This window comes from Sapajus apella, unplaced genomic scaffold (genome assembly GCF_009761245.1).
Source record: "Sapajus apella isolate SASKATOON/1434 unplaced genomic scaffold, GSC_monkey_1.0 scaffold63, whole genome shotgun sequence".
Taxonomy (NCBI): Eukaryota; Metazoa; Chordata; class Mammalia; order Primates; family Cebidae; genus Sapajus; species Sapajus apella.
In genome coordinates, this window is record NW_022437003.1 from 10,221,944 (window position 1) to 10,294,032 (window position 72,089).

The 72,089-nt window shown below is 43.5% G+C and overlaps 1 pseudogene; it reads right to left on the reverse strand.

Annotated features, from left to right (window-relative positions):
• Positions 1–14,439: 14,439 nt before the first annotated feature.
• Positions 14,440–14,530, reverse strand: LOC116529866 (annotated as a pseudogene).
• Between the last annotated feature and the right edge of the window lie 57,559 nt (positions 14,531–72,089).

A 72,089-nucleotide genomic window follows, 5' to 3' on the forward strand; every position in this document is an offset into this window, starting at 1 on the left:
TTCCCTCTTTGACCTTCAGTTCATGATGTTTGTACTTCGTGGAACACCCCCCTGCCCTTCTCTAGCTGGGTCACTCCTACAGGTTCTCCAAGGTCCAGCCTTGCTTCTTCCTCCTTCATGAAACCAGCTTCAGTACTATTTCCCAGCCCAGGCCTTCATGTACCATGCTTCCCACTTTGTGCTTACAGGAATTTGTTTGTGCATTTATGATGTCACTGATCACACTCTGCTTATCTTTCCTACTACACTGTAAGCTCAGAAGCAGGAGCATTACTCGTTTTGGACAAATCTCCAGTACCCAATCTATAGAAGCTGCCACATAAATGATGCCTTATCCACATGCAAACAAATAGTGTTTGTCCACCTTCAGCGTGCCTCTTCATCATATTATTGTGTGAAGCCTGAAAGAACCTCTGATTCTTGCTTGAAGGTGGAAGAATTTCACTCTAAATGGCAGCTAGGCTATCCGAATGAGGCAGCAGAAGAAATTTATTGGTGTAAAAAGAATGCAGTCAGGTCAATGCTGCTGTGCAGCAGATATTTAGTCAGCTGTAAACAAGCCTGCTACATGTGAAAATAGAGACTTACACAGCAGGTGTATTAGAGAAATGCTTTTTATGTTGTAAAAGGAATCACCTTTGCATTTGCTCCTTTTTTCTATTCTGTATCATAATCTGTAAGACAGAAGGGAATAGCCATTACCAAGTTTTGTCATTTTTCTCTCCTAAAATCTCTCTAATTTGTTGCCTTTCCTCTGTCTCCCCTGCCTATGCTCTGGCTGTTTTCTTTCCTCTTCTAGATTATTGCAACCTGTCTGACTAGCTTCAAGCTTCAGCTTCAACGGCACTTCCTTGCAAACCTTTTCTACCCTCCAAGACTGGGTTAGGTGACTTGGCTGCATGTTTTTATACCATAACTGCCTTTAAAATTTTTTCCATATCTCTTAGCAGACTCCAAGTTTCTTAGTATCCTGAGCTCCTTCATCTTTTTGCTTCCACTGCCTGCACATAACAACTGCTCAGTAAATATTTTTTGCATGAAGGAATTACAAAAGTATTTATCAAAATATTTTGAGCTCTTTTTTTTTTTGCATGATATCTACTAATTGGAGCAAGACACATTTATATTTTGATGCAGAAAACCAGGCTGCTTAGTGAAGTGAATTTCATTGGATCAGGAAGTAGATGTTTTATTTCCACCTTTGTCTTTGACTTTTCAATGCCGGTTAAGTTTTGCGTAACCTAACATGTATTGAGAGTTATGTCTCGGGGTGGGGCCAGGCACTTGCACAGCCATTCTCTTTCTTTCCCATAGTTTTTCATCAGTCAATTGCAGAGAGTAATTATATCTGTTAGCAAATAGTGCTGCAAAGAGTGAATTTCCATCTTGAAAGAATGTATGTGCTTCCCTAATCACCTGAGTTATTACTAGAATGTTATTTGTCCCCTAGGAGGACTAAGCCAGGTATTGCAGATGCTTTCCCAGTCCCTTAATGGAAACACGTCTATCCACCCATCCGTTCACAGCCTCAACACTCTCAGAAGAAATCCTCAAGTTTCACATTTTTAAAGAAATGAGGACAAGTGTTATATTTTTAAACACCTTTACAAGTCATTCCCAAAAGCATCTCTCTTCCTTTCTACCTTGTGAGTGACTTCCAGCAATTTGATTTTGCTTTTAAATTGAACAGGAGGAATTTTTATGTAATTCAAAGGGGGGTGAAGTAAGTTTTTGAAATTAAAAGTGAGAAAACAAGACTCCATGAAAAATAGGACTGGAGATAAAACAGAATGTTTTAAGTGAGATTTACCTGCAGGAAAATGAAATCAAGTATTGATTCTCCTCTCATTTAGCTGCAGATGAAATCTCCTGGATTCTTGTGCCCACCAGAAAAGAGGAATGGGTTAAGATTCATGCCAGCAGGCCATTCCAGTTCTGCTTGCCTGGCAGCAGCGTCCGCGGTAGGATTCCTGGAAGAGAAATCTGAGGCCCCAGGAAACCAAGGCGTTGACCTGGTATGTCTGTGGCAGCTTAGGCAAGCCACTGAGAAATTACAGATGGAAAGAGAAAATGCTTGTCCCTCTTCCTTTATCAAATCGTGTAAAACAAACTGGAACAAGACACTGTTCTGTTCTGTTCTGAAGATGTGAGGGAGAAGCACTTGTCACAGAAGATATAAATTGAGTGAGGTCTTAAAAGATTGCCCACAGGGCAGAGGAAGAGGAGAAGGGAACTGGAGTCCCATCGTCAAAGGGAAGGAGGGATGAGCCTGCATCTGTGACGAGAAAGGCTTGGAGTCAGGCAACCAGGCATGTGAAGGGAAATGGCACCGACCAAACTAGAAGCTGCAGGACTGCCTCTGAGTTGTCTGGCCCCAGGGGATGTTGGCAACCCAAACATCATTCTCTGTGGTGATAGATACTAGAAGACCACAAAGCAATGGGAGCAAGGGGGCCATGTCAAGTTCATCGCCTCCTTTTTGATAAGGTTATTTAAGTGAGATCAGAGCTTATAGAGTGTGGACCCTAGAGAGTCTGGGGAGGGCTAAACTTGCTGTGCATTAAGGAGAAGAGAATATATTTTTGTGAGAGTCAGTGCAATGGGTGAAATTGTGTTTCCCTTCAATCCATATGTTGAAGTCCTAACCTCCAGAACCTCAGAATGTGACCTTATTTGGAGACAGAGGCAATTAAGTTGAACTGAGGTCACGAAGCTAGTCCCTAATCCAATATGACTAGTGCCCTTATTAAAAAAAAAAAAAATGTTTGGATAGAGAGAAACACACATAGACAGAACACAATGTGAATATGAAGATGGCCACCTACAAGCCAGGAAGAGCATCCTGGAATACATTTTTCCCTCACAGCCCTCAGAAGGAAGCCACCCTGCCAAAACCTTGATCTTGGACTTCCAGCCTTCAGAACTGTGAGACCATACATTTCTGTTGTTTAAGCCATCGCATCTATGGTACTTTGTGACTGTAGCCCTGGCAATTGGAGGTCGTTGGTACTGGCCGCCTCGTCCTTCCATCAGAGGAAAGAGAAGAGAAGATGAGGATCTAAGACTCCATAAAGTAAAAATGGGTTTCTTCCAGTGCGATACCTGGAAACCACAACAGTGTTTATAGAAATGACACACTGACTCAGACCTCAGCTGATCCAGTGATTTCTCTCATCTTAGCAAGCAATGTTCATTGGCCCACAATAATTGTGCATTTGCTGCATGATCAGTTGTCAACCGGCCAGATAACCTACTAGGTACATGACTCTGTGCCCATCTGCAGAAAAACACCGGAGAGCTGGGCTCAGATGCAGTGAGTGAGAGCTGGGCTGAAAGTGTTCCTTGAGGTTTGCCCAAGTTTTTCTGAGCCTGCTCTCCTCAGTCCAGCCACAGTCATTTCTGATTGTGAGGGTTGGAAAAATCCAAAGTTTGGGCTGAAAAGGTTGCCTAAGATGTGCTCTGTCTTTACTGGGCTGAGCAGCGCCTCTTCATTGGATTTCTATCCATTTGAAGAGGGCAAACCATTAGGAAGAGCTCAAATATTGATATTTCCTTTATCTCTAAGTGATTCTTTGCAAGTATCATTTTTCTTTCTTCCCTTTCCATTTCCCCCTAAAAGCACATAGAAAATATGAACACTAATTAGAGTACAATTATCCTTATGGTGGATCAGTTTACTGGATGCTCATCATGAGAATGATCTGGCAACAGCATAGTTAACTATTCGTACGAAAAACATGAAAGAGAGGAAGATAGGTGAGCCAACACACCGGTTAGAATGCACACACATGCTAAATTTGGACACGCTCTATACTCTTCTTCACTCAGGTATCCATCAGAGTACTCACCTTGTACGTGCTGTTGCTGTAAGCATGTATGTTATACCCAGCATCTTCTCTACGTTTCAGATGCGATGAGGTGTTTCCAGCCTCTGCTACTCAGTTAAGTCCCACAATACTGATAGGGCTACAGTCAAAGTAGAAGAAAAGAGAAAGTGTTTGGTGAGAATCAGAAGCAAAGAGACATGGCCAAAGGCAAAGAGCTCTGTAGAGGTGGGAGATTCGGACCTGTGGCACGTTACTCAAGCATCTTCTTTTCCCATGGGCCCCCAAAAATTATTTGTACAAAAGACCTTTTGACCCATCAGGGAGAGGTCACCGAAAGCTTTGCTTTTCTGAAAGGCAGTACAGCATGGTGCTTCACAGCATGAGCTTTGGAGTTAAGCCAACTTGAGTTGTAATCTCAGATCCACCATTTACTAGCTTTGTGAACTTAGGTAATTTATTTTTAACATCTTGGGGCTCAGTATTCTTAATTTTAAACCTTAACCTTAAACTTGAACCTTAACCTTCAAATGGTCATAAACCCATCACCAATAAAATGGAAAAAAATAAATTATGGCATATTTCTGTAATGGAATATTCTACAACTATAAGGATGAACAGTCTATAACTACACACAATCCGCAATACCGCAACACAATACAACTACTCACAAGAATATGGATGAATCTCCACACATAATGTTGAATGAAAGAAGCCAGATATGAAACGGGACATTGTATAATGGCATTTATTTAAAATTGAAAGCTTGGGGAAATGACTTTACATGATTAGGGGTTGGGATAGTCCTTGTCCCTGAGGGGTGAGGCTGGATGAAGGCATGAGAAGCCTGGAGTAGGTATTCTGTGTCTCATTCTGGGTGGTGGTTACTCGGGCCAGTTCAGTGTGTGAAATTCATTGAGTTTCATACTTAAAACGTGTAACTTTCTATATGTATGATACATTACTACTATGTTTTAAAAAGTAGATCATTTTGGTACCCAACTCATAGTGATGTGAGAATTAAATGAAATAATGAATGAATAATCAAATACCTAGTGATTAGAAAATGCTTGATATATGTTAGCCACTCCTTACTGTTATTACTGTCATTACCCTGATTGCAGGAGTTGGCAACAAATTTAGTTCATTTGTCAATGACCTGTCTCATCTGCATAAGCCTGTGACACTCCGGGGTTTTAAAACAGGACAGTAAGTAAGAGCCCACTTCCTTATGAGAAGCAAACCCCTTGACATCTACTGGTTCTCATTCAGAGGAATATATTTTAGTGAGGAAAAAAATAAGAAAAACATTCAGCTCTGAGTACTCTGATTTGAGATAAGATAGCTCTCTAAGCATTTTCTTCAATTGATTAAAAACAAAACAAAAACCCATCCTGTGTCTTCCTGAATGTGCAAAAATAACTTGGCAGAAAAAAGTAGGCTAGTTTCTGCTGTTCTTAAACTGGTTTACACTTCCTCTGGTTTCCTCTGTAGATAAAAATAGCAGTTTAATCTGTTGACAGATAAACGCCTTTCAAAGTGCTAGCTCCTCTTGGAGCTGCTGCTCTTCATTGTTGATTTTCTATAATACAGATGTTCTTGGCGTAATGTGTTATATTCTTCAGAATGTCCTCTGCCAGCTCCGTAAAGAAGACAAACAGCAGCCTAATCTTGAAAACAGAGCCTCTTCATGAACTAGCTGACATAAGCTCAATTGAGCTTCACCCCACATAAGGATTTTAATAAACAAACCTCGCTGGTCAGCATATTGCTCTGTCATATTTAAACATATCACATGCTTTCAGCTCCTCTTCACAGTTCTGCATCTTTTGCACAAAACAAGTTCTGGTTAACAGAATGTAATGAGTCTGAGCGAGGCAAAAAGTCTCTCCTCTACATGCAATGATAAAACCATGACGGACAGCGTTAAACAGCAGGGCTGCAGCGGGAACCGAACGGTTCGAGTCCTGGTGCTCAGAACTGCCATTTCTGCAGCTGAGTTGGCATAAAGAACCCTGAGGAATCCAGTGTGAACTGTGTTCCTGACCCACGGGACCTGCTCCTTGTGTGTCTCTACCTAGTTCTCCTTCTCTCCTTTCTTTTATGTTTTATGTTGGAACCTCATCTGTTCTTCTGGCTTTTCATTCATCTACCCAGTCTGTTCTTCCAGCTCTTGAGTCAATCTGCCTGATTTCCAATCCTGGCTCAGTCGCTAAAGATCTCTGTGACTTCGTACATGTTATTTAACCTTCTTAGCCCTGGCTCTCCCATCTGTAATAGGAGGATTGCAGTAGACCTACCTCTTAGGACTGTTAAGAGGATTACCTATGGAAAGGTGCGTGGCTAGCTTGTAGTAAATATTCAGCAAATAATGGCTGTTACTCAGTTTCGTTCTGATTCCTTCTCCATCTCCATGGGCACAGTCACTTACACCACCCCAATTAGGAAAACCCATGATATGGTTTGGATGTTTGTCCCCTCCAAATCTCATGTTGAAATGTGACTTCTGATGTTGGAGGTGGGGTCTGGTGGGAGGTGTTTGGGTCATGGGGGCAAATTCCTCATGGATGCTTTGGTGCTCTCCTCCCAGAAATGGGTGAGCTCTCACTCTGAGTTTACCGGTAGGATGTGGTAGGATCTGGTTGTTTAAAAGAATGTGGCACACCCCCCACCCCACACCTTGCTCTCTCTTGCTCCTGCTCTTCCCATTTGATGCACTGGCTCCACCTTCACCTTCCACCGTGACTGGAAGCTTCCTGAGGCCCTCACCAGGAGCACATGTCTTTGGCACCACACTTCCTGCACTGCCTGCAGAACATGAGCCATTGAAACCTCTTTCATTTGTAAAATGCCCAGCCTCACATATGTCTTTATAGTGGTGCAATAGACCAATACAACCCATGATCCAGACAGCGATGAGTCAGTTGGATTCAAGGAATTTTACAATAGAAATTAAAAGCAGAGTTTAGGAGCTAGTGTTTTATTCATTTATTTATTTTCAACTGTGGCAGCACTAGTGGCATTTTGGACCACTGTGGTGGGGCTGCATCCCCAGCTGATGCCCGAGAACCCCAGGAATAAACCCCCTCGTTTGTGACCATCAAAAATGCCTCCAGATGTTGCCAAATGTCTGCTTGAGGCAAAAGTGTTCCTGATTAAGAACCACTGGACTAGACCAAAGCTTTAATTGTAGAACAACAGCAGGAAGGCATGATGAATGAATTGTAAAATTTGGGGGTAGGAGAGTTAGCCCAAGGCAAGGGCCTTCCTGACCTTATCCTGAAGCTTCAGAAACGCATAGGAGTGGAAGTCTGGGTCAAGACCCTACCTACACCTGTACGGACCATGGCAATGACTTCCGGAAAACTTTCATCTCATAGGAATGTGTGAAAGCAGAACAACATAAGGGGAAGGAATTCCCTTCCTGAAAGGCTGCAAAATAAAATAAAATAAAATAAAATAAAATAAAATAAAATAAAATAAAATCCCTAATCATACCTCTGCTTTTAGATCCAGTCTATGAAGGAATAGTTATAGCATCTCATAAAAATTCCTTAGTTTTGCTATTTTCCTTCACAGGTTTAAATCTACATTAGACCGCTTGATTTTCAGCTTTATCTTGATGGTGTTAAGTTCATAAGAATTGAGTTTCAGAGCTTTTCCATTTCTCCACTTGTTTTTATAAAACTATAGGGGGAAAATGCAGTAAAATTTCTCAAATAATTGCAGAAACATTGCTGTTCAGATAAAAATGGCAACCTCGCCCAAACTCAACTGTTGGCTGACAGCACCACCATGCAATAGCTCCGGATGTTCATTTTCCAGCTGATTTCTACAGATCTAAATTTGGCATACAAGAGCTGGTTGAGAGGTGCCAGTGTACAATGTGTGAATGGATGGAATATACAGAAATTTTCAGTTTACAAAGGTTGAAAACTAGTAATTATGACAAGTTGAGATTTGGAGCACTAGGTCATGGTGTGTATTTTATCTTAATTAGAATATAAAGACCTCAAGAGGAAGGAAGGATTTTCGAACAATTCTTCAGAATCATGTTTAGTATGCATGTACTAAACACCTATTAATTTCTAATTTAATGGAAAATGGGTGGAATAAAATTAACAAATTCTTTGAAACAAGGATGCAAGGCTTAAGAGTTCCTTAAGTTTTCAGATTCAAAATTACTTTGTGCCTGGTTAAGAAATGTTGTATGTATTACATATAAATACAGATATATAGCTATCTGTAGAGATATGTAGACAGATAAATAGATACATCTGTCACTCAGAGAGAAGGGTGGGAAGGACATCAGTGTGTGGCACAGAATCTTAGTGCTGTAGGGCTTTTTGAGAGAATGATAATGAGGGCTTGGGGAGTGATGAGGGACCCAGATAGGACCTTCTTTTTGTCTCGGATCTTTGTTTTTCTCTGGCATTTGAGCTACTCTTCTCTCTCCAGACTGATTTTCTGTAAAAATGCAGGAGATGGCCTCCTTTAAGCTGCCGAGTTTACCTGTCCTCTAGCACCCAACCAGCCCCGTTAGCCTAACTACCTTCATTCCAATTTCCAATTCCCAGGAGAGACAATGTAATTGGTCCAGCTTGGGTCAAGGTGCACCCCTCATCCATTCAATTATAACCAGTCTAGCAGAGAGCGAAGAGGGGTCAAGTGTTCAAACATGTCTTAGGGCTCAATCCTATGAAGGTGGGGTGTGATTTTCAGAGAAAGGAGATTAAATTGTTGAGGACAGACAACTCCAAAGATGTATTACTTGTATATTTATCATGTATTATAGTGAAAACCTTAAGGACATGCTTAGAGATCTTTTCTGCGTCTGTTTTATTTTTCTTGCTAGACCAGATTCGGTAGGTTATAAGCATGGTCTTTGACCATTTGATTAATCAGAGGTGTGACCCGTGAGAAAATAAAAGAAACTTGTGAGAAAGTTTGATAATGGCATGATTTGGCTCTCTGGATCATAAAGATGTAATTTGTTTTTGGGAATGAGTTAAGATATATTTGTCTTATAGAGCTTTTGTAACAAATCAACACAAATTGGGTGGTTTAAAACAACAGAAATTTATTCTCTCATAGTCTGGAGGCCAGAGATCTGTGGTCAGGGTTGTAGCAGGACCTGGTACTCCCTCAGAGGCTTCCAGGGGGGAATGCTTCCTTGCTTCTTTCAGCTCAGGGGGCTCCCGACATTCCTTGGCTCACGGATGCCCCAGTCCCGTCTGTGCTTGTGTCTTCACATGGCCTTTTCCTCTCCATGAGTCTCTCCTCTTTGAAAGGACACTTGTCTTTGGATTTAGGGTTTACCTGTATAATCTAGGATGATCTCATGTCCACATTCCTAATTATATCTGCAAAGATCCTTTCTCCAAATAAAGTTGGATTTGGGGTTTGGGGATGTGGACCTTACCTTTGGGAGGCCTCCATTCAACCTGCTACATAAGGTGAAAATGGACTGACCAATGAGCTTTCTCATACTTTGGTCTTGCTGTGTCCATATCTTGCTCAGGGGCAGGGCAGCTGCACTTGTGTACCTGAAATTTGGAACCCCTGTCCTGGGGCAGGCCTGGATGGTGGGGAGGACACAGTCAGCTCAGCTTGGAGCAGCAGGAACAGGTAGGCTGGTCACAGGCCCCAGGCTGGTCCTCTCTGGCTGTACACATCCTCCACATTTTCATCAGTGAGTCTTTTTCCCTCTTTATTTGCTATGTCTTGGATACAAGATTGAGAAGCATTGGTTGGGAAGCCACTTCATTTTATTCTCCCTCTTCTTTAGAGTCTATTTGGCCTTTCCTTGAATTAATTCTTGAAATATCTTCTAGTTGTAATTGATAGTTGTTGACTGAATAAGACACCCCTAAATTTTCCTTCCAGTGGTTTCTCTTAGTCTGCTATAGAGAAGAGCTATAGTGCCAATGGGTGGGAGTTCTCAGGAAGCAAAGTTTGGTTTGATGCCATAAAGAAAAGAAGATTTTAATCACTGGAGCTGGCCAACGACGAAGCAGGCTGCCACATAAACCCCTGAGCACTCCATTGCAAGTGGGAAAATAGATGGGGGCAGATCATCCACCAGGGGTATTGTTGAAGGAGTTGCCTGTCAGTTGGGGGGATGGACATGCAACCTCCCAGGGGCTCTAATTGGTATTCTTCTGAACAATCATTTGATGTGGGTATGGACACAGGATGTGATCAGTTCAGACTGTGAGGTGGGAAAGATTTGGCTCTTACTTTCCAGGAATTTTAAATAGGAGATCTGGATTATATTGGCTTTTCTTGCACATGAAGACTGCTAAATTTAAACAGTTTGCCATTTAAGAGCTGGGTGATAGGAGATGACTTTAGAAGCTGGGGAAACTAAAAAGAGCTCACTCTAATCAGGAACAAAAGGGAATAAACTTTTCACAGACATTTAGAGTGTCTGGACCAAGAGATCTGGCTCCTTCAGTCAATAGCTTAGAGTGCTTTTATTTTAATCTTTCTTTCTATTTTCTTTCTCTGTCATATAAATTTAAGGACTATCTTATTAGATTGCTCTCTGACAATACTTTGTGTGTTCTCCTGTAATATCGATTATCACATTATATTCTAATTTATTTAGTATTCTGTATTCCCCATCTCTAACCCTTAGCACACTGCCTGGCACATAGTAGGCCCTCGTGAAATGTTTGTTATTAAAGCATTGTGAGAAAACCAATCCTGGAAGAACAAAGGGACTCTATGTGCTTCACAGTGCATCCTATCACTGACTTCTTAAATGAGGTCTGCAGACGGAATTTACCAATGCATTTCTCTCTAATTTTTGAAGGATAGGGTTTCTTGATTTTTCTAATAGACTGAATTAGGAAGGATAAATGGATCAGAACCTTTTGTGTGTGTGTGTGTGGTGGACTCACTTGTATAATGTAATGCTGTGTGTCACTGGAGTCACCCTGAACTTCAAGGACTACATAGGGTCAGCACAAATTGCCCTCTTCTGGCTAGAGTGTAGGCTGAGAGAACCCAGCAGTTGGCTAGGTCAACTCCACACTCACTTCATAATATTTTCCAGTGGTGACCTCAGGTAGTTGGAGGTATTATCCTTTATAGTACTTGGAACAGTGTAACAATTCTGATTATTATTGTTCCTATTTGTCAAAATACTACATTCAGAACTTAACAGAAGCCATTTTGAAGAGCAGAGATTAGAATTTGCAACACCGTATTTTTCTCGTGTGTCTCGCATGAAAAAAAAGTTCTTTTCTGGGAAGAGTCGCCAAGCCTGGCATTCTAGACAATGTTGTAGCTGTGCTTTGAACTTTCTTTGGTGGGCTCTCACTATTTTGAAACTCTCTTCCAGGGTGCAATTCTTTTTTCAAAGATAATAGCAGAACACAAGGTAAGGGCTCATTTCAGATGATTCATTGATGTCCTATTGATTGACTCTCAACTATGAAAATAATCATAAGAAAATTAATTTTACTGCAAGATACCATGTATGTTTTTTTTTGTTTGTTTGTTTTGTTTTTTGTTGTTTTTTTTTAATAGAGTGTAGGACTCACTGTAGTAAACCACATTGAGTTCTGTTTTTGAATCGCAACATTCCAGCCAGTTTGCACATCGTCTTCTTATCCAGCTCCCTGGTGCCGGCACGCACCAGCTTTCTCCCCGATGCATGTATGTGCCAGCTTTCTCCCTGATGCCAGCGTGCACCAGCTTTCTCCCCAGCTTTCTCCCCAACGCCTGTATGCACCAGCTTTCTCCCCGATGCCGGCCTGCACCAGCTTTCTCCCTGAAGCCGGCCTGTACCAGCTTTCTCCCCGATGCTGGCATGTACCAGCTTTCTCCCCAATGCCTGTATGCACCAGCTTTCCAGGCTGAACATTATCCGCTCTTTGCCTCCTAGATTGTGGAAGACTTTAGCCTCAGAAAGGAATCTCTGTTGTGAGATCAGAATCTTACAGAATCCCTACACAAAGTATTGTTAGATTTTTCTTCACCCAGCATCCTTAGCATCCTGAATGATGTCCTACACAACCCCACTCTCCTCACTACATAAAACATTTGAGAAGGGGTCTTAGGATTATCGGTCTTGAAGTGAAGCTCTGGCCTTGTTTCCCTGTCTTTAAGCCAAGCCATCTCCTATCTGGAGCATGAAACCTGCAGGGTTTCACATGGGGGCTCAGATACAGCCCCACATGAGTAAAGTATTAAAATGCTTAAACGACTCCACAGTGAAGGAGTAAGGCTGCTTCTTGGCATCCATCGAAGTTGTAGATTTGTGCACAAATCCATGGAGGCCTTTTCAAGGAACCATCGCTTCTGTCCACGTGTGAGCCGTTTCTGACTCTGAGATGCTGTCTGCTCAGGCCTCAGAAGCATTACACCCCCAGTGCCGTGTTTTTGCCAAATGCCTACTCTTATTATTCAGACAGACATATGTGGCCTAGAGAAACTTCTCCAGGGAATAAATCTCCCTTGTCCCACTTCCTAACCCCCTTTCCCCACCAGTAGTCATTTTTCTGGTTAAGCAGATTCAGTGACATATGAACAAAAAAGGTGACACTGCTTGGAATATGAGAATTCTCAGGGAAATGGGGCACAGAATTCTTGAGTGATGGGACTTTTCCTATTCAAAAATAGCATCTGTTGTGTTTCAGTATGATGACCTATTTGCACTTCTGTCTGATTTACCTGATTAAGAACTTCTTTAGGTGGGAATCATGCCTCATTCATCTCGTACCTCCAATGCCAACCTAATATCCAGCAGCCAGTGTCCAAAGTACAATAACTCAACTTCTGCTAAGGGGTGAACAGCATTACTAGAAAAGAGTATAGTGAATTGAATGGTGGCTACCCCCAAAAGATGAGTCCAGATCTTTACCCCCAGAATCAAATCCTCATTTGAGAAGTGGGTCTTTGTAGCTATCACTAAGTTAAGGATCTCAAGATGAGTTTACTCTAGATTATCTGGATGGGCTCTGAATCCAATGACAACTGTCCTTAAAGAGACGGAAGAGGAGAACACACAGAGAGAAGAAGAGAGGACCATGTGAAGATGGAAGCAGAGATTGGAATGGTGCAGCCACAAGCCAAGGAACACCTGGGGCCACCAGAAGCTTGAAGATGCAGGGAAGAACTCTCCCCTCGGGTCTTCCAAGGGAGCATGGTCCTGCCAACTCCTTGATTCCAGACTTTGGACCTTCAGAACTGTGCAAGAGCACATTTCTGACATTTCTGTTGTTTTTAAGCCCCCAAATTTGTGGTAGTTTATTATAACAGCCACAGGAAACTAGTATGGGGGTGACTTGCCCTTGAGAACAGCCATTTAAATTAAGATACAGAGCGTGGCTCATGGCATTGAAAAGAAGAGACCAAGAAAAAAGCTAGATGAAGGACTCTGGTTGGCAGAGCACAGGTAACATGGACTGTATTGTTAAAAGAGGCCAGAAGTGGTGGATCTTGAGTTGCAGGGGCCTTGAAGAGCTGAAAGAAGTTTCAACCTAGGCTGAAGAAATGGAGTAGCAGGAGCTTATAATTCACCAGACTGCATGCATGATTTAGATCTGGAGTATGCACTGCAGTATGCACTTGAGTTGACCAGAAAAATACTTGAAGCCTTTGCCAATGAGGAGAGAGAAGTACCTTATAGAAGAATGAGGTGTGGGGTGAGGGAGGATGGCCATTTCTCAAGCCAGGCCTTTGAGAAACCATTTTGCCAGTAGCAGGGGCTAAAAGAAAACGATCCAGGCATAGAAGGATTTTACTCCCAAGTAAGCAATGAAAATAAGCCAGTTTGGCTCATCTGCTCCTGGCTGTCCTGTGCTGCTCCAGCCTGAGGCCCTCTGCCTCACAGGGACTCAGGTCTCACACACACAGATGGGGCGGGGGAGCTGACAGCACTGTGAGAAGCAAAGCGTCCTCCTTCAGAGACGAAAGTGGCACACAGAAGGGATGTCAGAGACATCCTCGGCACCAGGGCCAAATTGGAGAGAGAAGAGTGTGGGTTTTGTTATAAGATAAACGCAAGACACTGGAATTTCCAGCAGTGCAGGGGAGCGGAACATATGCTGGAGAAACTGCCAGGAGACCTGGGCTATTGCTCCAGCCCTTCGATGTAGCAGATGCATGACTTTGCAGGAGTAATGCAACTTCTTTGTCTTGCCTGCAAAGAGCTTGGTGAGATCACTTCCAAGGTCACACTTACCCTAAGAGTCTGCAATGGCTGCTTGGCTATTGGATGAACTGGATTCAGCCTGTGGAAGTGTCTTCTTGCTAAGTCACTCAAGCCAACATGAAAAGTTTTCTGGTATACACCGTCCCTACCCCTGCCACCAAAAGCAAAACAAAATAAAACGAAATACAATATAATATATAGGAAATGTATATTCGTAAGGAAGGACTACATGATTATAGCATGGCTTGAGGTGGGAAGTCAATGAATGAATGTTTAATGAATAAATGGATAAGGGTTCATTCCTCCCTTTGCCAAAAATATAATTAATAAAGTCCTACAAAGTATATTCTTGGGAAAGGACTGCATAATCATAACATGACACAATGAGAGCATTCAATGAATGAATGTTAAATAAATGAATGGGTGAGGAATTTAAAAGGATTTTTTCAAAAAAACATAGAATGCTTCATGAATTTGCATGTCATTCGTGTGCAGGCCCCATGCTAATCTCTGTCTTAGTACATATGCTGACAAAGTGAGCACTGTAAAAGGATTTTAAGTGTATTTGCTAAGTAGTAAGTCTCATTTCTGCCAGTTATCTGTATGATGATGACATTTAATTTATTTAACTCTACCTATCCTTTTTTTTTTTTCTTTTGAGTTAGAGTCTTGTCTGTCACCCAGGCTGGAGTGCAGTGGCATGATCTTGGCTCACTGCAGCCTCCTCCTCCTGAGTTCAAGCAAGTCTTGTGCCTCAGCCTCCTGAGTAGCTGGGATTACAGGCACCTGCCACCACACCCAGCAGGAATTTTTGTAGTTTTAATGGAGATGGAGTTTCGCCTTGCTGGCCAGGCTAGTCTCAAATGCCTGACCTCAGGTGATCTACCCACTTTGACCTTCCAAAGTGCTGGGATTTACAGGCATGATCTTACTCTTTAAGTGAGAAGTGACTTGTAGGTGACGTTCACATCAACTCTTCCCTCTTGGTACCCTGAATCAGCTAGACAGCCTTTGGCTACGTTGGTGGTCGATAAGTGTTGGTGAGTTGTTGAGCATGGATTTCCGTCACCTATGCTTTGGGCTACACAGAAAGCCAAAGATAAAGGACCATCTTGAATCTATTCAGGGCCCCTTGCATTTTGTTCTTTCTGCCTTCTTTCCTTGGACAAAGGTGCCATCTGACCTTTTTATTCATGACTTGTTGACTGACTTCATCAAAAGAGTTGGGAGTAACAAACTGTTTTTAAACTGTTCTTATTTCTGGGGTAAAACGACTTTATTCCACTTGTAAGAACAAACAAAAATTATGATACTATGCACATGATAATGGAGATGACTGGCCGTCTCTTGAAAGAAATAGGCTACAAAACAGAGAAAGCTCAAAAGGATGGCAGAAGGCCAGGCCAGGTAGCATTGAAAATCCCTGTCCCCTGGCCTGCAGTGTGACACTGCATGGTAGGAGCTGATTTGGAGCCAGGCCTGCCGTGCTATGACTGTAGCCCGTGTAATTTCTGTGTCAAAGTTTCAACTATCACATTAACAAGCCATTTAACAGACGCTGCAACCACCCTGACACTGGGGTGTTGGTCCGCTTTCTCCTCCTGTGGCTGAGTGTGCATTCAGATTTGATTTGGTGATTGGTTTTGGCAGGCTTCTTCTCCCTATCTCCCTGGCTTCCCCCTCCATACCCTCCACGCTCCCCCTCACCACTGAGCCCAATTAGAGGGGCACCTGTTACTGAAGACACTGCCAAATTATGTGCAGGACAAATGCACACCCACATGCACACGTACTTTCATTACACTCCTAGAAAAATGAAAGTGAAGACAAGAAACTAATGCTTTTGGCTGAGTGAGATGAGGCTTTCATTGCTCCAAATTCTGTGAGTTTGGGTAATGGGCAGGAAATAACCACAGTTCACATATTCAGAAGCCATGAGGATATTTACCTCTTGTTTGGACTGGTGGATACATATTTGGGTCAAGGAAATCTATGTATAGGACAAAAGAGCTTGAAAAGTCATTCATTCATTGATTCATTGATTCATTCATTCATCTTAAAAGTCCCAGATACTCTGGTTGTCTGGCGATGTTGAATAATAGCTTCTGTCTTTCTTCTCTCCAACCTCTCCCTTTTTCATATGATTTTAAAAATGAAGCACATGTACATAGAAGTAATTTTAACAACATGAGAAATGCTATAGTTGAAGAACAAACCAAATCTTGTCAGGGCACAGAAGGATCACCATGTAGCTGCCTGCAGATGGCCAGGAAACCTTTTAAAGGGGATGATATTTGGTCCAAGTCATAAAGAGTAAAGAGGAGTTCGTCTATCTGGGTATAAATTAACTTGGCTATCTGTCATTCGTCCCTGTCTTTCTGATTTCCCATCAGCTTGTAAGGGCAGGAGCTGTGTGTTTGGCTTCTTTATGCAGTGGGAGCCTGGCCCAGTGCCTTGTTTATGGGAACCACTTGTCATATTTTAGCTGAATGAGCAAATCTATATATGACAGGTACCGAGGTTCTTTATGGGTGCACATTGGCTAGTCATGGTCAAGATCTCCTTTTGGATTCAGGTGACAGCAGGAAGGTTCATGCTGGAAAATATACAGGGTATACAGGGACTAGGGGGCCTAGATGCTGTCTAGTTCGGGCCTGGACACCTAGAAGGTGACCCCAGGACTAACCGTGGGTACAGAGTCAACTAACTGTTGCCGTCCACCTCTGGGTAAGAGAAGATTACCACTGCTTCACTCCTCTGGTTGGGGAGGTGGACTCTGAGCTGTGAGAGTCTACCTAAGGGGTTCCTGAGGAAGCTCCTTGGAAGTCCTGCCTCCCCCTAGGTCCTGGACAGCTTGTGGGTGACAGGGATTGACCACTGATTGTGATATGGATCAGAAGGATAGAAAAGGCAACAATGACAAGTAATTGTCTCTTCCTAAGTTTTCCTGTCTTCTGTTGCTGTTTTATCTGCAGAGCACAGTCTAATAAACAGAGAAGGCTCGGGAGGGTCAGAAACACGGTGTTTGCTGATTCAGCCTCATTTCTCAGCCTACTTGCCAAGAATTCCCAAAAACGAAGAGAGAAAACGTTGGAGGATCATTCTGAAGTTTGAGGTAATCACATCTTTCCAGGACTTGAATTAGGTGGCTTGGGAGATAAGATATTGAAACAAAAAGAGCCCAGGCTAGGAATCAGAAACCTTTCTTTCCGATTCAAGCCCTAGTTTATTGACCAGTGAATGACCTGCAGCAAGTTATTTAACTTCTCTGGGATATACTTTCCTCCTCTGTTTCCAAAATCTAGCACTCAAAATCATACATTTTGATTTATCAGGCACTCAACATATATACTCAATGTATATGTGTAGCAAATACAATTTCCCAAGTAGAAATAAAGAATACTGTTTTCCAAAAGCCTGGGGCTTATGAATATTTTTGTAGACTGCACATTATTTGCAATCATTCTTACATTTAACTGTGTCTCTGGAGAGTGCATTCTTTCCAAAGGGATAGAGGTACTAAATGGTGATATTCTATAGCTAATGTGGAAAAATTTATCACAGTACCATGTAATTTGTTCCAGGAACTACCTTTCCCAAAACAAAGAAGCCAGTAGCTAGCCTAGATGCCTGATTTAGAGATGACAGAGACCAGTTCTTTTATTCATTAGCCGGTACATTTTATTATACAATTGAATTTTGAATTAAAATACAAGTAGAATGTTATAACATTGGGATTAAAGAAATGCTGATTAATTTATACTAAAGTATAGATGACTGATGACTATATCCTCAGGTTATGTTTTAAGTAATGATAAGGAAAAAAAGTAAAACAGGTAAAGTGATGGGAACTCTAAGGGTGGTGGCAAGGTTATAGGAAAAGGGTTAAGGACATGGCAAGGAGAGAAGGAATTTTCCAAGGATAAACTTCTTCCTAAGGTCAGACAGAAACCAGCAGTATGGGATCCAATTTCAGAAAATGTCACAGTCTCCTTGCTTTATGACCCAGGCTAATTTTCAAGACCAGAGCACTACTTCCTCAAAAATCAGATAAAGCTGCCAAAGTCAGGCTCTTGACGGATTTTTATGAAACTAACATTCTTTTCTCCTTTTACATCATGCATTTTTTGGTGGCTATAAAATACACCTTAATCATAGCACATTTAGATACCACAGCAAAGCATAAAGAAAAAAAAACCCTATCCTCAACTCCACCATCTTTAATATCACAGTGCATCATGTTTTAAAGGCAAAAGGGTGTTTTTAGGACTGCCTTCTGGCAGTTTAAACCAAGGAGGTAGCAAAGCCACCACAGCAAAAACAGAAGCAGGGCCTGGACTTTCTAATGTCAGCAGAACCTGGGACCAAGTTTTTTTTTTTTTTTTTTTTTTTTTTTTTTGGAGAGAGAATAAAACTACACTGTGTGCCTTCAATGAGATGTATGTGCCTATGTGATGGAGAGGGCTTGGCATGCTCAGTTACCACTTTTTCTATCTTATATTCATAGTAACTAGGTTACCTAAAGAGTCCATTTGCCACATTCAAATCAGAACTGGTTTTTAAATTAGTTGACTGTAATGCAGATCAGAGAAATTCTGTGCATATATGTGGCATTGTTTGAGTATGTGTGTGCGAGTGTGCATGCCTATGTGCCTATGTGTGCGTGCGCGTTCTTGTACCTGCCCAGAGGCCAAATAAACAAATTTGGAATGGGGTGGGTTGAGAAAACCTTCTCTGTTTGCAAGCCTGTTCCCATCAATATGTCTTGCAAATGAAGCCTTTCTTCATGAAGTCAGGTTGTAGGCGAGAGATTCAGAAGACGGGAGGGAGTTTTTCTGCACTGCCTGCTTAGCCCCAGAGAAACCAGAGGACCCTTGGCTGTGCCCACAGTGGGAAAAGCCTGGGCTCCAGGTGAGGCCTCACTTCCCCACCGCAGTTTGAGGAAGGGGCTGACGGTGATCATAAATATCATTTGCTGACACGGAGTCCTGGGGTTACGCTGACCACAGGAGTCGCAGTCTCCAGGATGTGGGGACCGCTCACAAAGCAGGCATTTATGAACTGGTTGGCTTTGCATTAATTAATTCCCCATTCACCAACTGTAACAATCCCTTCAATGAGTGTCCAGGCCCCGGAAAGCCCTCGTGTTGATTGGAGGTGACAAGTGCTTCGCAAAGTGTGACTGTGTTAATATGGAACAGCGCAAAGGGACCTGGAGCCCCTCTCCTGCCCCGGGCCTTCCTTCCCACGTAGCTTTTGAGAAAGAAAGAGGACTTGGCTTCTTAAGGAGTGTTTAATTTGGTTTTTCCTCTTGGGTGGTTCACTTGTCAGCTGCTGTATTCTCATCTGCTTCTTCTCCGGGATGGGTTGGTTCTGATGTAGTGAGTTCTGTCATGAGTCCATGGAGTATCACAAGGACCTTGAAGGGCCAAGAACCCTGACAGGTCATGGCAAGCTGATAAGACAGGGCTGATACACACACACACACACACACACACACACACACACACACACACACGGATATGGACTTCCTGGGGAAGCTGGGCAAAGCCTAGCAAATTCTCTCATTGTTAAGAATTTGGGAAGCGGCCCAGCGCCGTGGCTCACGCCTGTAATCCCAGCACTTCAGGAGGCCGAGGCAGGTGGATCACGAGGTCAGGAGATCCAGACCATCCTGGCCAACATGGTGAAACCCCGTCTCTACTAAAAGAAACATTAGCTGGGCATGGTGGCACGTGCCTATAGTCCCAGCTACTCAGGAGCTTGAGGCAGGAGAATCACTTGACCCAGGAGGTGGAGGTTGCAGTGAGCCAAGATCGCGCCATTGCACTCCAGCCTGGGTGACACAGTGAAACTCCGTCTCAAAAAAAAAAAAAAAAGAATTTGGGAACAAACGAGAGACTTGGGGTTCAACAGGTCTTAGTAAGAGCTGACATGTAAAAGCAGGGAAAATGTAGAAAGTAGAGCTGATTTTCAATTCCCAAAGGAATTGACAGGAAAACATCTTTAACAGGCGGCTCTGTGCCATGTGCTTGCAAGGCTCTAAATAAGTGTTTGCTGGCCTGCTGACTGGCAGTGGGTTAGATACTTGCCTTTGCGATCCTCTAGCTTGTTATTTGGCCTCTTTCTTTCCAGTTCTCTTACTCACTAGCTTGCCAGTTTCTGCTTCTGTCGCTGGTTCTAAGGATGCATGCACTTAGCAGGCGAGGCCATTTTAGGTTTTGCTACCTATTTACACATTGTCCAAATCTTTCTTAGTTGATACGGTCATTTATTACTTTTAAAGATTTTCCTGTTTGTTTCTTTCTGTGTTTTTGCTTGCACTTTTAGGAAATAGATTTAAAAGACTTCATTCATCCTTTCCTAGGTGTACACTGTGCTAGATGATACCAAAATGATTAAGAAAGATCTCTCCCTTACCACTAGGAAAGAGGATTAAACATAAGCACATTCACAAATAACTGTAAGGCAGGATTAAGACAGGCCAGCGCTGAAAGAGACGTATAAATAGGGGTGATGGGGCTTCCAAGGAAAGCACATCACAGCTGCTGGATCAGTCAGCAAGGGCTTCCTTGGGCATTTGCAATGAGTCAGGAAAGATGGTCAGCGTTTCCCATTCCCTTTGATAAGAATGCCCCCTTTACATGACAAAAGGGAATGGAAAACATCTGAGGGTGTGTGTTCTGGGAAGAGTGAGGAGTACATTTTGGTGTAAAGCATAAATTGGGGCTGGACAAGTGGGAGGGACCAGGGATTGAGAACACTGTCAGCAAGGGTGAGATGTCCGCAGACAGGCAAACCAGGTGGGAGGTTTTTATTGGGGAAGTGTGGCTGGGACTAGGGTGAGGGTCCTAGGGCACAACATTTAAGGAGACTTGCTCTCAGGTGCCACCCCTGCCTTTGCAGGATCCTGAGTCAAGTCTTCGTACTGTGAGCCCAGCCTGGTCTGGGAGTGGGGAGAGCAGTGAGCAGCAGTTTTGTAATTAACAATGCATATTTACAAAGTTGCCGTGAACGCTCTGCGTAGAATTGGAGACCGCGGGCTCTGTGTGAGACTGTGCAAGTAGAGTTAATACAGGCAGAAAAGATGTGCAACCTGGAAGGTGGGGAACAGTGTGTTCCTTTAAAAGGGTCAACACAGGCCAGAGACAATTCCACACGTTTTTCACGTGTTAATTAATTTCCTGATGAAGGAGGAAGCTTCTAGCCAGGAGTCCAGAGAGCTGAGTTCCAGTCTAACTCTGCTCTAAGGAGTCCTGGGAGCCCTGTGGCCTTAGCTCTTTGACCTGTGAAATGACCGAGTCACACTAGAATGTTTCATAGGTCCCTGAGAGCCTTGGAATCCCACGTCACTCGTGACGTATGTTAATATCAGCTGCCTTAGAAAGAGAACCCAAGCCCTGGGGGGATCCCAATCTTGGATCTACAAGATCTCTCAGACCAGAAGCCCTGGGGGGGTAAATTTCTTCCTTCCAGAAACTTATCTTTCATTGATTCACTTGTAAACGACTTCTCAAATTTCTAGGTTTTGGGTTCCCCTTGAAGACTGACATTCCAGTCACTGCTGATAAATTCTGCTTTCCCCTTTCCACCTTGTGTTACCTACCGTCACAGCCTGGCCCACATTTTTCTACCCCTCCCTCCTTCTCTCCTGTCATTAACAAAATTCCCCAGACCCTTGCAAAGCCCTACAGCAGAATTATCCCAAGAGAGAAACAGTGGATTTAATAAGCCTCCCCTTAGATGGCCCCAAATCCCTTCCAGTTGATTAGGGGAAAAAACAGCTACACACAGGACAGTTTCCTGATGCAGGAGGTGAGAGAGAGAAAGAATAAAGAAAGTTCCTGAAGTTCTGGGCCTCAGGGACCAAATTAAGAAAGCAGCACCACTTATTCAAAATCAGATGAATGTCAGTGGGATGTTTGTCAAACAAACTTGTCATTATTTGTCACAATTTGAGGAAGTATCAGTCAATAGTCACACTTGAGTGCATAACAGAGTTATTTATAGCTGTCAGTCTAGAGTTTTAACTCATGCGGGGCCAAGGTTCCATGTTATAAACAGCTTTATTTATGAAGATTGCGTGGCTATAAATAGTTTGGTTCCCTGGGTGTCACAGAACAACTCTGGGATGTACTGCCAAAACCAGCACCAGGAAACAGGCGGCAGTGGGGAGGTGAATCTGGGTGTTTTTTCTTTCTTCTTCTCCGGGGACCCTCTCTGTGAGTCCTTGGCAAGGGTATTGCATCTTCTTCCCCAGCGTCCCTTTTGGAACGGGGAGTGGGCTCCATGGTGTTCCTGGGAGAGGGTGGAAGTTACTCACTTAATTAATTAACATCTGCCCCAAGATCTGCTGTTGAAAGGGAGCCAGTATGGGGAGTACCGCCTCTTTTGTGCCTATTCACGGACAATGAGCTAATTACAGTCTCTCTCCTGCTGGAGGGTGGAGGGAGATATCCTGTTATTCCAGTGAACAGGCAAACCTCTAAAGGTTTGTTTATAGCTTCAGATTTAATTTGAACGACAGCAGCGTCTCTTCTAAAAATAAGAGGTTGTCAGAAATTTAGAAATTTACTAGTTTCTTGTGTCAGCAGATCCTTGTCTAAGGAGTGAGGAGTTGGGGGATTTCGGGGGAGCAGAAGAGAGGAAGGGGAATATGTATACATAAATTCTACATGTAAAATACATAGGTATGTCAGCTTGAAAACCGACCATTATACTGTTTGGCATAGGGGCAGTTTTCTCATCAACCTCCCACCCACCTCCAACCCCACCCTCCAAAAATGCTAATCCATATGTCATATGGAAATCTCTTGATCCGTAACTATTTCCATCTCACCCTCGAAATCCTTACACTCAGTTTAAATATTGTTAAGCTAAATCTTCTTTTGCTTTTTTTTTTTTTAAACAGAAAAGGTGTAGCCATGAAAAAAAATTTTATTAGATCTTAATTTGCAAGATTAGTTCTGGTTCATTTTATTGCTGTAATTTAATACTCATAATGATTTTCTGACACATATGTTTTAGCAGCAAGATCTACTTCCTGTTCATTATTCATTTCGATGCAGCTGACATGTGTTAGGCAGGATGGTAGGGAGCTGAGAGGGCAGCACCCCGTGAGAAACTGACATCGTTCTGCCATTTTGGCATCATCCTCCCAGACATGTGCTGAGCCCCGAGAAGCCTGCACCTAGGCACATCCAGGGATTCAGGACCAAAGCAAGAAATCCTTCTTTAGAAAGGAGTTACATTTTTTTCATTTATAGTGAGCAAGAAGACCTAAGCATGTAAGACCACCTCCCCCTTGACTTCCACATGGCGTTTCAACAGGAGAAGTAAAGGCTGGCAGACCAGGCACCACCTTAATCACCCTCCTATAGATTGAAGGCGTGGTTATGGAGGAATCTTTCCGGAAGGCATTGTTTTTAATTAAACAGGATCAAACCCCCACCTAAGCCACATACATATCCCATGGTTTCTCCATGGACCAAGACTCTTTCACATGTAATTTCTAGAGTTGTAAGCCCAAGACCCTTTCACGTGTCATTCCTAGAGTTGTAAGCCTTTATAAGGGCAGGGATTTTCATTGTTCGGGGGCTCAGCTATTTGGGGGCATCCAGACCCACCACAGCCCCACGCCGAATAAATCAGCACTCCCTTCTTAGTTCGGTGTTGGAGAGGTGTGTTTTGCGGCCATTCCTGCTTTATTAGGATTATCAACATCATTCTCATTATCACTTTACTGCAGCTCTAAGGGAGTTGTGAGTTGCATCCTATTTGAACATCTCCCACTGGATGGGAAGGAAGCAATGGGAAGCTCCTAAGTAAACCAGCAATCACGCTGCAGAGGAGGTAAATCGTGGACTTCGAGACCCAACACCACAGGCCCCCGGCCTGGGTGCTGGGGAGGGCATCCTGGAGGAGGTGGTCTCCACGTTGAGTCCTACAGGTGGTTTCCTAGGGTGGTGACTATGCCTTTTTGTTTCTGTACAGACACCTGCTGGCATAGTAGGCACATGGTAAATCTTTGTAGAGAGAGTAAATGAAGGTATTGAAGTGAAAAGTTTGTGAAAAATCTCCTGATTGCCCGACTAACTGCCACTATCTGCTTCTGTACGCTCGCTTGAGAAACTGCCACGTTGCCTAAAACCTTGAGTTACTCCCCCTGTCCCTAATCTATAAAAGCTGTGTGCTGTTCCAGGCTGGGGGTCCAGACCTTTGGTACAAACCCGTCTGGGCCCACTGGTGTAATAAAGTGTGTTCCTCTGACCCTCTGACTGCCATTTGGGTTTCTTGTCAGGTGAAAATCTTCCACAACAGTATATTCTTTTTAGGAATTTCACAGTCCCTCTGGAACACTGTGTCCTACATTCGGAATACATAAATAAATATATATATAAATTTAAATGGTTAAAAATAAAAAATAAGAGAGAGGAGAGAGAGATTTGTGGAGTGTGTGCACTGGAGTGGAATGAAGGACCCGTCTGATTGGTACTCTGGAATTCCTAGTCAAAATGATCAACTCCCTGTTGGCAAGGGTGTGCAAAGCCAAGGTGAAGGAAATAAAATGCAGCAATGAACATGTTGAAGTGAATTGATCTTAGTGGCCCAACAGGCATTGTCAACATTCCCTCTCTATTTTTACATGAGGCTTTTACCCATACATGAGGCTAAGACCTCATCTGTCCTGGGTTCCCGTTCTGTGCTCAGGAAGGATGTGGCATTAAGCTAAAAGGAAGAGGATGAGTACAGGGCGAGGGATAGTATGTAAAGTTTCTCTCTTAGTACAGGGTGAGGGATAGTATGTCAAGTTTCTCCCTTAGTACCGGGTGAGGGATAGATAGTATGTCAAGTTTCTCCCTTAGTACAGGGTGAGGGATAGATAGTATGTCAAGTTTCTCCCATAGTCTTTCACTTCTTCTGAAATACTTTTTCTTTTGGTTATCCTTAGTTTCATGACTATTTCTACCAAGTTTTTTTCTTTTCTTTTTTTTTTTTTTTTTTTTTTTTTTTGAGATGAAGTCTTTAACTTTTGCCTGGGTTTGAGTGCAGTGGTGTGCTCTCAGCTCACCACAACCTCCGCCTCCTGAGTTCACGTGATTCTCCTGCCTCAACCTCCCGAGTAGTTGGGATTACAGGCACACACCACCACACCTGGCTAATTTTTTTTTTTTGTATTTTTTGTAGATATGGGGTTTCACTATGTTGGCCAGCCTAGTCTCAAACTCCTGACCTCCTGACCTCGTGATCCGCCCTCCTCGGCCTCCCAAAGTGCTGGGATTAGAGGCGTGAGCCACTGTGCCTGGCCTATTTCTACCATTTTAAAAAGAGAGATTCTCAATGTTTATTATAAAACGAAAAGGACAGATGTTTTTCCACATTGCTTTTGGGTGAAGGAGAAATTTAATATTCGCATTATCAAGCATGTAATTTCAGAGAAGATTCTTAGAATTGGAAATGTGTTTGGCCAGTTCTGTTTGGAATTGTGTTTGGCCAATACCCTTCTCAGGGGCATTATGACCGTATATCCTGAACCTAAATGTTCCCATTCAAAGGAAAGGAACAGAACAATAAATTTTGCAGCATAACATGTAAATCTGATGATGGCTTATGTTTAATATTTTTGTTTATTTCCATTTCTAAGAATTTTCCCCAATGCCGAGTACCAGCTGAGGAGAATGTGGTATGAATGTATTAAGTAGCTTAGAGTCTCTAATCCACTAATTCTTAGGATCGTAGATTTTTAGAGCTTCAGGAAACAATTAGAATTTTCTATTTTAATTCTCTGCTTTTACAGATGTGGAAACCGAGCCATTTGAGTTCTAAGAGACAGAGTTGGGATAGAATAAGTGTCTCTTGGCTCCTAGCAAAGACAACTAATATTTTTTGGACACAAATAGTTGTGCCCTTTACAAAGGTGCAGTGTAGTGGTTAAAGACGAGGGCTCTGGGGCCAGACAAGCCTAGGTTTATATATTGGCTCTGTCACTGTTTGTGAGGCAGTGAAACGTTACTTCTCTTTTTTAAGGCTCAGTTTTCTTCATCCATAAAATGGGAACAATAATGACACAACGGAGGCGTTGCGATGACTGAATGAGATAAAGCAGGGCAAGTGCTTTGCGATGGCTCCTGAGACATGGAACATCTTTAACATGTATCACAAACCACAGTGAAAACAAAACCAAAAAGTAAAACAATCCCAGCACTTTGGGAAGCCGAGGTGGGCGGATCATGAGGTCAAGAGATCCAGACCATCCTGACCAACGTGGTGAAACCGTCTCTACTAAAAATATAAAAATTAGCCAGGTGTGGTGGGCGTATTCCCAACTACTCGGGAGGCTGAGGCAGGAGAATCACTTGAACCTGGGAGGCGGGGGTTATGGTGAGCCAAGATTGCACCACTGCACTCCAGTCTGGTGATAGAGCAAGACTTCGTCTCAAAAACAAACAAACAAAAACAAGCAAAAAGCAAAACAACCGCCCCACAGCTAGGCTTTTCGTTCTTTTGGTCTGATAGGATCTGTACAGAGGTGTTACTGGTGAAGCTTCTTCCTTCTTCACGTCCTTTTATACATGCGTATTTCCATGGGAGCTGGAGAAGCCCCTCTGAGAGAGAAACACACTAGCCCCGTTCAGCAACAGATCTGATGGATGGGTGGGTAGGGATGGGGAACAGGAAGGGGAGGCCCTGGTGAGTCATCACCATGATCAACAGGGGTCTGATATGCTTAGCTGGCCCAGAGGGGGAGGGCCTGGGTAGTGGATCCCACTTTGTAGTCCAGCCTGCACCTGCTGTGGGTGCAGCTTTGCTCTGGGCCTTGCTTTGATTATTAGCAGCTGGAACTCAAGATGGACGAGAGCTCCACGAAAGGGATTGCTCTGTTGTCTAGCCCTGAAGACTGAGATGGTTGGAACCCCATGCCCGAGATGAGAACAGGACAGCAAGGGCACAGGTCAGCAGCTTTGAGGACCTGAAACTTATTTGAGAGTGAGTTATTTATTTCTGTAAATAGCTGGATCTCTTGTAAGGCAAGCAAGTGGGGACTCAGACCTCTAGAATTTGGAACAGTTGACTCATCACACAAGCCACGTGATTTCACTCATATCCTGGGAAACACTATTTGCACATAAAATTGTCCCATGTAACCCCTCAGGAGCCTTGCAAAGTTTTTACGGTATTTTGCACATCAGGAAAATGGAGGCTCAGGGAGATTTAAATCACACTTAAGGTCACAGATATCAAAATAAAGCCTAGAGTAAAAACAGGTATCATTGGTTTTATAGTCCACACCCTGTCCTTGTCCACTGACTCAGTTGGAGCTTACTTTTAATGGATTTTTCTTCCACCTCCTTCCCTCTTTGGTTTGTGGATGGAGAGGTAGCTGTGACTTCCTGTGGCTGAGGGAAGCGGCAGCCTGTCTGGTTACCTGAGCCAGGTCTGGAGCCAGGCAACATGCATTCTAGTCCTGCCTGGGACACTGACTGGCCTTGAGATCTTGGGCAAAGCAGCTGGCTGCTCTGCACCCCAGTTTCCTCATCCGTAAGGTAAGGTGTAATAGGGCACTCCAGAGAAACAGAATCAACAGGGCGTGTGTGGGGGGAGGGGGTGGAGAGAGAGAGAGAAAATGAGAGAAAGAAGAAGAGGAGGAAGAGGAGGAGAAGCAGAAGAAGAAGAGGATGAAGAGAAGAAGGAGACGAACAAGAAGAGGGGAAGAACAAGAAGAAGAAGAGGAAAGGAGAAGGAGAAGAAGGAGAATAAGAAGAAAGAGGAGGAGGAGGAGAAGGAGAAGGAGAAAGGAGAAGGAGAAGAAAAAAAAGAAGAGGAAAGGAAAAGGAGAAAGGAGAAGGAGAAGGAAGAAGGAGGAGGAGGAGGAGGAGGAGGAGAAGATTGATTTTAAGGAGTTGGCTCAAGTGATTCTGGAGACTGACAAGTCCAAAATGTTCAGGGCAGGCTGGCAGGCTGGAGACCCAGGAAGGAATATGGCATTCCAGTGGGAAAGTATTCTGAAGCAGAATTCTCTCTTCCCCAGGGGACCTTGGTTATTTCTCTTAAGGCCTTCCACTGACTAGGTGAGACCCACCTGCATTATTCAGGGTAACCTGCTTTGCTCTAAGACTACTGATGTTAATGTTAATCTCATCTAAAAAAGCACCTGCACAGCAATACATACACTGGTGTTTGGCCAAATATCTGGGTTCCATGGGCTAGCCAAGTTGATGCATTAAATTGACCATCGCTTGGGGCTAATGAGATGTGCTACATAAGGTTGATATGTGAGTTAAGTGAGTGGAGACAGGTGAAGAGTTAAGAACTGTGCCAGGTACAGATAAATTCTTGATAAGTGTTGTCCATCATTCCTTCCAAGAGGAATCATTCCTTCCCAGGGCAGACTCTGTGGCTTGGACATGCCATCCTGGCTGCTGGGTCAGTGCGCCTGAAGTCAGCAGGCTTTGCTTCTCTTCCATTTACTTCTCCTTGTGGCTGCAGAAGAGTCTGTACCATGAATGTGGCAGCCTGTGTCTGGGAGGAGAGTGCCCACATGAATGAGGACACTAGATGCTGGCTCTCAGTAAAAGCCCAAGAGGAGAAATGCTGCAAGGAAAGGTCTGGGGATGGAATTCCGTGAAAGGATCTCTGCTGTGTCAAGAAGCAAACATGTTGCCCTTTAATCTTCCTGGGCAGCGTGTGCGTCACGGTGCTGCTGCCAGCCCCTACCTGACTCCTGGATCACCTCCACCCTCCAGGATCAGGTGGATGGCCCTTCAGAAATGCCTTTCTTGGAAAAAGAAAAGCCAAGAACTCCGCACCCCTTGCTGCCTACCTCTTTTTCAGTTCAGAACTCTGCTCTATCTCCTTTGCCCAAACACACCTTTGGTGGCCCTTCCCTACCTGACAAAGGGAGATATCTTTGAGAGTCAGGCCTGCATTGCTACCTGAGCAAATGCTCTGTTTGGAAACAGGTGTGTTCTTTTGGCTTTGGTTGATGAAAGCAGGTGGATTAAAAACTAGAATAAATACAAAATATCCTGGAAGACAATGGGGAAGGAAACCTGCAGGAAGGAGACATGGAAGGGAGGGTGGAATGGGAGATGGGAAGGGGCTACAGGACCAGGGAAAGGGTAAACCACGCTTTCATCTTGAAGTCTGATCTCTTTCTGAACTCTGGTGGGTAAGGCCATGAATTTTAAAAGGTGTCTTTGCAGCTGACAGCTCCAGTCACAGAACCAGCCCTCTCCGAAGCTCCAGAGTGCTGTGGGAGGCTGAGACCAGGGAGTCTGGAGACCGGGAGGCTGGGGGAACCCAGCTGGCACTTGTCCAGCAGGATCACTTGCAACTCCAACTCTCCGGCCTGGGCAGGCTTCTGGCTGCACTTGGATGTGGCTGAGGCTGAGTCCATCCCCTGGCAGCTCCTGGAGATGTCCACGGGGCTGGTATCAGCAGATAACTTTCTGAGCAGATCTGAAGGCACTGCTGGGTGCCCTCATCAATGGCAAAGTCACACAGACACCTGCTGTAGTCCCTGCTCACCCGTGCTGACTGCTGAGAGGACAGCAGGCCTCCCAGGGGCTGGCACTTTTCTTGCCAGGACTTTGAGGCAAGTCTTTTTCTAGAAAGGGCTGGGGGACCCTGCTTTAAGAGCTGCTCCTAAAGGGAAAGCCGGGTTGTTCCAAAGGTCCTGGAGGAGGCTCAGAGTCTACAAGTCACCCAGCAGAGGGAGGGATGTGAAGGTGGCCTGCTGACTGCTCTGGGCTGGAAAAGTGACAGTGACCATTGTCCTTGGAGCCCTGGGAGAAGTATTGGTGCATCTTACTTTATGAGAAATGCATGCGCTTGAGAAATGGAGTGTGGACATTTAAAAAATGTGAATTGTTATATCTTAATCAATACATCTGATTGTTTTTGAAGGACTGGAGTATTGGAATCTTGACTTCTCTGTTTGTGAACTGAGCGTTAGGAATACTGAGTCTTCTAAAAGCAGGGATGCTGGTAATAGAAGCAAATGGACACTTCTGGAGCTGTCAAGTTGCCCAGAGCAGGACCCCAATAGCTACCAATGACATGGCTCCTTGGCTCATGGGCTGAGCCAGGAAAACAGAGGTAGTGGCCCTGGGCAGACACCATGCACAGCCAGGCCCGAGGAGATAGTGGGGGGCATCTGGGAACCCCACAAGAACCCACCTGTCTTCAGCTCTGTGTCCTGCCTGGTCACATCCTCAGAACTGTGAGGTGCCCTTCCAGCAGCTGGAGGCCTGTGGAGGGCACTCGCTGTGTCTCATCATTGGGATTCCTGAGATCCTGTTACTGGGGAGACTCTTTTTAGAGGGTGTGCGGGACAAAACAGCTTTGCACTCATTTATTAAAAAATTGTTAATTAGAGTAATATATACGTAACAAAAATTTACCATTTAACCATTTTAAATGTACATTTCAGCGACATTAAGCACACTCATATCCTTGTGCAACCATCACTACCATCCATTTCTGGGTATGTTTTCATCATCCCTAACTGAAACTGTAAACCCGTTAAACACCAGCTCCTCATTCTCTTCTTCCCCCAGCCCCTGGCAGCCGCCATTCTGTGTTCTGTCTCTATAAATGTGAGCATTCTAGCTATCTCACATGAGTGGACTCATACAGTATTTTTCCTTCTGTGTCTGGCTATTTCACCTAGCATGATGCCTTCAAGGTTTATCCAGGTTGCAGTATATATCAGATGTTATTTATTTATCTTTTTATTGTGGTAAAATATCATAAGATGTATCATTTTAAACGTTCATAAATGGACAGCTCAGTAGCATTAAATCCATTCATAATGCTGGGTAACCATCACTGCTATCTATCTTCCTGTCTATCTATCTATCTATCTATCTATCTATCTATCTATCTATCTATCATCTATCACTTTTTTTTTTATCATCCCCAACAGAAACTCTATACCCATTAAACAATAACTCCCTACCCCCTTGTCCTCCCAGTCTCTGGTAACCTCTATTCTACTCTCTCTGTATGAGTTGGTCTATGCTATGGACCTCATATAAGTGGAATCAGACATTATCTCTCACCTTTTTGTTTTTTAATGGAGCCTTGCTCTGTCACCCAGGCTGGAGTGCGGTGGCGCAATCTCAGCTCACTGCAACTTCCGCCTCCGGGGTTTAAGCAGTTCTCTCCTCAGCCTCCTGAGTGGCTGCGATTACAGGTACCTGCCACCACATCCTGCTAATTTTTGTATTTTTAGTAGAGACAAAGTTTCACCATCTAGGCCAGGCTGGTCTTGAACTCCTGACCTTGTGATTCACTTGCCTTGGCCTCCCAAAGTGCTGGGATTACAGGCATAAGCCACCGCACCCGGCCATCTCCTGTCTTTTGAGCATAGATTAGAACACAGATTTTCAAAGTCTCCTCAAAGAGACAGAAGGCCAGCACCTAGCGGAACTGAAGGGTTGCACGTGGCTATGTTGGGGGGTTTTCTAGCCTGCAATAGGAAAACAGAATAGGAAGTATCCTAAAGCAGCCTGGACAGGACCCCCCTGGGTTTGAGAGGGAAGGCGCTCTGAGAGGGATGCCCTGGCAGGGATGTCCAGCTGTACAGAGGGCCACAGCCACTGAGGGAGGCCCTGAGAGACTCACGTCACAGTGCTCCCCTTGTTTGGATTCCAGCCTCGGTGAGCACCCTTCCAAAAATCTGCCTGCAGCAGAGAAAGCACGGGACAGGGCGACACCCTGTCTCAATGGCTTGCTACTCATGCTTGTCTTGTCAACAGAGAGGAGTGGCCAAAACATAAATGTAGGAGTGGTTCCTGAGTTTGAAAAATGGCTCTACCATTTGCAATATGTGAAAGCTCTGCTTCTGAAAAGTGAGGATGAGAAGAGTAGCCATCTCATAGGTATGGGCAGGCATGAGACATAAGCAAAACCACACATAATGCAGGAAAGTGTTCTCCTGAATGCCCGACCCACAGTAAGTGCTCAGCCGTGATCATAATCGTAATGTTAATTCACTGTGTTGTTACATATCGGTTTCTTGTAAGTTTTGCTCACATGACTCAGTATCCTCAAGTCCAAATAGTTTTAAGACATTGAAATTGAGTTTGGGCTATGCGTTCTCCGGGTCAGGCATTTCTGGGGTAAATAATCAACTGCTTGTGCATCTTGAGAAATCAGTAGTCTGTCTCCCTGGTGACATCTTGATCTCACCATTCATTTTCCTTCCTAAGCATTGATAGAAATAAAGAATTGGAAAGTGGGAGCTCATTTTTGAGTAATGAATCTTAAACTGCATCCTTATTTTCTTTGATCATATTGCACAGACTGCACGTTGGTGGATGGGAGACCTAGTTAAAACGGTGTAAATGGAACAATTTAAAATCTCCCCAAACAGTAAAGTTCACAGTGACGGGATCCCCAGAAAGCATATAGTGGGTCTTTGAAGCCCTAATTTGAACATGGGTCCCCCATCCCAGACCTCTGCCCTGGATGCCTCCAGGGATCTGCTCAGTTCAGTACTGCTGCCGTTACCATTGCTGGTGGGATCCGGGCAGTGGTCTTCCTCATCTCGGGAGGCGTTTTCTTCCTCTGGGTTACCCACGGCCAGGGTTCAGATACATTCACATGGAGGCAGTCTCTTTGCAGCTTCAGAACCGTGACCCTTTAATACCTGGCCTTTGGAGTAGAAGCCCACCCACTGCTTCTATTTCCCCCAGCCTTAGGGTGGATTCTGTCTCAAAAGCTTCCTGGTTCCTTTGTGCCACCTCACTCCAGTTATCCGCAGATTTTTATTCATGGCAAATCTCAAAGCCAGAGCCCTGTGGGCTTGGTCCCTCTCCCCTCAGGTGGCCCCTCTGCTCCTGTGTGCATTTGCTCAACCCCCAGGCTCCATTTAGCAGTGGGCGTGTCAGGGCGGGCAGTGAGCGCCCATCTGCCCACCGATCCCAGTTGGGTGGATTAATTAATGATTATAGAGGACTTTGAAGGTTGCAGGGCTAATTATTTAGCCAGTTCCCTCCCTTCCCCCAAGTCCCCTCGACGGCCTTTTGTCTCTTTCCCTCATGGGGTGTTCTTTGAAGTGAATAGGAGAAGATGAATCAGGGGTCAGTTAATAGGGCTGGCCATTACAGATGGCTGGCTGGAGAGTCCCGTCTGGACGCTGCTCCGCTGCAGGAGCTGAGATTCTCCACGGAGCCCAGCAGCCCGGTGGAGTTTTCTTTCTATCAGAACTGGCCCAGGTTCCCAGAACACTGTGGCTTCCCAGTCTCCCAGCTGGACACAGCAAACAGCAGGTCTTCATTGGCTGTGGTGTAGCCTGATGCCCTTGTGCTTCTGCAGCTTTTTCTTCCAATCTGGATGTGAAATCCTTTACTTATGAATTCGTTCTCTCCTCTCTCTTTGATTACTCTTACCCAGAGCATGGCTCCATAGGGAGAACATGTGAGTTCTGCTCCCACTTCTAGGTTACTTCCAGGTTGGAAAGAACTAATTCCAAACCGTATCATGGAAGCAGTGAGTTCAGGCTGCCTTGCAGAGCAAGAAGATCACAGGGTATCTCTGCCTTTTCTTTCTCCCCACAAACCAAGATATTGAAATAAAATATATTTTTCTGTGATTGTAAATTTTTGAATTGTGTATACTTTTTTAGCCAGGAAAATCTAAGTGTAAAATAAATATTACAGGTAGTAGGATGATGCTTCCAATATCCCCTGCCTGAGCTCAGAGTGGGTCATCTGTGTACCTGTGTACATATGAAAGAGGAGATGTTTGTGTCTGAAAAATCCTGAGTTACATTAATTCATGCATTCGTTCATATACATCTATCACATTTACTGAGATGCTACTCGATTGCAGACGTATTCGAGATATAAAGTGGAGACACCACTCAGTTCTAAAACTGTTTCCAGCCCAGTAGGGGGAAGAGTACAAAAACATGTCAATATGGCAGAATAATATTTTGAGCTATTATTTTATATTTTGCTCTATTTTTACCTTTCCTGTGACCAACAGGTAAACAGGCCCTTTGCCTGTCCTTGCCTCGGGATATTTTCAGGGCTGAAAACAGAAGCTGCTTGAAGTCAAAGGCTTTTGTAGAAGTCTGAAGCTCTTTGAAAAAAATGATGTCAGTAGCCTCTGAGGGCAGCAGGCTGGAGGAGAGGTGACTCCGGGCCATGAGGCTGAGCATGAGGGCTTGAGGGTGACCAAAGAAGGGAGGGAGGAGGACAGAGAGGTGAGGGAATATAGAAAGGTCTTGGAGGTGTGGGTGTAGCAGCCCTGGAGAGGCTGGGGAGGCACTGGGGGTTCTAGCCTCACTCCAGACACCCCAGATGTGAACCTGAGGCAGAGAGGCCACTGGCCCTGAGGCCCATGTGGGCTGGGACCATGCCACACTCTGGGGACCAGAAAGGACTGACGATGGCCAGTGAGTGAAGGGGGCTCCCCAGCGCTTTGGTGATCTGTACAGTTCCCTGGGCAGGTGGGCTTGTTGATGATGGTGCAGGGATGTCTGTTGCCCCAGAAGGGTGGGAGATTGGAGTGGGATGTAAGATGGTTTAAAATAAAAATAATACATTCTGCACAGTGGAACAGTGGACTCTGATACTATACCCATCACATAATTCTGACACAATTTAAAAGGGGTGTTGGTGGAGAGGCAGTCAAATTCATGTAGATAGGAAGTAGACTAGTGGTTTCCAGGGGCTGGGGGGTATGGGCAATGGGGGTTAGAGTTTGGTGGGTGCACAGTTTCCATGTGGCAAGATAAGATGCAAAGAGTTCTGGAGATGGCATAATGATGGGAACATACTTATCCTGTTGAACTGCACACTCAACAACCGCTTTGATAGTTAGTTTTAGGCCATGTGTATTTCATCATGATTCACAAGCTATGGAGTTTAGCCCCGGAGGTGCTGGGAGCAAAGATGGAGGGGGATCTAAGTCAGCTTGAGGGTGGTCATGGAAGTCTTCACTGGCAAATGCCAAGTGACTGAGACCCAAAGGATGGGTTGGCAGAAAAGAGGTGGTGAGGGGGTGTGGAAACAGAGAGGGTGTGACTGAGGAGGTTGGAAGGGGGCAAGGATAAGATGAGCACCCACATACACACACGTGTGTGCTTTTACACTCACATCCACCTGCACACACACTCAGCCAGCAGAGCACCCTGGGTGGACCTGGACAGCGTGGCTGGAGTTTAGAATGTTAGGTGGGATGGGAAGTCATGGGGATGGATTCGCCTGGCTTAGATTTTATCTGGTAGGTGATGGGAACCATTGAGTATTCTTGGTGGGGGCTGGGGGATGGTGACGTAATCAGATTGGTGTTCCAGCAAGATCACCCTGGCAGCTGTGCAGAAGATGGGGTGAAGCCCAGAGACAGAGCGCTGCCCGGGACTGTGCCTGCAGAACGGGAACAGCTTCTGTTTGTCTCAGAAGCCCCCTGCCCTCCCAGCTCCCTGGGAGCATGAGAGTTAGCATCACCTGTCTCCTTTCCAGACCCCAGGGGCAGCTTGACCGTCTGTGGCACATCCTCCCTGTGTGCTTGATCGTTCTGTTGTCTTGAGAATCTCTGCTCTTATCTCATAGCTTTAATGGGGAGAAAGAGTGAGCATTACAGACAGACCTTTCCCCAAGCATTACCATTCATCCACTCCCCTCATTCCTGTTTTATTTCTTTTATGAGCAGAGATTTATTTCTATGGCCCGAAACCTACCCTTTCAGGGGCCGTCTGTTGCTGTGTATGAAGGCAGAATAGTGCTTCTGTAGGCCGGGCAAACTCCAACATCTCACTGCCTGGGGTTTGAATCTCCAGCTCTGACTTCAACCTCTGTCATCATGTCTCTAAAATCAGGATGTTGATAGTATCATCTCACTGGACTGTTATGAGGATTCAATGAATTTATCTTTTAAAAGCACTTACAATGACATCTGGCACAGAGTTGATGCTGTGTTTATTAATTAAATATCTACTCCAGAAAGTAATGATGGGGATTAAATAGGACGCTATTCCTGAGGGACTTGGCATAGCACCTAGAATACAGTAGCACACAATACATCTCAACTGTTGCTATTACTGTCAAGATGTTTAGAATTGTGCTGGACTATGACATGCGCAAGATGAGATGGAAGGAGGTGAGATGGGTTTGGGTAAGGGGCTGTATTCATGCAGATGCTTTTGAGGAAACTAAAGCAGCCCCTCATGGTCTCCTTCCAGTCTTTCTGACAACCCATCTGTCCCCACACCACTGCTGCTACAGATGCCTTCCTGATGAGCTGCGAATCTAGTCAGGCAACTCTCTGACTGACTTAGAAATCTGGTGGTGATCCTTGTTACGGGGTGAACATTGGCCCCGCAAAAGATGCACTGAAGTCCTAACCCCAAGTAGCTCAGAATGGGCCTCATTTGGAAATAGAATCCTTCCCAATGCAATCAGTGAAGATGAGGTCCTATGGAGGAGGGCAGAACTCTGATCCAGTAGTAAGGTCCTTATAGGAGGAAGGCCACGTGAAGACACAGACCCAGGGAGAGGCCACAAGAAGGCGGAGGCAGAGATTGAGGTGATGCCTCTCTAAGCCAAGGAATCACACGAGTCGCCGGCTGCCAGCAGAAACCAAACAGACGCATGGACCAGACTATCCCGCAGAACCCTCCGAAAGGATCAACCCTGCCTACATCTTGAGTTTGGACTTTGAGCCTCCAGAACTGTGAGACACTCAATTTCTGTTCTTTTAAGTCAGCTAGTCTGCATTACCTTCTTGCAGGAGCCCCAGGAAACGAACATGAAACCAGTCCAAACTGCTTAGCATGGTATTTAGGGTTCAGTGTTTTCTACACACACACACACACACACACACACACACACACTCCAGCCACACAAAACCACAGCAGGCTATTTGTAATCCCACATAGGATTTGAAAAGTTATTTGTGGTAGGAAGAAATTATTTGATACCGATGATGACTGCTCCCAGGCTGCTAAGATCCTGGTGCCTGGAGTTCTTTTTGTTTGTGGGGCACGTTCACCCCAGCAGACAGTGGAGGTGACACACTGAGAGGATGCCCTAGGAAAGAAGGAGTGGGGAGGGCCTGGGAAACTCACCGGGCTGAAGATTTGGGCCTTGCAGGCTGTGGAACCCAGGAAAAGATGGCGTTGGTGCCCAAGGGACTTGGACAGAGGTGGGCAAGGATGTAGAGGGGAGATTGTTGGAGAGAAATGCTGCCTGCCATGTGATGTGGGTTGTGCCTGCTGTCTATCACTGGTAAAATCATTGCCCCTCTGTACTGGTGGCATTCATTCCCTTCCCCTCCCTTCTTTCTCTCCCCTTACTTTCTCTCCTCTCCCTTCTAATGGGTGGTAATGGAGTACCTGCCTGGGGACAGCTCCAGGTGGAATCAGAGGCTGGGTTATCCGAGTGAGCCAAGACCACGCCCACATTCCATGTTCATGCTGTTTTCTACACCTGGGATGCTCTTCCTCTCTTTTCTGCCCAAAATCCCACTTGTCTTTCAAGTGTCCTCACTTTTGTGAAGATTTCTGTAACTCCTCCCCTTTTCCTACTCTCAGGCAGAATTACAGTGAACCCTGCCTCTGAAATTCCCTAGAGCTTCTCAAGTCTTTCTATGGCACCATACAAAGAGGAGGAAGCTTGGGTCGTAATTTATCTTTGCCACCCCTCTACCCACCCTGACACTAAGCCCAGAGCCTAGCATATAGTAGGTTATCAGTGACGAGTGGGTGTGGCACTAGTGAGTGAACAAAGTGGGGGGCTTCGGGACCAGAAGGGGAGGGGCGCTGTGGACCAACAAGGAAAGGAGATAAAAATGAGGAGTGGGGCAGGAGAGAGAAGTTCAGTGACACCCTTCCTTTCAATGCCCCTCAGAGAAGTCGAATTTACATCATTAAAACCCAAATAACCAGGAAATGAATGGTGAGTGAAGCGGGAGACAGAATTGTGGAGATGGGAAGGAAGGACAGGAGAGAAATGTGGCTTAAAGACAGCGTTGCTCTAGAATTTCAAAAAAGGCAGCTGGGTGCAGTGGCTCACACCTATAATCCCAGCACTTTGGGACCAGGCGGGACCAGGAGTTTGAGACCAGCCTGGCCAACATAGTGAAACCCCGTCTCTGCTAAAATACAAAAAATTATCCTGGTGTGGTGGTGGGCACCTTTAATCCCAGCTACTCAGGAGACTGAGGCATGAGAATCACAGGAACCTGGGAGGCGGAGCTTGCAGTGAGCCCAGATCTCGCCATTGCACTCCCGCCCAAGCGACAGTGTGAGACTCTGTCTCAAAAAAAAAAGGTGGAGGCGGGGCAAATACAGCCGGAAGAAGAAGGACTGAGAATAGGTGCAGGAGGGAGGCTGAGATTTGACTGAATAAAAGGTGTGGGGTGGGTTGGGACTGGGACGAACAAAGTCCACAGCCCCACTCCACAGAAGGCTGGTGGGGAACTGGCGGTGCACAGAAGCTCCGCAGCCCTTTTTGTGGAGAGGGAGGAAATGCTGGATAATAATATGCTGTAGGTAGAGATAAATTAATAATACTAAGCTACCTCACCGGGGTGTTACGAGTGTTAATTAATTAATTATTGTTTGCAAAGCACTTGGAAGGTGGAAAGGCTCTATAATTATTATGAATAAAATGTCGGAGATAATCATGCGGCAGAATGCAATGACCTCATCAGCATCTCATTTGCATGGCGTGAAGCAGAGCATTGGTTTTAGGATTCTCTGTCAAAAGGGGAGACCTGCCGGGCTGACAGATGCCCATCTCCAGTCCCTGCCTTCTCCTGGCCACACCTCTCTGGCAGCCCCAAAGCTGCGGCCTCCGCTCCCTTGGTGGCGAGTTCACAAGCAACTGTGTAAGATGATATTTTTATGAGTCAGAAAGCTACATTTGCAATCAGCTGGTGGCTGGATGATTTTACGATGGGCAGCATTCTAATGTCACAGCCCCAAGGAACGCTCTTCACACAGAGCAGCTTTTGGTTTGGCCAGCTGTTTTGTTTCATAGGAGATTATGAACATGGTGGTCTGGGGCTAGCCTTCCAGAGTGGGAAGGGCATGGGCTTTGCAGGCAGGGAGAAGAAGAACTTTATCTGTGAAGAGGTCAGTGCCTGCAACGTGCCAGCTCCGGGTTTGGAGGGAAGGGCAATGAGCAGACCATAATGCTGGCTCATGAAGCTGACATGGTAAATATGGGAAACAGGCAAGAAACAAACACCTCATCGTCTCTATATGTAATGTGTCCGGTGGCAGTAAAGGCAAAGAAGAAAAACATGATAGAGGAAGGCACATGGAAAAGGGGGAAAGCTGTGTGAGTTAGGTGTGTAGGAGACCAGTACTAGGTGTGCCCACTGGTCTGAGGTCTGCGAGGCGTTCATCCAGGAGGAAGGATGGTTGAGGACAATGCTTTCAGCTAGTGTTCCCCAGCTCAGTTTAGATGACAAGGCAAAAGAACTGCGTGGAGTATTTGCCAGCCCCTGCCCTTCTATTAGGAAAAAAAACCAACCCTGCCCGTCGATTCCCCTTCATGCCAATATGGGAGAGAGAACGTTATTGTAATATTGGGTAGACATGGCCGAATTACATGCATGTAAAGGAACACAAGAGCAACTATGAAGCATGGACAAGATTTCACACCCATTTATACCCAAAAGGCAGATCAATGAACCCTTCTTGTATCTCCTTGAGAGACAAGAGGACTTATTTTTTGTCTCAGGTATTCCCAGTGAGAGATCCCGGAGCTGGTTCTAGGGTAAGAGTCAACAGTTCCAAGGGTCAGAAAGCCAAGGATCTTGTGTTGTAAAATAAACCACTGAGCCTTTTTATCAGGCCTACCATGTTCATAAGGAGACACCCTATATAGGGGAGGGGGGAAGGCAGAGGCCTCCTTCCTCAAAGAAAACATTTCCCCCTTCCACTCCTGATGGTAGTTATTAGTCTTTTTAAACCTCAGCTGAATTAAGTGCTGGAATGGTGCTGTTACTGCAGAGACACCCATTCCTGTATAAACAACTGGCTACTGACTCCAATCCCGTGAGCTTAGAAAAAACAACAGCAGCTTCAGGCCAGCTTTCAGTAAGCGTGGACTTGGAGCCCTGAATCTCAAACCTCAGAATCCCCTGGAGGACTTCTGATAACACAGATCGCAGGGCCGCTGTACCCTCTCTAGAACTTCTGACTCAGTAGGTCCTGGGTGGGGGCTGAGAATGTGCATTTCCAACAACTTCTCAAGTGATGTGGTTGCTGCTGGGCCGGGGACCACACTTTGAAAACCACTAAACAGGAACGAACGAACCTGATTTTGGAGAGAGGGACTGGGGCAAAGGTAGTGGATAAAGATGAGAGGAGACAGATGTGGGGGGGAGGTGAAGAGAGTGGCATCCGATACAGAGAGCTCAGGGTTATGGACTGATGATACACATCAAGCCACTGGGGACACCGCATGGCTGGGAGCTCCGACATGGGGGGTATGCTCAGTCAGGACTGTCACTCCAGGCTCTGGGTGTGGGCTACACTCCCTCTCCCTCCATAGCGCCCACCCTCGAGGAGGAACGCCTGCTGGGATGCACACTCCTGCCTCTGGGAACGTCAAAAGAGTCGGCAGGAAGTGCCTGGCACAGAGGTGGGGGCTCAGTTGTTATTGATAATTAGGAGCTCAATAGGAACTCGAACCAAAAAATTGTCCTCAGAGTGCCGAGGTATTTATTTGCACAGAGAGTTTGCCAAGTTCCTCTGACTTCTCTTTCCCTTGCCATCCCCCACTGTGGCTGGGAACCCTGCAAGTCAACAGCTTTGAACTGGGACTTCAAAGAGACGCCGAGCTCTATTCTTCAAACAGGTTTATAAAGAGATTTTGATACAAGACAACAATACTTGTCAGCAGTGCCCAGCTATCGTTCTTCCCTTTGTAGTTTTATTAGGAAATAATTTCCCGGCCGATGAGGTTCCTGCTGGCATGCCTTGTTTCTCTACTTGCGATTGGATCTACCCACCAGAGGGGCTGCCCCTCATGCTGCAGCAGTTGTGCCAGCTGGGGTCCCGAGAAAGACATCACCAAAGGGTCTCCCGGCAGCCAATTTACCATCTGCCCCCACCCCACCTTCCCCCGTCGCCTCCTCTTGCTCTTTGTAGCAAAAATGCAATTTGTTTGACCTCTGGGTAGGTTTAAAATCCCGGCTTCTTCAGTGGCCCCCCCCCAACATTTACTTTTTTTTTTTTTAAGAAGGAAGAGAAATAGCAAACTGACCAGAAAAGAAAAGAATAACTGAAGCCTCCCTTTCTATCATGCCCTGGATTTTGGGTTGGCAACAGGATTCCCAACAGATGAAAACTAAAGAGCCAAGTTCCTTAGGGGACCAAGCAGGAGCGTTTGCAGCCTACCTTTAAGCCCAGGTAGTGCGTGGCTTCACAGAAGTGAGTGTCTCTTCCTCTGTCCTCGGTGCTATTTCTTTCCTGATATTTTGGCACACAGGATGTTGTGTGTGGAGCACTATGGCAGGTTCTGAGTAACCAGAAATGACAGACACGGGGTCCCTCTGGCCACATTTCTCTGCATGGGTGTGGTGAGCTGGGGGGACCAGCACGCTCAACAGGGGCTCTGCTCACAGTGGAAGAAGGGACCCTGGGCTTTCGGGGCACAGCTGTCCAGAGCCGTGCACCAGACCCGTTAGAGGTGGTTCTTGATCATCAGCTGAGGGAGAGCCAGCGGGGAGGAGGGTGTGCTGTGCTGGTGGTTTTAGGATGGGGCCCCTGGGATGTGTTTCCACACTAGAAAAGGGTACAGAGAGAAAGGGAGGGTGGAGACTCAGGCAGGAGAAAATAATGGGTGGCCTCTGATCCTGGGAGAGGCAGAACAGAATGGATCTAGGATGGAAGGGGCACCTAGCCATGCAAAATCAGTCACTTCACTTCCTTTTTATGAAACTGGGAAAGAATCATGAGCAAAGGCGCTGATCATTTAGGGGGCTGGAGAGCAGAGAATGTGGGCAAGGTCATGTTTTCTGCCCTTTGATTTCGCTGGGAAATAGGAATTAAGGGCATCTGCTCAGCAAGGGAGGGGACTTAGGAAGTTAGAGGCAGAAGCATCTTAGAGATCATTTAGCTGGAAGCCCTCATTTCAGCCAATGAGGTTTAGAAAGATGGAGGTATTTCCCGAGGTAACATGTTGATGAGTCAGGGAGCAGGGACTTGAACCCATGTCTACTGCATCCTGGGTCAGAGGCCACTACTTTGTGGGGACTTGCTGCCTTCTTGAGGGTGCTGCCCTGTTCTGTGTCCACTTGGGAGGCTAGAGGAGCCAGGGCAGCTGGGCGAGGCCTTCTGGAATTCTTGGGCACCTCAGTGATGAGGTTGGCTCTAATGCCCTCCCTCAGCTGAGAGGAGGGAGGTCAGTGCAGAGGGGAGCCTGCTGTAGTCAAGGGTCACCCTGGGTCACCCCAGGCCACCACACAATGCGCAGAGTTCCATGGGTGCAGGAGGCACAGAGCCAATGCCATTCCTCAGACTCTGAAGAATTTTGCTGACCTGGGATTACTCACCTTCTCCTCAATAACTTCCTGCTGTTGCCAGAGGAAATAGTCAATGCTTTCCCTGAGAAGCTGCAGCATAGAAAGCAGTCTCAGAACTTATAGTTTCCAAGCGGAAATGTGCAAGACCACAGGAATACATACCAGAGACCTACAGGTTTCTGCCCAGCATCTACGCCCATGGGACAGATGGGGAAACCTAAACAGAAAGATCAGTGATTTCCAAAGCTTCACCCGAAGGCAGAAAAAAAAAAAACGCTCACGCCTTCATGTTGGCTGCATTTCTTCCTGAATCGTCCTCCTGTCCATCACTTCATATTTCCACGGAGTGTGAAACCTTGCTCAAGACAGATTCGAGATGAACAGTGAGCCCTTTCCCTTGGGATCTGGCCAGAGTGGACTCAACCCTAGCCATGTACATAATTTTTTGAGGCAACCATTAAAAAAAAAAAAAAAAAAAGTAAAGCTATCATGAAATAGAATCACCAAAGCTGTAATATAGTTTACGTATTTGAGTTTAGGGAGCACACTGTGGCGTACAGGCCAAATGTGTCACAGCCTGTTTTTGTACAGCCTCTGAGCTAAGAATGGTTTTTATATTTTAAAAGGACTTTTTTTTAAAAAAAAAAAAAAGGAAAAACAAAGAATATTCTACAGAGGCTGCATGCAGCCCACAAAGCCCCACATGTTAACCAACTAGCCCTTTATAGAAAAAGTTTGCTGACTGGTCTGTTGGTAGTGGGTTATCAGAACTTATTAACATTAGTGTCACTAAAGTTGGTATACAACCCCCCGCTGCTAAATTTGACTGGCTTTAAAAAAAGAAAAAGCTTGCTAATCCCTGATAACATATCATGCTTTTATCACAAAAGACAAAACTATGGAATTGAATTATTCACAAGATAAGCTAAAATTTCTTTAAAATATTCATTTGTTGTATGAATGGTAGTATGGGCTTGCAATAAAATAAAAATCCCAAGTTGTTTGGCCACTTCTGTTTATCCCAGTCATGTCAGCTAATCTCTTAATCTTGAACGTAGGTCAGAAGTAAACCTGGGAGGTCTCTGTGACGTTGAGGCTTGGCCGAGCAGTTCTCCTGGCAGCTGGCCCAGGTAACATGCTCTGGGTGTCATTCGAGCTGGAGAAGAAGGTGCAGGGCCTGCTACCCAGGTGTGATATCTTAGTTTGCCTGGCCTGCCTCATGGAGGTCATCTCACTGGGGGATGTGGGAAGCCCTGTCCTTCTGCATTCTTGGGGCAGCTCAAGCACAGAATGTAGCAGAGGTGGCTGGGGCTATCAGGGGTGTGAATGACTGAGATCCTGGCTCTCTGTCCAGTATATCCAACCAAAGCTTTGTGTTGTCTGTTGAAAATTCACAGAAGGGCTTGTCACTCTGGCCAGGGATAACTGTGTTTCAGAGTTGCCACATCTATTGACAGAGGCTGCCAATGTGCTCTGAGGGCTCCCCATGAAAGCGGCCAAATGAACTAACACCTTGTGGCACAGCAGCTGGCCAGGAGGATCCCAGCACAAACACACTGCATGGGAGCAGGATCTGGTCACCCAGGCAGGGAGGATGCACACCTAACTCTCAGGCTCTACCCGGAGCCAGAAAGGCAGAGCAGTGGAGGTGAAAGGAGGAGGGTGGCCAGTCACAGAGAATGAGGTTCAAACCCTGCCTCTGCCATTGATTAGTCATGCAGTGTCTGGGATCATCAGCCTCTTCACCTGTGAGACGAGGGTAACAACAGGATCTACCCCATAGGCTCATTGGCAGGCTGAGAAGACATACTGGATGCAAAGATATTGTGCAAGAAGGCAAAAGCAAAAGTCAGCAGGGCTTTGCTCTATTCCATCCTGTGAATGGTGGGCTTATTTCTGCATAAATGCTTCACTTAAGGTCTAAGCGGAGTCACCAATGAGGAGAAAGAAAGACAGAGACAGAGCGAGAGAGAAACAGAGAGAGACAGACAGACAGACAGAGACAGAGAGGGGGAGAGAGTGCACATCTTGGAATGCAGAAATGGTATAGAAAAAAAATTTTAGATGGAGAAACTAAACCAAAATTAAGCAGCACTTCTTAACAAATTGTAAGCATCATAGAGAAACAGAGCCAGCAGGCACCTCAGTGATTGCACAGTCCAGCTATCTTTAGACCTGTGCAAAGGAAAGGAGGCAGACAGCCCGTGCTCAAACCCCAGCTTTGCCATTTATTTTGGGCTAGTGGCTGAAGTTTTCTAAGCCTCATCTCCCTTGTTACTGTGAACATTAATTATTGGCTTCAGGACCACGCTCTGAGTGAAGTTGAACGCTGGTGCCTCCAGGTGCCAGGACTCACTATAAATTGGGAGACCAGAGCATGTGTCTCCATCTGTGTCCCCCATAATCCATGTTTCAACTTAATAGTGCCCAGTGGAGGCCTGAACAGGCTTTTCTTTGTGCAGAGCAATAGACCTTCGCAGACTGAGTTCCATTAAATGACGCCAGCAACAATTCAGAGCTTCCAGCCTACGTCATTTAAGTTAAACCCGTGCAGCTCATTTCCTGTTTCTCTTATGGATTGCTTTTCCTTGCTTTTGGTTAGGGAAAAGTCAGTTTTGAAAACACCCCTTGTAATAGGTGTTGCAAAACACTTGAGCGTCGGTATGAGCCTATTAAATTCTAACAGCTCTGCAGGCAGTTAAAATGTGCTTACAGATTTGGAAAACACTCGTGCCATTTGCCTTTTGGACTACTGGGGCCATTCTGAAGACATTTCATGCTTAAGGTCAAGGAGTTTGAAGGGACGGAGTTTGTTTCTTCAATTCTTTCCCGTCAAGTTGTTTTCCTAGGCAATTATACATTGCAGGATGGTTTATCTGCCTCTGGCTGAAGCTAGTCTTGCTAAATATCTATTGTTCCTCTTCAACCAAGAGTATCTGTTTTTTATTTGTCAACACCACTAAGGGATTATGCCACCTCTCAGATTTTCTTATTCTAACTTTGTTCAAATAGTTTATAAAAGCTGCTGATTCAAAAAAAAAAATAAAAAATAAAAAACTCAGAAATCCTACAGTGTAGGATTCTGGTACTAACAAAGTAAGGCTATTTAATTGTGCAAGTAAATACCCCAGGCCCAGAAGTTTTTGCTGAGGGAGAAAGATCTGGAATAGAAGACAGGCTGAAGCAAGGTTTACAGCTTTTTGGGAGGAGAGAAAGTGCTGGGAATAATAATAATTAAAAAAAAAAAAAAAAAAAAGACCCCTTGCAAAGGATTCTGGGTTAGACAGAAGAGGAAAAGGAGTAACAAGAGATCATTGGTGCTCACCGTTAGCTGTGATATTTGGCAGAAAGATCCTCTAGACTGAAGTACTGGAACCAATGCTTTCCAGAGCCAGATGTGAACTGGAAAATGTTGAAACTTCGGGAACCGCATCCTAGAAGACTTTTTAAAACGTTTCATCTCGCACTTCGGTCTGTGGTGAGGCAGTCAGGGCTGAACTGTCCTAATAGCCATTGAAGTTTTCAACATGATGTAGAGTCATAAAATGATGTCAGAACTTCAGAAAATGTGTTTAGACTAGATTCTTTTACTTTGTGGGAATTCAGTTCAAAGAAGCAGTAATTTTTTCATATGGCTAGTGTCATTGATTCACAAAAAATTATTCTCCCAGGCATACATAAAACACATGAAACCCCATAATTAAATACCTACTCTGACCACAAAGTCAGACTGTCTTAAGCTATGTCTTTCATGCACATGCACATAGAAAGATCCATCTTTGAGCCTCCATTAAAAACTTGCAGATTTTTTTCCTTTACCCCTTCCTAGAATTGCTGTGAAACAAAGCTCCACTTCAGAAGACAAGCAGCAGTGGGAGCAATTCTGAGTCAACAGCTTTACTTGGGCAGTGGCCTTCACCGATCCGTGAAGTAGGCCAGCAACCTCGTTTTCCCTTTGATCCACGTCCCATGCCACCTGTGTCCACAACAAATGAAATTTTAACATGGACAGCATGAACGAATGGTGAGGGCGGTGGTGGGATGTTCCTTCCTGACTCCACTTCTAGGAGTGAAGCTGCAAACACTGCCACCTTCACGCGTTTGACTATGAGGCTCAAGCTTCCAGATGAAGAGATGAGATGGGGCCAGTACAGCTGCCTAATGGGCTCTTCCATAGACGGCGGAGGGGAAAGCTCTTGCAGACTGGAAAATCTTCCTAAGAACTACTTGTTCTATATTAGTGCCACCCCCAAGTCCATTCAGCAGACATTCCATCCTCAAACCTGGTTGTGGAGGACTGAGTAATGGTACCCAAAGATATTTGCATGTGAACCCTTGGAACCTGTGAATGTTACCTTGTATGGCAAAAGGAATTTTGAAGATGTGATTACACTAAGAACCCTGAAAGGGGAGCATTATCCTGCATTATCTGAGTGATCCCTAAAAGTAACCACAAGTATCCTTATAATAGGGAGGCACAGAGACATTTGACTATAGAAGAGGAGGAGTCAACTGGATGATGGTAGCAGATATTACAGTGATGTGACCACAAGCCAAGCAATGCTGGCAGCTACCGGAAGCTTGAAGAGGTGGTAATGAATGCTCCCTGGAGCCTGCAGAAGGATTCAGTCCTGTAAACACGTTGATTTTAGTCCCATAAGATTGCTTACCGACTTCCAGCCCCCAGAACTGCTAGAGAATAAAGCTCTATTGTTTCAAGTCACTGACTGTGATAATTTGTTACAACCATAATAGAAAATAAACACATTCTTCTTTTCAGATTTGCTGAAGTGCATCTCTGGTTCTCAGTGGGCTGCTATTAAAACGCTAAGGGCTACCTGCAGAGTGGCCTTCAATACATCTGTCAACCTCACGTGGAATACTCTGGCACTGAGTTCTTAGGGAGATAAATGTACGTTTTCCCAGTCTGTCCACTCAGCCTGTTTATCAGAGTGAGAACTTTGGTGGGGTAAGGAGCTGACCTCGAGTTGCCACAGTCCCTCCCTTTTCTTTTTGCAGTCACTTTTTGCTGCTTCTCCACTTCCACAGTCACTCCCAGTATTGCATAAAATCACCTGGTTCTGTGTCTCATTCAATGAGAGGCTGGCACCATTGGCTAACTGAAGCAACAGACCTGTGTAGTTGAGTCAGATTTACTCTCCCCTCACCTGACAAGCTTCTTTCTCATCTTGTCAACCATGTACCTTTAACAGTTGTCTCTCAGAGACGGTGCTATCCTCCTTTCTTGACAAAGTTGTTGAATTTCTAGTTAGGAAGGACCTTTATTGAGCACATTAATTTCAACTCCAGTAAAGTAACTAACTTGGGGCTTGGGCAGTCTGGAGAGGTAGTAATGGGGCTAAAGGACCCACAGTTGTATGTAGTACCACCCCAGGGAACTCTGAGACATGTGGCCTGTGGACTGCTCTTGGAGAAACAATGGCAAGATTGGTAAGTCAAAAGAGTGGAAGTAAGCAGTGGGGACCTTCATTGTTTTGGAACAAATTCCCCTTGAAGCCACTGTCATGTCCTTTTCGTCTTCCTACCCCAGAAGACTGTCCTTCCAATAGCTGTGGGCTAATCTGTCTGCTTTGGCACATTCTGGGCAGATCCATGGTTGAGGTTTGTTAAACCTGGGGCCTGTGGGAAACCCTGGACCTTCATTGCATTTGGGCAAAGCTAAATTGCCAGGGCACTTCATTGAGTTGCTGAGCTCCCTGGGAAAGGAGCAAGCAGTCAGGTGAACCAGAAAGACCCATTTAACCAACTTAGAAGATGGGCATTTTTGATGAGAGCATTAACCTTCTCTGGGCTGGTTGTCATTTCCAAATGACAGCAGCGTGCCTGGCATTTCCATGAAGTCTTTCATCTCTAAGAGAAGAAGGGGATGCAAGGGTCACATCTAAGATATTAAAAGCAGGAAGGAAATCTTTAAGCAATTTGGTACCCTTTGGCCTGTGGATTTTTTTCTCCCACTGAAGTGGTGCATATTTAAAAGCATAACCTAGGAGATGTTTTGAAAGAACAGGTTAAAAAACTGGCTTAGACCTGCTTTTAGAATGTTGCAAACTGCCTGCCCTGGTGGATAGTCAAGATATAAATTATTTTGGGAGTTGGGCCCTGACAGTCAGGATTCTTTTGGTTGCAAGTGACAGAAAGCCTAGTTTATATCTCCTTAGTTAAAAAAGAGGAGCTCTATGTCTCAGGTATCTGAACTGTCTCATTACAGATGAGGCTTTCAGCACTACTGAACACAGAGGCTGAATGATATAATTGAGGATTTAGTCGGTCTCTCTGTCTTCCCTGTGTGGATTTGGTTTCCATGTAAGTTCTCCCTTTCTGCTTGCAAGAGGGCTGCCCTCAACTGGGGAAGACACACTTCCAGATTCACATACAGTCCCTGTGAGAATCTACATGCTTCCATGACTGCTGACGTGAAAGTCTAGCAGTTATATGCTCTTGGTCCTAATTGGCCTAATTTCTCATCTCCAGAACAATTATGTGCAGGGGGTATTGACCCATGCCTCTGAAATTTTAATGTGCATATGAATCATCTGAGAATTTTATTAAAAGCCAGATCCTGACTCTGGAGGTCTCAGATGGGACTCAAGATTCTGCATTTCTAACAAGTTCCCAGGTGAGGCAAAGCCTGCTGGTCCAAGGGCCATGTGTTGAGTAGCAAGGATGTAGACTGGAATTGTTAGCTTCATCTAGGTGGTATCTTCCAACTCCATAAGCTAAGGATAGTCACAGCTTCAACTGAGGACATGAGCTGAGACTTGGGATAGGTAGTGGGGAGTGCATCCCCTCAAAGAAAGATGTAATGCTGTCTCTACCCAACCAACAATTTGTATTCTGATGGCAAAAAGAGCATATTTCCACCGTGGGCACTCTGGGCTTTTTGGTGAACTGTAATATAAAACATCAGCCAGTGATGTCTGGGGATGTATGAGTCGTATCTGTGCCTCAGTAGTACCCCTTGCAGCAATGAAAGAAATGACCTTTAGATGAAAGACAAAAGGATAAACTCTCTTTAAGCATTTGCACAAGCTTATTATCATTACTATTAATTATTTATTGAAGAAGGACTAACACAGGCTTGATGTGAGTAGAGATTTTGTTTAAGCACCAGCCCCAGAGAGGCCTGGAAAGGAAACCAAAGGAGAAGCATGAATTATAAATACAGATCCTGCCATAGGAAGCTGATGGAAGCACGGGCGCCTGGAATGGAGAAGGGGTCTCAAGGTGGCAGGCTCCGGAACTGTCAAGCGGAGTTAATGTGCAGCTCAGGAACTGGTCCACAGTGGCATGTTCATTAGGGACCGGCATCCAGCCCGCGAGAGAAAGACAATCAATGCCAGAGCAGGACCACGACTTTTTTTTTTTTTTTTTTTTGAGACAAAGTCTTGCTCTGTCACCCAGTCTGGAGTGCAGTGGCGCAATCTTGGCTCACCACAACCTCCACCTCCCAGGTTCAAGCAACTCTCCCGCCTCAGCCTCCTGAGTAGCTGGGACTAAAGGCGGGTGCCACCATACCTGGCTAATTTTTGTGTTTTTAGTAGAGACAGGATTTCACCATATTGGCCAGGCTGGTCTCAAACTCCTGACCTCATGATTCACCTGCCTCGGTTTCCCAAAGTGCTGGTATTACAGGCGTGAGCCACCATGCCCGACCAAGACCACAACTTTGAGAATCTTTGAAGGAACTTCCATTTCTTTGACCTCATTATGCAGGGAGAAAAAAAAATCAAAGGCCTAGAGTTGTCTTTTATTTAATTGCTTTGAAGATCATGGTAAAGAGACAGTTTGACCTGGGGTATTTTGTAATTAGTTGGTAAATTGTGACAACATGAGATGGTATTCTGGAAAGCATGAATTTAGAATGTGGCAGATAAAGGAATGAGCTGCATAATTTAAGTATTTGAATATCAAAATGTAATAAACAATAATAATAACCATAATAATCCCAGAGTCACAAGGGCCTTGCAAGTTACAGAATGTTCTGGTTAGGTTCCCAGATGGAGAACTGTAATTAGACTCATTTTTTTGGTAATTTAAGAAATGGAGGCAGCATCAGTTTTGGCCTCTTATCACCTTCCCTTTATTTCTCAGCATCTCAATCCCTTCTGGCTGTAGCAAAAAATTTCTCTCTCTCTTTCTCTGTCTCTGTCTCTCTCTCTCCTTCCTCTCACACCCCTATTTTTATCTCTCCTGGAGCCTGGGCTGTTAGTGTTTTGCTGCTGGGAATCCTGGCATTGTGCATGCTCCTTACATGTTTCTTACATCGAGTGAGCCCTGTGCCATCTCTCTTGAATACTCTGGGTGGGGGATGTCAAGACATTAGCTACAGCAGAATGAGTTGTCAAGGAAGTTTCTAAAGCTACGTTTTTGGAGTGATCCTCTTCTATCCCCAAACACGTCCTGGTTTCCATAGCAGAACAGGTAAGTCAGGGTAATGTTTTTTTCTTGCTTGAATTCAGCCAGCCAGGTGGTTCTGGAGTCTTCCTTCTACAAGCTCTGAGCGCCTAGAGACCCGAGCTCTAAAACACCAACATCCTCCCACCCTCCTCGGGCTGCTACCCTCTGACTTCCTTCAGCAGAGACGTTTCCTGCCTCTGCTAGCATCTGAGAATACAAATTCTCTCTTGATAGATGTTCTGCCCACTTCCTTCTTCCCCTTTTATCGTGTGTCCTAAGGACCTAATTCTGCCCAGAATTAAGTCCAGCAGGAGCTATAGTATTAGACCAATTTCCTCCACTCCATTTGCAGTGACAAGTTAACAGGAAACAGAACCATGAGTCTCATGTGCGGTGGTACTGAGTCTATGTGCTACTGGTCTTCAAAAATAGTGGGAAGAAATGTGGCCCCAGGGACTCGAGAAGAAATATCCGTTTTGTGGTGGGATGCTCTCACGTCCTATCTGACAACTGCTTTCATCTGGGCTTTCCCTTGTTGGAGAGCACACTGTCCCAGGCCCAAACGGTGCCTGCCTCTTTTGCCTGTGCATTCCAGAGACAAGCACAGTGCTTGGCTGATGTATGTGCTCAAAGGTCATACACTGAATTGATTTATTAATTTATATTTTGGGGGCAGGGGTATAAGAACAAGGAGGGTATTTAGAGTATTTAGAGTATTAGTATTTAGTATTGCTACTTTTAGAATAGCAATCCATTAAAATGAGACTTTTTGGAAAATAGCAAATTTTTAATCTGTTCAGTGTCTAGAAAATAAAACCAAAAAAAAAAAAAAAGAGGGTGATGGTACCTGGAAGTAATAAAACACTAAAGGATCCTAAAATTCTTCATAGTTAAAAAAATTTAAATTACATAGTTTTGTTTTTCTTAAGAAAATTTCTTACTGAAATATACGAAACAGAGAAAGGTGCACAAATCATGTGTGTACATCTTGATAAATGTTCACAAAGGAAACAAACTTGGGACCCTACCACCAGATCAAGAAACAGAACTCTGCCAGCATACCAAAATCCCCCCGCAACTGGGATACCCTTCCATTACTTCCCCTACAAAGATAACTCTTCTTAACTCATATTGCTCTAGATCACTTTTGCCTGTTTTGACCATTATATAAATGGAATCATACAACGTATTATTTTGTGTTTAGCTTCTTTTTATTCATGGTATTACATTTAGCAATTGTTCATTCCTTTACATTGCTGTATTGTGTGAATATGCTACCATATTTCTACCTAATTGTTGATGCCATTTGTTTTCTTTCCAGTTTTTGCAAATTAAGAATTATGCCACTGTGACTATTCTTGGATGTCTTTGGGTGTCTATACATTGACTATGTACCCAGAATATAAACACTAGCTTCATTTTCAGCTTTAGTATATACTGCCATTTTGTCAACTGGTTATAGCCATTTACACATCTGCCAGCATTCAATGGAAGTTCCAGGTTTCCTCTTTTCTGGCCAACAACTTCAAATTGTTATCATTTTAACTTAACCATCCCAGGAAGCATGCAATGAAATCTTGTGCTTTTGATGAGCTCGCTTGATGACCAGGGCCCGAACACATTTTCATATGCCTATTGGCCATTGGGGTGTCCTCTTTTATAGTGTGCCTATTCATGCTTCTGCATGTCATTTTGTGTATCATTTTGGCATGTATTTATTAATTTTTTTTTAAGTTGGAAGGAGAAATATTCAACTTTAGAAGGGACTTTAGACCTTATTATGACAGTAGCTTTCTTACTTAAATAAATGTTCTTTTATAGCACCAGAGCCCTTTCTTTGGATGGAATCTTAGGCAGAGGACTAACATGCAAAGTAGGTCAAAGCAGAGAAGTTCTCACAGAAGGAAGGATAAAGAGCTCAGATCCTTTCCCATCTGTGACCCCTCGTGTGTTCCACTGAACCTTGAAATCACTGCGTTCTGGCAAAGGTAGTTTTTAGGAATCAAGGTAACCAGTGAGCCAATAAAAACCCTCATAGATACTTAAAAAAACCTGCTAGAACAAAAAAATAAAGATAACAGTGGAAATAAGAATATGAAACACGTTTTTACAACTTGAATGGGTTATAATGAGCATTATACTATTAATTTCCATTTATGCTTTCCTGCTCAATGAAAGCTCATGATCTCCTTTCCCGTAATCTCAAGATGTTTTCAAATTTATTTTGATTCATTGAGCAAAATATGCACACCAAGAGGCTGTGTGTGTGTGTGTATTCATATGTGCCTTTCATCCAAATGTTCAATGCTTCTCTGATTTTATAACCTAGATGTGTCCTGAATCCTGCCTTAGTCTCACAGACACAAAAGTACTTGGATATTTCAAACGGAAAAATTATGTGGTGAGCTTTATTTAAACCCAGTTGGGTAGGCACTTTTTGTTTCCAATGCCAGGGTCTAATGCCCATCACACTGAAGAATATTTTACTAGCCCTTCTCCACCCACCCACCTCCCTGACTCCAGAGAGCCGTTTGGGGCTCCAGATTCCTTCTCTTCCTTTCCCTTTATCTCTCCCAGAGCTTCACACCCACACCGCTATTTCTTTGCTGCCATCTGCTTTACCTCTCTTTCCTTTTTTCCAATCCCCAGTTTCCTTTTTTCTAATTATCCCCAACAGGAGTAACTTGCAATCTGTAGATATGAGAACCTAAAAGATACATGGAAACAAATTTGCATACAGTGGAATGTGGTAAAGTGAAGGAGTTCACAATAGAGGGAGATTGTGGTAGGCTTTCCAAAAGTGGCAGTCAGTGGTGGTCCCTGGAACAATTATAGGTAGTACACTTGATGAAAAGCTTTGTTTTTGTTTGGTTTTCGAGACAGGGTCTCACTCTCCCAGGCTGGAGGGCAGCAGCACAATGATTGATGACTGCAGCCTTGAGCTTCTGGGCCCAAGCAATCCTCCCATCTCAGCCTCCTGAGTTGCTGGGACTACAGGCACCACCATCGTGTCTGGCTCTCTCTCTCTCTCTCTCTCTCTCTCTCTCTCTCTCTCTATATATATATATATATATATATATATATATATATTTGGTAGAGGCAGGGTCTTGTTGCCAAGGTCTTATTGCTCAGGCTGGTCTTGAACTTCTGGTCTCAAGCAATCTTCTCACCTCAGCCTCCCAAAGTGCTGGGATTAGAGGCATGAGCCACCGTGCCCAGCTGACAAAAATGTTTTTAAAGATTTAAATAGTTATATGTTCACTTTAGAGCTATTAATAGATTTCTCCTATTTGTGGTAAGATATACTTGTTTTCAGATGGATGAAAGGTCCTTTTAAATATTTAAATAAAGAAAATGATTATATTTCTCTGGAAAAGCTTGTGAATTAGTGATATTTGGAAAATAATGGATGGTTCATGCTCATTAAATCAGAACGTTTTATTAGAGAACTGTGTTCTCTGATCAGGTCTTCATAAGCAAAATGAGTACATAGTATATCAAATCCTGCTTCCTCAGTATAAAGAGGAATTAAATATATATGTATACATATTGAATTCTAACACTCTCATATATATATATATATATATATGACAGTTTATAACAATGGTTAGATCCCCCAGGATTCTCTATGACACACTTTCAATGAGTCCATGAAGTCAAAACTATTTTTGTGATACTATTATTAAGATATTACTTGCTTTTTCCCAATATGTTGTTGACATTTGCAAAAGCAATGGGAGGTAAAATGCTGGCATCTTAGGATGAGCCCAGGCAGGGGCCCTGGGCTGTGTGACTGATCATTGTATACTTCACTACACTCCAGGGAAGTGAAAAACCAGGGTTGCCTATAAATGACCTTGAGAAAGCAGTAAACATGATTAACTTTATAAAATCTCAATGCTTTACTCTTTGTCATATTCTATGTGATCAAATGGGAAATATAAAAAAACATTTTGCTGTGTACCAGTATACAATGGTTGTTTCAAGGATAACACTCGTTGTGTGTGTGTGTGTGTGTGTGTGTGTGTTTGCTTATTTATTTATTAAAGATGAGATCTCACTTTGTTGCCCAGGCTGGAGTGCCGTGGCACAATCATAGCTTACCATAGCCTCCAACTCATGGGCTCCAGTGATCCTCTTACCTCAGCCTCGCGAGTATCTGGGCCTGTAGGTATGTACCACCACACCCAGCCCCAGGCTCATTTTGAGTTAACTACCCACTTTTGTTCATGGAACACTATTTTTATTTGAAAGAACAATTGGCAGACAAACTACAGTTATTTAGATTTGGGTGCTTTGCTGATATATTCTCCAAAATGAATGTAATAGGCTTGTTACTTCAAGAAAAATGGTTGACTATTTATAGCCAATGATAAGGTTTAGGCTTTCAAGTGAAAATTGGAAATTTTGGAAAACTTGTATTCTCCACCTTGAACTTAACAACTTCCCACTACTTAGAGATTCAGGATGAGATTGGTTGTAGTATTTGCAAATGTGATTTCTTGATAGTTTGCAACAAAATGTGCCAACATTTGGAAGATTTTAGAATTTCAGTGAGTTATTTCTTTTCTTCAAATGGCCAATACGACATCACAAAATCACACATCAGTAAATGATCCATTTAAAATGTAAGATAGACTAGTGGATTTTAATTCATAGACTGCAAAAAGAAAAGTCATTGATGATGGTTTCAGATTCCACATATTATAACTTTTAAGAAAATACCATTGTCAAGTTTTGGTGTAGCATAAAAAAATAACTATTACATGAACAGGCTATTAAAATACTTTTCTTTTTCACAGTGACACATCTATGTGACTGTATGAGGCCTGATTTTCTTCATCTAATTCCACCAAAACAACATATTATAACGTTTGGGTGCAGAAACAGATATGAGAATCCAGCTGCCTTCTATTAAGCCAGACATTAGAGATTTCTAAAAATGTAAAACGTTGCCACTGTTGCTAATTTCTTTGTTTAAAAACTATTTTTATTTTGCATGAAAATGTTTATGTTAGCATATGATGAAGTTATTTTAAAAAAAGATAAATATTTTTAAATTCCTCAGTTTTTATTTTTAACACAGATATATCAGTAGATATAACCTACCTAAAAATAAGTCCTTTAGAGTCTTCAATAATTTTTAAGAATATAAAGGGAGCCCTGAAACCAAAAATGATGAGAACCAGTGTTCTACACGACAGATTCTTGTCCTGTTGATCAGAACGCTCCACTTCTCATTAGGTAACCATGGTCTAAGATTTGTGAGTGTGTGTGTGTGTGAGTGTGTGAGTGTGTGTGTGTGTGTGTTTGATGGCGGCATGTGATAGCATAGGATCTTTTCATCATATATGTGTATGTATATATATATATATATATATATATATATATATATATAGTGACTGTTTTAAAGGGAAAGTTAACTGTAGCTTCAGTTACAGAGAGATATCTAGTGACTTGTTTTGTGAAAATACACCTAGAAGACTTTTTGGGTGAAACTGATGGTTGAGACAGAAACAAAGAATACAAATGTTGATTCAGAAGTTTAAAGATATAATATAATAAAAGATGAGGGTCCTCCTCCTTTTCCAAATGTATTTGGTTAGACAGCCTCTACAGTGGCCCCCAGTGACCTTGCCTTCTGAGATTCATACTTCCATGTAATCTCCTCCTCTTGAATGTGGGTGAAGCCTAGTAATGGCTTCTGATCAATTGAATGCAGTGAAATAGATGGGATGTTCCTGCTGAGATTCCATTACAAATGGACTGTGCCATCTATCTTGTTTGTTGGCTCCTTCTGGGGAAAGCCAGCTGCCACACTGTGAGCTGCCCAGGGAAAGGCCCATGTGGCAAGGAACCAGTAGGTCCCCAGCTAACACCTTATGAGAAACTGAATCCTGCCAGCAACCCCATGAAGGAGCTCGGCAGTGGGTTTTCCTTCAGCAGAGCTTTCAGATGTGACACAAATCGCTGACCGACACCTTGATTGCTGCTTCTAAGAGGCAGAGGAATCAGCGGAGCCACATCTGGATTTCTGACTCATAGAAACTGTAAAATAATAAATGTTGATTGTTTTAAGCTGCTAAATTCTGAGGTAATTCGTTACACAGCTCTTGATAGCTAATACACATACAGATGGATTTTCATGTAAAACTTGCATATAATTTCAAGAAACATTGAGACGTCCCTGAAGCCCATTAATGGACAATCTATGGATCTCATTAACCCATTTATGCCTAGTGTTCCATTATTGGAACACTAAGCTTATGGGAGTTATTTATATCCTACTGCTCAAGGTCATTGTCAAGGTCTGATTTTTGACACACAAAAACTTGCAACCTCTGGCATACATGAGTTAATCACCTCTGCTCTAGGAAAACCTTAAAAGAAAAGACAGCAAAGAAAGAAAATAAGAAGAGCAGAGTGAGGAATGGAAGGGAAAATCCAGACAGTATATTTAGATCATGGGAGAGAAGCAAGGACCCAGTGCCTTAATGAGAAGAAACGTTCACAAGTGCATACTAAGGGCTTTGATCCCTGAGAATGGCAGCTAAATAGGTAAGGCAAACACTTTTATCATGAAATAAAACTGGGTGGGTATGTAACCAAGAGAAGAAAAAATTTATATTCTGTAGGGATTTAGGTGTGTAGGAAGAATGTTTTCAACTCAGCCTGTGGGTGGGCAAAGTATTGAGTAACAATTTAAAGGATACTAAATATGGGACCTGTCGACTAAAACATAAGCATGTGTTAGAAATTTTGTGTTTAAATTACAAAAGGTCTAGCATTGGCCTATGTAGTTTTGAAGTCCAGAGCTTGAGTTGGCTTCAGGCATGGCTGGATCCAGAAAGGGATTTAGATGATGTCATTAGGTCTTATCCTTGGCTGATCTTTTTGGCTGACCTTCAGATAGCCAAGGGTTGGTTAGGGAGTGGGCAAGTCTACAGAGAGAGCTCCAGGCTTCATAAAGCCAGATAGTAATGCTCAAAGAAAGAGATTACCTTCCTCTCAGTGTCCACATATAAAATTTAGGGAAGATCTCTGCTGGCCCTTTTTGGGGGTCCATTTTCTCCCGAGGTAACCCAGCAATAGAAGGATTGACAGAAACATAATTACCCACAGGTAAAAGGGGTGCTATTATCAGACAAGGAGAAATGATATTGGGCAGATAAGATGACATGTGTCTCCCATAGTGAGTGACAATAACTAGGGGCTAGGAAGATCGTTTAATATTTAAAATTAGGCCAACCCAATTCAATAACTTGAGATTTAACACAGCTGTGTAGTGTTTGTATATCAGCAGTCCCTCATTACAGGAAATTTGGATTTTATATATGAATTGGCTTGAGATGATGGAATCTAATGAAGACAGAGTCATGACAGGGACAGCATTGGTCAAGGCATTTCAGAATAAAACCATGAATTCAGAGGCTCAGATTTTATGAAAAAGTTCAATAATTTCTGCTTCCTGTGTAGCAGCATCTGTTGTTTTTCTTCTAGAACACAAAGTGACCTGCAGGGCCCATAACCATTTGAATAATGCAGGAACAACCACTGTAGCAAGAGTTTAGCTGTCAGATGCTCTGTGATGTGGTTTGGTAACATTTCTACCATTCTGGAATTTCTGGATGAGGCCATAGCTTACCTGGGGTCCCCCAGTATTTTCAGAATTGAGAGTTGAGTCCCAAATAATCCTGCATATGAAAAGAGATGATAGTCATTCAATTTGATATTCTTAGGTCATAAAGACTTATCACTGACTAAATTAAGAATCATTGTGGAAAAAAAATGACAGTTCATTTGAGACCATCAGTAATGTAGAACCTGGCAGGTGAACCCTTTATGGTGGGGCCATTTTTCTTGCCAATTTGCACTAAAAAAGCTTCACAGTGGGGTTTGGTTGGGGATAGGAAAATGCTAAATAATGCCATGACAAATAATTGACATACGATAAAGTAGCAAACTCTAAATTTTGTAAAGTTTTTCAAATTTGATTTGGAATTTGATTTCAAATCATCATGACTTGCAGATATTATAAATGTTAGAAGCCAATTTTAAAAATTACATTGTACTGAAATTGCTTGTTTTAAGAAGTAAAAATATAATTTTTAATTAGGAAGACATGCTCTCAATTACATTTTATGCTCCTGTTCTAAGGCTAGTCTCATATAAGCTGCTGCTGCTGCTGCTGCTGCTGCTGCTGCTGCTTCTTCTTCTTCTTCTTCTTCTTCTTCTTCTTCTGCTGCTGCTGCTGCTGCTGCTGCTGCTGCTGCTTCTTCTTCTTCTTCTTCTTCTTCTTCCTCTTTTTCTCCTCCTCCTTCTTCTTCTTCTTTTCTCCTCCTCCTTCTTCTTCTTTTTCTCCTTCTCCTTCTTCCTCTTCTTCTTCTTCTTCCTCCTCCTCCTCTTATTCTTCTTCCTCCTCCTCCTCCTCTTCTTCCTCTTCCTCCTCTTCCTCTTCCTCTTCCTCCTCTTCTTCTTCTTCTTCTTCTTCTTTATTCTTCCTCTTCTTCTTCTTTTTGACACAGAGTTTTGCTCTTGTTGACCAGGCTGCAGTGCAATGGTGAGATCTGGGCTCACTGCAACATCTGCCTCCCGAGTTCAAGTGATTCTCCTACCTCAGCTTCCCGAGGACTTGGGATTACAGGAGCCTGCCACTATGCCCAGCTAATTTTGTATTTTTAGTAGAGATGGTGTTTCACCACGTTAGCCAGGCTGGTCTCAAACTTCATACCTCAGGTGATCCACCTGACTCAGCCTCCCAAAGTGCTAGGATTACAGGTGTGAGCCACCACACCCGGCCTTACATAAGCTTCTGATAGTTCACTGCTGGTTCTCTTTACGGGTACACTGCCTTTCACTTGGTGGCTAAGATGTTTTGCAGGGACATGGCACTTTTATTAGTCCTCTTCAGACTTGAATTAAGCAGAAGCCCATGGTGATTTCTGATCCAAACTCAAGGAATCTAACTGCAGTGCTTCCCACTTGTTATGTGTAGCTTGAGAATCATCAGATATTAATAACGTCCCTTGCTTAAACAGTTTGTAAGCTGTGCCCTTCTTCCAACATCTATGTTCCATACTCCACTTTTGTATTTTCACCAATGGTCTACCCATAGCTTTTTATAGTTTATTTTATGAACTATTTTATACTCAGTTCATAAAATAAATATTTGGGGAACCTGCCATATTTATATTCTATTCCCTGTTTTGCATTTTCCCTGCATGGATATCCCCAAAATTATAAAAGGAAGAAGTATTAGAGAGAATTTATTTTCAATATCCACATTCTTCAAAGCCAGAAATTATAGGAGGGATGTATTAGTCCATCCTTGCACTGCTATCAATAAATACCCGAGATTGGGTAATTTATAAAGAAAAGAGATTTAATTGGCTCATCATTCTCCAGGCTACACAGGAAGCATGGCTGGGGGAGGCCTCAGGAAACTTACAATCATGGTGGAAGGTGAAGGGGAAGCTGCCACATCGTTCATGGCTGGAGCAGAAAGAAGAGAGAGAAGGGGGAGGTGCCACACACTTTTAAACAACCAGATCTCCTGAGAACTCACTACTATCATGAGAACAGCAAGGGGGAAATCTGCCCACATGATCCAGTCACCTCCCACCAGGCCACTCTTCCAACATTGGGGATCACACTTAGATGTAAGATTTGGGTGGGGACACAAATCCAAACCATATCAAGGAATATGCTCTGGCTCCTCTGAATTATTCCTCTGATTTCTGGAAATTACTTTCTTGGAGGTTCTATCTGATATTGACTTTTGGAAAGGAGGTTAAGTAAACATTTACATGTCCCCAAAAATATCTTCTCGGTGGCTTTTCTGTTGATTCATTTTGGCTCAGTGATGAGCTATTGAGTGAACTCTGTGCCCCTAAAGTGCCAGGTGCCAAGGGTATAAAGATGCAGAAGATGTAGTTCCTGCTTTCTAGAACATCATGACATAGAGAATCAGAATTAAGGGAAGAGGCCAAGAGAACCAGCATCTACTGGCTATGTGGCCGCAGAGAGATATTCTCCCAAGTGCTCTCATATGTGTTACCACCTATCAATTTCAGAACCACCCTATGACCTTGGGCATTACTGTCCTGATCTTCAAGGCTCAGAGATACTAAGTATGTGTCCAAACCTCACAACTATGATGTTGTGAATTAGGATTCAAATCAAGATTTGACCCCATGCTTATTTTTCCTGTATTATATTACTCCTTCCTCCAGTGCTATTCAGTGCCCTATAATGAAATCTTAGGAATGGCACTTCCATCTCACTGCTAACAGTGGTTGGAAGAACACGCTTTCTTAGAGTCTAAAAACTGACCAATTCTTAGAGGTGGTGAATCTCAACTCTCATATAAACCTTTTGGGAATTGAGTTCATTGAAAGCTTACTATTTCTGAAGAAAAAATTTTATGATGATAACATGAACACATGTTGTGGCTTTTAGCAAAATATCTTTTAAAGGAGATTATGGGGAGCTCAAAAGAGCTTATTGAGCAAAAAATAGCTTTTTACAAGGTAGTATTCAGAAGCATTTAAGAATCAGGAATTAAGGACATAGGTGGTTGAAAATATTTTTAATATGTTCCATAAATCTTGAATCACATCTGGATTTGTCCAACATTATCAACAGACTCTTTATTCATTCAAGCCTAGTTTATCTAATAGATATTGTCAAATTAAATAACTCGGTCACATGCTGTAGAATTAACATTATAGCAACTATCCCTAAATTCAGTAGGTGAACACTGATCTAGTACAGTATTTCAAAGCGTTCCTACAAGGCAACATTTGACTTAAATACAGATTCATCAGTGATTTGTGTTAGTAAACACAAACCTAACATTCATTATTTAAACACACAGGAATAATCATATGAATACAAGTACATAGTGTGATGGCCAATTGGGCTATTACATGAATAATATATTAGTGAGCATTTTGTTTTATTTATCATTCAGGCCTGGAGTCCTGGTCCGCCTCTCTGGGTCCAGCCTGCATCTGGCACAGAGCCACAGCTGCCACAGGGTCAATGAAAATGGTGTCAAGGCTGCAGGATGGATCCTGTGTTTGTTTAAGAAGGAGCCTGATGACATCACATTGGCCTCGTGCTCCAGAAGGCTCAGGAGCCTGTGAGACGGTACAGCCTCCTAGCCCAGTTATTGTAGACCTCTGGCAGGGATTCTGTCTTCAGGTTGGGTTTCAAGTTTAACCAGGTTGGAACACTCAAGGGGAGACTTGGGACAGTATAGATTTTTATGCTGCCCGAATTGGCTGATTAGCCCCATACGTGGTATTTGATTAATGTCTGAGAGCTCTAATTAGCAATGTCTAATCAGCTCCGCATACATAGGATATTGATTCCTGCCTCCAGAAAACTAATCTAATTGTGGTCCTTATTATTAGCAAGTGGTTGGTGTATGGAAAGATAAACCTGCCTGGATACTGAAAAGGCTGCTCCGGTAAGGCAGCTTTGGAATAGGGTAGAGGAGTTTCTGGAGGTAGGTCCAGAAGCAACCTTCTAGAGGCATCGGGAAAGCACCACACTTTATCTCTTCCAGGCTGTTTGACTTTTCTGAGGGGGAAGAGCCACAGATATCCAGAAGAAGTTTCCCTTTTTAACTTTCCCAGAAGGAGAAAATCGGCATAGGAATCCAATACATCATTTGGACCAGAGAGGGAAGAGGCAAAAGCAAATGAAGTTTGCCAGAGTCTCTTGCCTTCTGGAGTGGTTCTCTGATGATCTGTGCCTACCTTCCTGCTGCACTGAAGGGATGGCATTTGCACTGCAGTGACAAAGCCGCCTCCGCTGCTCCCTTTGGTGGCTCCTTGTGTTTCAGGGATTGTAATGCAAAACATACTCCTCCCCACAAAAGGTGATAATATTAACAATATTGGCATAGCACTAACAAATATACACAAAGATAAAATGCCGCGACAGGTGGATTTTTCTTTTCCTTGGTAACAGCTGCAAACTCGTGCTTTCATGTTACTTTGAAGTCAAAAGCACCGTCTAGTAAAGATGGTCTCCTTCATTTCTCTACCTGTAGTACTAGTCTTAATTTTTCTGAAAATATTAAAATCTAAAATTTGATCCCCCTGGAAATTTTCTTGAGAGAAACACAAATGGGGTCATGCGTTCAGCCACAGCAGAATCATCCCCCATATCCCTGTCTGCTTAGCGCCACTTTCTAATGAGCATCACCCTCAGATACCTTTATCCCATCTTTCCTTTTAGAAGCTATTTTTGTGAGAGCACTTCTTACACTGTATCGCAATTATTTTTCTGTCTGCCTCTTTTATTATACTGGAAAGTCCTTGAGGGTAGAGGCTCTTGGATTCATTGGTGTAAACACCGATATGTCTTAGGTACTTGTCATCAGTGATGAGGTCACATTTCCATTAATACTGCAGATTGCAATGGGGAGGGGCCCCATGTCATTCTCAACCAGCCCCTGATGTCGCCTGGCCTCTTTACTGTTCTTCGAGCGTCTCATGTCATCTCATGTTCATGGAGCTCAGTTGAGGTTAAGCCTGTGCTCTGGGCCCCCTTCTGCCTCCCCACCTCTCCTTCCTCAGAATCCACACTGAGTTCTTGCTGCTGTTTCCCAACAGGTCCAGGACCACCCACTTCCCTTGAAATGGCATTGCTATCACTCTTCTGGCATTGGCGATAAGGTGGTGTGGCTTTCCTTCACCTAAAAGAAGACATTATGGCAGGAGTGAGCGGGAGAGTGAGATGAAATGGAATGAGTTTGGGAAGCCAGGTGAGCACTAGGTTATGCAGAGGCTTGTGGACACGATGAGGAGTTAGGTTTTTATTCCTAAGGCAGCAGGAGATATTAACTAAAAGGTGCCATGATTTGATAAAACTAATTTAAAAGTTTACTCTGACTGCTGAAAACGTAGTGGAGAATTCCACCAATATAGTAAGCAGAGACACCCATAGGCTATTGCAACAGCCCAGGCAATTTAACGGTAGTTTTACAATGATGTTAGAAGCAGAGATGAGAAGTGGATGTGTAATGCAGATAGAACCAATACAGCTTCCTAACCTGTTATGAATGAGGATGAAAAGGGAGAAATTCCATTTGACTTCCAGTGTTTAGTTGAGCAAATACCATTTCCTTCTAAGGGGAATATTGGTGGAGGAATAGAGTTTGGAACAAATCAAGAGTTCCTCTTAGTTGTTTCATTTGAGAGACCTACTGGGTAGCCAAGTGACCATGCCAAGAAGGCAATTGGATATGTAGGCATTGAGTTCAAGGAAAAGGTGGGGCCAGAGATGTAAATTTGAGCATCATCAAAATATAGATGGTAGTTAAAGCCCTGACAATGGATGAGATAGCAGAGAGAGAGAGAGTGAGGCTATAGAAAAGAGGAAGATCCACAACCAGGTCCTGAGAGAAGTGAACTTGGGTGGAGAATGAAGGCTGGAAAAGAGTTTCAACAAGAGCATCAAGTGATGTAGAGGAAAACCGAAAAACATCAGCAACTCAGAACGTAAAAAGGGGAGAGAATTTCAAGATGGGGCGAGTAGGCAAGTGGAATGCAGGAAGCCGGAATAAGGAGAGTAATGCTCACTGGTTTCCTCATCAGCCCAGCCTGAGGTTATTTCCCAAGTCCACATTTCATCATCCAAAGCAGTAGAAATAACCTCAACAGGGTAAGCACATTAGAACACGATATTCTAACATTAATGAATTTCCCAAGGGGTATTTTATTTGTTCTTAAATAACACAGTGTGCAGGACACCCACATCCTAGTACAGCCTGAACTACAAAGAGCTGTGTTCACAGTTCTCATTTTATCCTAAAGTTAGGCTCACTCCTGAATGTCTGTCTCTCTTCAAGAGAAATAATAGTTTCTGGAACAGGGTACCCTAGATCTACGTAGAGAAAAGGCATATTCCTGCCACACATTCTCTAGAAAGACAAAAAGGATGACAACAAAAGAAAAAAAATCACCAAAAGCTTCGGCTCAACCATAGGTAAAAATTTACAATTACGGAAGGTGTTTATTCTTAGTCTTATTCTTAAAACATAGCATTACTGTCACTTCACAGCTCTGGCTCTGAATAATGGAGGGTTTGCATTCGGGTAATTAAAGAGCCCACTCAGTTGCTTATCCCAAACATGGGAATGATCTGACTCAAAGGTGACTGAATTCAGGTCTGTAATTCTTTTGCTGAGTTTCAAAATGGCAGTTTTTGTACCTTTAAGCAAAGTTATTTTCGCAAGGCTTAGGATAAGGCCCTGAGTGCATTATGTGACCAGTTGCTATTTGTTGCATGAACAGATGAACAAGGAGGCTAAGGGACGAACCGGAAAAAACACTTCAGTTAGAAGATCGGATTCTTGAGAAGGTCGTTTCTACTCTCTGAACCTTAACATTTGCAAATGTGCCATCTTAAAATCCAAAAGTTTTAAAGTGATAGGTTGAAAAAGCACAGTTCAACAGGCAAAAATAATTAAAACAGATTCTATTAATTTCTCACATCTCACAAATGAAGTTAAAGGAGATACAAATCAACTGCCCATAGAACGCATTGAATTTCTCTTCCCTCATACCCCTCTGTTGCTTACGTCTCTCTCTAACACCCTCCTAACTGTAGCTGATGAGACTTTATTATACTCCAACTTGCCTACCCTAGCATTTCAACCTATGTCCCTTTCCAGAAAGGATTCTACATCTTTGGGAGAAAAGAAAAAGGAGAATTTGTGCTTGCACTGAGAGGATTATCTCTGGTGGTCTGGAAGAGGAGTTAACTCCTAGACAATTCTCACATTAATCGTTTTTGCCTGTTTAAATGGGAAAAATAATAACCTGATCTCTAGGACTGCTAGGAGAATTATGTAAGTATGTGTACTTGTAAACTCCACAGATGCATGATGTCATTATAATCTTTGCTGCACAAGCATTATTTAATGTCCTAAGTGTGATTTTTAAAAATCTCCTTCTCACAAAAGATAGGTTTCATCTTCATAGTAAACATGCATCTGCTTCCGTTTTGGAGCATAAGATCCCAAACAAAAAGGAAAGTGATGCCCTATACAAGAAGGATCTAGAAGTAACTTTAGATGCACTGTCAAGAAGCTTATTAGTGACAGTTATGCACGTAGCACAGTGTAGAGTAATGAAAATCTGTGCTTATACCACCCATTTAAAAATAATTTTAGTTAGCACATGAATTTGTTGCATACAAACAGCACCTTTGACAAGCTATTGATTTTAAAAGTCAGATTCAGGCATTGTTTCTAAAGTAGAACTTCAATGATAAAATCTGAAAATGTTATTCTTTCAATTCAAAAAGGGAGTTGGCGTGTGTGTGCACGTGTGTTTATCACTGGTTTCATGAATATTGCTAATCCCCATAATAGACTAGAAAATCTGACTATGTATTAATTATCTATTGTTGCACAACAGATTAACACTCAGTTAAAACAACAGACCTTTTTTAATGTGTGGTTTTTGTGGGTCAGGTACATGGGAGAGGTTCAGCTGAGTGGTTCTTGGTTGGAGTCTCTTATGAGGTTGCTGTCATGCTATCAGTAGGGGTTTTGATCATCTGAAGGCTTAACTAGGGCTGAAGTGCCTGCCCCCAAGATGAGTCACTCTTAAATAGTGGTTAGTGGGAAACCCAGCCCATGCTGGCTGTTGGTCTTGGTGTTTTCACAATGTGTACCTCTCCACAGGATTGCTTGAGTATCTTCACAACATGGCAGCTGACTTCTCCAAATGGGACTGATCTAGGAAAGAACAAGGAAGAAGCTTCGTGCCTTTTATGTCTTAATCATGAGGTCAAATGCCATCCATTCTTCTACTTTCTGTTTGCTAGAAACAAGTTACTAAGTACAGCCCACACTTAGAGGAAGAAGAATTAGACTATTTTTTGAAAGGAGGAGTATCAAAGAATTTTTTAACATGTTATAAAACCAACATAAGTTCTTTGGTATAAATTGCATTTTTCTATTGTTTATATTCAAAACAAAATATTTTTCACAATTGCAGTAGCTACTTATATTATTGGATTCTCAGAATACAGCACATAAATCACTTTTATTGGTTATGAAGAAAATGACTTCAGAAGCATAAATAGCTTTCTCCAGATACAGAGAAGTTCAGTGTCCATCTCTAGACTTAGATCTAGAATTCTGATCTATAATTTCATGTGCAGTCAGATTACATCTAAATAATAATAGCAAAAACAGGGCTCTTTCACTGCACCATAATTTACTTTTCCAACTTTTGGCTACTTACAAGATCACAAACATCTGGATTTAAATTGGAAACATCTCATAAAAAATCCAGATGTTTCCAAATATAGTTTTTTTAAAAGCTATCAAAAACCCCTTGGTGAATGAGTAACTATGCATGGTGAATGGCTATCCCTTTAAAAATCTAACTCCCTTTCCCAATTTATGTTATTCTAGGTGGAAAGTTTCTAATGTAATCAAATGTTAAATGAGGAGTTTGTACTGACTGAGGCAACAAGAAGTAAGAAAGGTCAGACACCAAAGTGAGGTGACAGACAGGACACCAAATTGGAAATTTTGAAAGAAACTCTCTTGAAAATTATTGCACAGATTCTGTGCCTCTCCTCTAGCATTCCTTATCTAGGCTGAGGTTAAGTCAGGGCGATTTTAGAGTGAGGCATTTGAATATTAGAAAAGCAATCCCCACCCAAAGTCAGGGAATGGCCTCCACACCAGACTGCTCAGAGCTGATAAATGACCTCTGTAGGGCAAAAGCACGAGGAACTGGTACTTGGCTCGTGACTTATAAGACTTTACCTATGAGAATCAGAAAAGTCACAAAGAGTTCTTGAATTTTTACTAAGAGGCAGTGAAATCACTACTTCCACAGAACAGATTTAGAGGGATAGTGGAAAATGAAAATAAAGAATAAAGATACTTTTATAACTACCCCTCATGCAGTCTCTATGTTTAACACATGGATCCACTAAAATATATCACAGACATTTTCTGCCTTTTAAACAAAGTATGGTGAGTTATTAAGAAAAGGTTATTTTCAATGTTATCATGACTAATGCAATAATAAAAAAAACCTTGGATTTGAATCCTACATTTTCAAAGTAACTCAATACAATGATGTCCCCAAGGCTTATGGAGATCTATGGGGTTATTTACCCTGGACTCATAATTCTTACATGTGTGTTTCCAATTTCCTTGACATGTCATTTGGTTTCTATGTTTTCCATTGTCACTTTCAATAGTTTCTTTATGCTTCTCTATATAATCTCTTCTCTCTTCTTTTAATCAATGGTTGGGAGATAAACTTGTTGGAATTGTGAGTAAAATAAGATTAAAAAGTACCATGATCTTATTTATTAATTGCTTGCTAACCAACATTCTACGTACAGAAAGGTGCTGCATAACTGACTTATAGATGAAGGAATTCTGGTTCAATTGATATATTAGGTAAAAATAAAAAACCAGAGGTGTGTACACACTAGGTATCATTGATAGAAAGTATTTGATGAGCAATTTTGGCTTCATTTTTAATAGGATTTTTCTTTATGTACTTTTAAATTAGTTAATTAAATTAGCTAGTACGTCGTGACTACCTATCATGTGCCAGATGCTAAGCTGGTATCCATTAATGCTACATTGGACTAAATTATTTAGTCAACTGCTTCTATTTGAGTGCCTGAGCTCAATCCTAAATGTGCCCTGTAACTTGGACCAAGAAATGGATTTTTCCATGTCTTTTGAGAATGGCAAATCTCTTATGCCACTTGAGAAGATGAAGAGACAACACATTTAACACCAGATGGGGAATGAATTCTAACCCAACAAATGGCAGAGGATTTGCTGTGAGGCCTGACAGCAATAAAACTCACACTTTACTTTTATATGATGCTTTAATTTTCCAGATTTCTTTAATAACAGTCCTTGTATTTTACTTTCACAACAGCTTTCTGAAAGATAATAAAACTCTGAATTATTTTATAAGTGAGGCTAAATGGTCTAATTGCCCAGAGCCAGTTACCAAGCCAGGGCTAAAGTTCCATCTTTATTCTATGAAATCCAGTCTTTTCTCTCTTAAATCAGGGCCCCAGCCTGCACTTTGGGGGCTTAATTTCTGCTGGCTTAGTATTTATCGGGCTGATTTTTATGTCATGCAGATCACATATTTAGAGCTATAACTGGACATCCTTACAGCCAAGCGGTTTGTCCAGAGCTCGAAATGCACCATCAGTGCCTGTGTTTGGGAACCTATATATTTCTGACCTCTGCCCTACTTAATAAAAGAGTTGAGTTACCAGAAACAGAGCTGAAGGCCAAGAGTGGTTTTTGTGCATTGAGCCCTTGGCATTGGTTTCTGGCAGCAAGCCTCTGGTCTTCATGCAGCAGGAAGCTGAAGGAAAGCCCTGCTGCCCAAGGCTAGATGCTTTGGAAGAAGTCACTCCTCACCACCAGGTCAGTGTAGAGGCTTCTGCTGAGGGAACAAGGAAGAACTGAGGCTGGCGAAAGTCGAGGGTGTCCTAATTGCCATTGACTTCGAAGTACTGCTTCTACTGCAGAGTGAAGCTGCAAGAGGAAAGAGAGATTGCCTACCCTGCTGACACTTCCCATTTCCAGAAGCTCAGCTTCTACCTATGGAGCTGTTGGGCTCCCTTTTCTGATCAGCACTGGGGAAGTCAGTGATGAGCAATGCATTGAGGCTGAAACACACATTCAGGGTTTGCAGCCAACTCCAGCATTTCCCTCATTGCACATATTGTGTTGGGACAATGGTCTGATCAAATGTTTTCTAATTTCATTGTGGACTTCCTCTCTGTAATGAGTCCTCTCTCCAGCTCTAAATAAAGAAGATGCTAAAAACGTGACATGCACTACAGCTGGGTCACCCACATCTGGGCTTTTTATCTTAAAGACGGGGTGGGGGTGGGGAGGATGGTTAAGCAAGACGTGGCTGGCTTTTCTTATAAAAGAGGTGAGTGGGGAAATGGGGGGAGACAGATCAGGGAATGAGGCTGAATCATCCACCATTGTTACTGAATGACAGACTTATCCACTGGGACTAATTATAATAACGATCCCAGTCCATAACTTACTCAGAGCTTGAGGGTCCTTCTCTATGCCACATTCCCAAATGTGGGCACCTGGATTGCACCTATGAAGTTGGCATTTACCAAAGAAACCCATGTGCAGATGGATATTTGCATGTGAAAACCAGATAATTGTGTGTGTGTGAGCAAGAGAGTTTCTGCACACAATTACCAGCCTCTCCTCAAGATGTTGGAAGCAGTTTCTGGTCCTTTGGGAAACTGGGCTGCAATTTGCTGGTGCAGATTGGAGTTTGGGGCTTGTGTGAAACATGTTTCCAGGTTTTAGAGAAGTAACTGTGTTGAGTTGTGATGGATGTATTGACCATCTACAATGAGCTCAGCCCTGCAACATGGTATGTAAGAGCGCAGACTGTACCATCAGATGGACCTAGATTCTGATTCCAGCTCCACTACAGCTCTCACTAAGGCAAAGTGCAGGAGAAAGTGTAGTTTCTTTGAGAAGCTATAAATAACTGCATGTGTTTGAGCATTGGGTCTGCATGGCATTGTAGCAGAATCATGTAGGTCTCTGTATTAGTCAGGGTTCTCTATAGGGGGACAGAACCAATAGGATAAATGTATGTATGAGGGGGAGTTTATTCTTTTATTATTTATTTATTTATTTTTTTTTTTGAGACAGAGTCTTGCTGTGTTGCCAGGTGCCAGGCTAGAGTGCAGTGGCGTGATCTTGGCTCACTGCAACCTCCGCCTCCCAGGTTCAAACAATTCTCCTGCCTCGGCCTCCTGAGTAACTGGGACTACTGGTGTGCACAACCACACCCAGCTAATTTTTGTATTTTTTTAGTAGAGACGGGGTTTCACCATGGTCTCGATCTCTTGACCTTGTGATCCGCCTGCCTCGGCCTCCCAAAGTGCTGGGATTACAGGCATGAGCCACCACGCCTGGTCAAGGGGGAGTTTATTAAGGAGCATTTACTCACAAGATCACAAGGTGAAGTCCCACTATAGGCTGTCTGCAAGCTGAAGATCAAGGAAGCCAGTCAGAGTCTCAAAACCTCAAAAGTAAGGAAGCCAACAGCACAGCCTTCAGTCTGTGGCCAAAGTCCTGAGATCCCCTGGCCAACCACTGGGGTAGGTCCAAGAGTCCAAAAGCTGAAGAACTTGGGGTGCAATGTTTGAAGGCAGGAAGCATCCTGCACAGGAGAAACATGAAGGCCAGAAGACTCAGGAAGTTAGCTCTTCCATCTCCTACCTGCTTTATTCTATCCAAGCTGGCAGCTGATTACATGATAACCACCCAGACTGAGGGTGGGTCTGCCTCCCCCATTTCACTGACTCAAATGTTAATCTCCTTTGGTGACACCCTCACAGGCACACCCAGTAACAATACTTTGCATCCTTCAATCCAATCAAGTTGATGCTCCGTGTTAACCATCACAGTCTCCAAGGGAACAGAGTGAAGTTAAATCTTTGGCAGAACAGGATTTGAACCAAGACCATCCCTTTTAACTGTCCTGCACTTAGCCATCTTCCATGGGTGCTCAGTGAGTATTTGGTGAATAATGGGACCTGAAGCACAAAGATGTTCATCCTTCTGTATAAGAGTTTTTTTTCTTCTGTTTGTGAGCCATGCTCGGTCCTGTGAAGAAGGAATCTTCAAGCCCAGTTTTAGGGACCCACGTAATTTCCCCAGCCAGTGCTTCCTGTGGCCAGCACTGAGGATCACAAAACACAAGATGCCAGAAGCAATTTGTCAGTTTTCTACCCCCGACTCTGCTGTGTCTTTGGCTGAATCCTCTGTCTAGAGTGAACCATATCTTTCTTTCTCTTCTACTCTTCTTCAAGCTTAGATGGAGGTATACCTCTTCTTGGAAAAACACACCCATGAGAAAGGCACTAATCCTATCCCCATTAGATGGATGAGGAAACTGAATTACAGAGAGATTAAGTGACCAATCCAATGTCATAGAGCCAATAAGTAGTAGAGCCAGGATTTGAATAATGGCAGATTGGTTCCAAAACTGGTGCTCCTAACCATTATTCTACCATGTAATTGCTCAATTAGAATAGTTTTGTGTGTGTGTGTGTGTGTGTGTGTGTGTGTGTGTGTGTGTGTGTGATTTAAAGGCTCTAAGGCCCCT